This window comes from Moschus berezovskii, chromosome 24 (assembly GCF_049115385.1).
Source record: "Moschus berezovskii isolate FMDL1 chromosome 24, NW_MosBer_1.0, whole genome shotgun sequence".
NCBI classification, from domain to species: Eukaryota; Metazoa; Chordata; class Mammalia; order Artiodactyla; family Moschidae; genus Moschus; species Moschus berezovskii.
Window position 1 is genome coordinate 43568188 of NC_142483.1, and position 54998 is coordinate 43623185.

At 49.0% G+C, this 54998-nt stretch overlaps 1 protein-coding gene across 1 annotated transcript; it reads right to left on the minus strand.

The window, feature by feature from the left end:
* Nucleotides 1-352: 352 nt before the first annotated feature.
* On the minus strand, nt 353-23735 carry SSUH2 (ssu-2 homolog). The gene is made up of 12 exons (XM_055413367.2): nt 23626-23735; nt 16915-17013; nt 16479-16560; nt 14851-14980; nt 13613-13673; nt 12093-12217; nt 10677-10739; nt 8887-8972; nt 7469-7561; nt 6978-7083; nt 5249-5356; nt 353-2083 (listed from the first exon to the last, which is right to left on the minus strand). The coding sequence occupies exons 1-12, from the start codon at nt 23651-23653 to the stop codon at nt 1937-1939; spliced, it is 1128 nt and encodes a 375-aa protein (XP_055269342.2). The 5' UTR covers nt 23654-23735; the 3' UTR covers nt 353-1936.
* Nucleotides 23736-54998: the final 31263 nt, after the last annotated feature.

Genomic DNA, 54998 nt, shown 5'->3' on the forward strand with positions numbered 1-54998 from the left:
GATAACACTGCAGGGGAAAATACACACCAGTTATCAAACAGCCAGAGGACCCAGTGACCATCTGGGATTTTGCCAGAACCACCAGAAGCAAGGATCCCTGTGGCTGCTGGCTCACAGGGGCTCAATTAGAACAGTATCCCCATGATCCAGTTTATTCCAGCTGGATTTTCTCATTGGGTCTGGTTCGGATGACAACAGCACGTATGAGCTACATGGCCTCAACTCTAACATACTCAAGGTTCCCTTTTCACCCTACAATGACACTTATACACAACCCACTTACATCCCATTTTTAAAGCAATTTGATGCCCAAACTGATATATAAAGGAGAAATGAGAAGAAAATAGTGGTTTAATACATGTATTTTGATCTGTGATGCTCAAGCATGTGGCCCAAGGAACTTCACTGAAGGCAACGGAGTTACAAGTGGGGACTTAAAGGAGAGGATCAGAAGCCATTTCAAACAAGACATACCAGAAAAATCAAATAGCAGAGGTGAGCACTAAATAAAAATCAGCACTGCATTAATAATTGATAAGACCTTGTGGAAGTTCTCTGTAAGTGTCGGCGGGGTATCTGCCAGCCTTGTAACATGTGGGATGACACTCCACTGTGTGACATCCCTGAGCACTGCTGGACACCCAGCTCTCCTGGACTCCATCTACCAATGACAGCAACAACCAAAACTATCCCTCCATTTGTACAACGCCCTGGGGGAAGGGTCCCGGACTCCCCCTCCACCTCAAGCCTAGGGGGAGCAATCCTCTTCGAGGTGCAGGCAGGCATTGGAAGATTGACAGGGGCATCTGATTACCCATAGCCAGGCACACCGTGCCTCACCCAGCCCCCAAACCAGCACTCCGAAGGCAACCAACTGGGCATTCTGTGTGCAGGGTGTGCCCTCCCCCGCCCAGCGTCCCTGCACAGGACAGGGTACACAAGACATCCAGTCCACCTTATTCTCAGTGGGAGGGTTGTAAATTAAGCACGTGACACAGCAACCTGCATGTATCCTCTAACACTCCCTAAAACTTACCCGTGCACAGGCACCAGACTAGAAATGAGCATACAGACCCTTAGTCTACCCAACAAGCAGACTTGTTCTCTAGTCTTGGAGCAGGCGTCTATGTCTTTAATTGGGGTGCCCATGAGGGGTGCTTACCCTGAGAGCTGCCACGCTGTGAGGAAGCTCACGCTGCTTGGGGAGGCCACGTGTAGGTGTTCCCGCTGACAGTCGCCATCAACCACTGGATATCTGGGTGAGCCAGCCTTCAGATGATGTCAGCGCCCTTGCCCTTGAGCCACCCCAGCCTTTGAATCTTCCAGATGAGGTCCCAGACATCATGGAACAGACAGAGGTCATCACGCAATAGCTGCATCTGAATTTCTGACCCACAGAATGAGGAGTAAAATTCTGTATGCTTTTGCCTGCTGCTGCTAAGTCACTTCAGTCGTGTCCGACTCTGTGCGACCCCATAGATGGCAGCCCACCAGGCTCCCCCGTCCCTGGGATTCTCCCTAAGTGGCATTAAATGGCAGCACATTTCCATGTATCTTTCAACAATTCAAGATCACTCAGCTCCACAAAAGGCCCATGCTAGCAGACACACACCAGAACCGAGACTGACCCAGCAAAAAGCAAAACCAACCCCACACTCGATCAGCACTTTAGTCCAGAGGCCAGAGGCAAAGCCCCTGGTTTAAGTTACTTCTCCTAAAAGAACATTGTAGATGAATTCTTGAGGGTTAAATATAAGATGGATTCTGCCAAAGGGGCTCTGGAGGGACTTGTGGCTAGACAGAGGAGCTGAATTCTCTGGAAGGATACGCAGGGGGTAGTGACTGTCCAGAGGAGCCAACAGTGAGTGAACTCAGAGACCTCAGCCGTCCTCCTTGGCACATGTGAAAGGCGGGCTCTGGGGGCAGATGTGTGGTGTCAGATGATGGTGCAGCCACAGCAGCATCTCTCAGGGTAATCTGCCACATATACTTGGTGGTCAGTGCCATAGATGTAGTAGGCGTCAGTCTTTCCTTGGTACCAGTAACGAACTTCTGTGAGGGGGATCAGCTCCAGGGTCTGGCGCTGAGGAAACAGTTGGCAAAAAGAAAACCTCAGCATTCTGTTCAAGTCACTCAGCTCCTCAAGAACCCTCTGTAGCTCCCTACTTCCTTCAGGAGGAATTTCATGCTCTGGAGTTGTCATTTTGGCCCAGACCTGTCTTCCAGATGCATCTCCTTCTAGGTGCCTTCACTCACCTAAAGCTCTGCCCCAAACTGACTTCTCATCTTTAACCATCACCTGATTCTAAGTTTCATCAAGTGAGGGCACAGGCATCCCCAGGGGAGTTTCAGGATGTAGGGAAAGTCACCAGCCCAAAACAGGGCATCTAACAGGACATTTTTAGATGGGGGTGGGGAGACAGTGGGGTAGAGAAAATTGGAGGGTAAAGTCATTGTAAACATTTTTATATTAAGACAACCACGGAGATATTAGGAAAGGAGACATTAGGGCCCCACGTATGACAGCTGCCTCCTAACTGGATTCTACTTGCTAATGTCTTAACCCTGAGCAAAATATCAGCATGAATCTTGGTCTATAGATGCCGACCCAAAAGACAATCTGGGGCAAAGATTCACAGAAGTGTTCCCCCATTACATCTCTTTTAAAAAAAATTGCATGTCTGCCCCTAGTTCACCCCTCCCGGCTCCAGGACCACCACACAAATGGCCTGTGTCACCTGAGATGGGGCTGTGCCATCATAGAAAGCCCAGGAGACCCAGGATGTAGATGGAGGCCTGCCGCCAACATACTGTGTGATCTTGGGTAGTCAGTGCCCCTTTGCCAAATGAAGGCTTCAAAAGGACTCCAATTGCCAGCCTCAGCAGTGAAAACATCCCAGGAGAACAATCTGTATCCACAAACTGCTAAAATCGTGTCATGATCCTCTTGCTCAATCCCAAAACAGATACCTCAATATTTGGGGGTCTTCATTGTAGTGCCCCCAGAATATACAGGGCTGCAGGAGCAAGGGTCCTTAGGTGCCAATCTGGGGTCCTCTCTGGATGGGGCTGCAGACAAGGCATCACCTCCAGGTGAACAGCCACTGAGGCATGGCTGACACTCAAGAGTACTGCTTACACTGCATCACCCCAGTGCCTGACCACCCTGCTCTGGATCCCCAACCCCTTCACCCATTTTCCCTGGGAGCCCTTGCTTAACAAAATAACGAGCACACAGATCCTTGTCTCAGAGCTTCTTCTGTACAGCCCAACCTAATGCAAGGTCCAGCCACACCCATTTACAGATGAGGACATAGAGGCCCATGGACAGAAGCGAGGGTTCAAAAGCCGTGACCATGTGCCAGAACCAGGAGGCAGAGCCTGACCTGGTAAGCGACCTGTCCCTGCAGTGGTTGCCAGGTGAAAAGCACCCTGAGTCCCTCAGCAGATAGCCCTGCAAACGTTCCCTGGCTTTCAGAGAGTCACTTGTGTGCCTTGAATGTGGTGGATAATAACATATTCCTTAGAGTTGAAATATTTGAGTTCTACTCCTGGGCTCTTCCACTAAGAAGCTGTGTGTCCTTACCTAAATTATTCCACTCTCTGGGCCCCCTCTGATTTATTGGAAAAGTCATGGTTTGAAGTAGACCAGAGGTAGCTGAGGATGCCCACAGGCTATAATCAGCCTGGCAACCCATACAGTGTTCTTAGCATTTTTTAAAATGTTGTTCTTAATATTGAAAAACTGGAAAGTTTCATATAAAAATGTGGACTTCAGAAGGTCTAAAATTTCTGCCCCACAGAGTTGAGGGGAGGCCTAGCCTTCTGGATAAGGGGCCCTCCCACCCACAGAACCATCCACAGAACCACCCACAGAACCACCCACCCTGCCAGCCTTTGCGTTTGCAGTGCCCCTGTATCATGCTGAGGTTCATTCCAGCTCCAAGAGGGTCACTATTAAGTTAAATGCATCCTTTTCTCTCTTGCAAATAGGGTAGATGTGCAGAGAGAAGGGGACTACTCATTGCAAAGGGAAGAGAAGGACACTTCCCTCGTGGTCCAGTGGTTAAGAATCCACCCTGCAATGCAGGGGTGTGTGGGGGGTACCTGTTTGAGCCCTGTTTGAGGAACTAAGATCCCACACGAGGCAGAGCAATTAAGCCCAATGCGACAACTAGATAGTCCATGTGTGCACTGCGTGCTCAGTCGTATCCAACTCTTCGCGATCCCATGGCCTGTAGCCCACCAGGTGCCCCTATCCATGGAATTCTCCAGGCAAGAATAATGGAGTGGGTTGCCGTTTCCTTCTCCATAAGCCACAACAAAAGATCCCGCATGATGTAACTAAGATCCGACACAGCCAAATAAAAGTATTTTTAATCTTTTTTTTAAAGGGAAAGGAAGGAATACTGACATTTTAAGTATCAGGTTCCAGGCGGTTAAAGCAAATGATCTCATTCTTTCAAAATCCTCTGAGGCGACGGTAGCACCTTTTTCACAGGTAAGAAACAGAACTGCAAGGAGTTCGCAGCTGGTGTGGGGCCACTTTGGGATACGGGAGAGCCAGGATCTGCACCCAGGCTGTCAGACTCGGACCCCGGGGAGACTCCTCACCAAGTTCAGGCGCTGGGCTTCAGGCTCGAGCGTTCGTTTTCCCGCCCCGCTTCCTTTACACACACACCCACGTCCCTGCCCACACTCCACGCCGCTTCTGGAGGCGCGATGGGCAGCACTGCCGCCGCGTGGCCACGAGGGTACAGCCGCCCACCTGCCCCGGTCCAGCAGCCGGGCCAAGCCCTGGGAGACTTGGCAAGAGCCCTGTGGGGTCACACACTGCGTTCCAGCCCTGCCTTCCACCCTAGATCTCGAGCCTTCCCGTCCCCTCTCTGAATACCAGGGGGTGAGAATCAAAATCACACTGAGCCACATTCTTGCGTGAAACCCTGCAAGCTTCCTGTCGCTCTCTGGATAAATTAATCCAAACCTCTCCCTGTGGCGTTCGGCTGGCCCGCCCTGCTCTCTGCCCTCCGGCCACTGTGGCCCCAAGTCAGTCCCCAGTACCTCCGTGCTCCTCCCACTGGGGCCCCTTCCCTCCCCGACCCCCATCCTCCCGCCCTGCCACTCTAGGCAAGGAGCCTCCCTGCAGAGGGAAGGGCCCACTCCCTCCTTTGTGTCCGCAGGGCAGTGCCCTGGAGCCCCAGCCCAGCCGGCACCTCGCCTCCCACAAGCCCGGACCCCCTCAGCTCACCTGCTGCAGGACGCGGGCCCGGGAGGCCAGGGCGGCGCTGTGTTCTGAGATGCCGCGCCTGGAGGCCAGAGAGATCTCTCGCAGGGGGAAGTCCACAATGGGATACACCTAGGGGAGATGCAGACCACCTGAGCCGAAGCCTCAGCACCGGGAGCCTTAGCGGCTGATGGGAGCACGAGCCCAAAGAGAGCAGGGCCCGGGCCAGGGGCGCGTGGGATGGGTGGGACTTTTTAAATCTCCACGGACCCTCGATCCAACCAAAGAGGAGGGTTGTTGACAGAGTACTCCCCCACCCAGCAAGACCTTTGCTGCTGCCTAACTCAGGTTGAGGGTGGCTGCAGAGCTTCCTAGAGCGGTGATGCATGAAGTGAGCCTTTAGGAAACAGAGCGACTGGGGCAAGTTAAGAAGGCTAAGGATTATAGTGCAGTCATAAAGAAGGAGACCCTGCCGTTTTTAACAGCATGGATGGCGAAGGGCATTATGTTAAGTGGGGTCAGTTAGAGAAAGATAAATATCCTATGATCTCATTTATATGTAGAATTAAAAACGAAAAACCAAACTTCTAGATGTGGAGAGTGTACTGATGGTTACCAGAGATGGTAATGGGAGTGGGGCGGGGGGAGTGGGTGAGGGGGGTCAATTAGTACAAACTTCCAGCTATAAATACATCTTGGGGATGTAAATTACAGAGCTGTGACTACAGATGATAATACTGGATTGCATATTTGAAAGCTGCTGAGAGTAGCTCATAAAAATTCTCATCACAAGAAAAAAAAATTTAACTGTATGGTGATGGATGTCAAACTAGATATATTTACCAGCCAGCCAATCTGAAACAGCCACAGACTGTAAAAAGAGAAAGGAAGGAAGAAAAGAAAAGAGAAATAAGGAAAAACTGACCCTCCCAATAAACCTCTCTGCAGATGTCCTAGAAAAGCCACATTCCCTTACCAGGTGGACAGCAGGGGGCAGCAAATCTTTTCTGTAAAGGGTCAGAGTAAACATTCAGGCTTTGAAGGCCATAGGGTCTCTGTCCCAACTGCTCAACTCTGCCCTTGAAGTATAAAAGCAGCCACAGACAGTACACAAATGAGCTGTGCTCCAATAAAACTTTATTTATAAAAGGCAGGGTGAGGGCCAGAGTGTGCCAGCCCCCAGCCTACAGATGCTCCCTGATCTGGCTGCTGGCACCTGTTGCATCTCAGCTCCTTGCTCTGGCCAGTTCACTGCCCCCCAGTCCCCCTCTCTGCTGCTCCCTCTGCTGGACACCTTACTCCTGTTGTCACGCTGTCCACCTGCTCCCAGCACCACTCCCCACCCCAATACCTCTGCCCCTTCCTGTCTTTCTACCATACAACACTGTGAAGAAAATGCCATTATCATCTTTGCCCTCAACAACTGTGAGATCTAAGGGCAGAGATTCTGTTTTCCAGGATCCCCAGGGTCTAGCATAGTGCCTTGCATAGGAGGAAGGTCTCAAGATTTGCTCAGGGGAAGAAGGGAAGAAAAGAGGGAAAGAAAAGGAACAGGGGAAGGATGGAAGGTTGACGATGTAAAACTCAAAACAGAAGTAGCCCTGAAGGGTCCCAGCAGCTTCTCTCCTGCCTGGAAAGCTCTGCTCCTGCCCAGTCTCTGGATGAAGGCAAAGCCTGCAGAACCGGAAGACCCGGGCTCACCAAGGAAGGAGGGACCCAGCTCCCTTTGGGGCAGTTGCAAAGCCCTCCTCACCGTTGTGTTTTCGTCCTTAAAGAGGGTCTCTCCTCTGGCTTTAGCAAGCAGCTCCCCAGGGCAGTCCAGCTGGTGTGCAGACACAAACTCAAATAGGCTGTTTTTCCTGGAAGTGAGGAGGATGAGAGATGGAGCCGGGGGGTTGGGTTAAGAACATGGCCTTGGCGTCAGGCAACCCCGGGCAGGGGGGCTTGCCATGCTGCCCTTGGGACCTTGGGACCACGCTTTAGCCTCTCTGGGCCTCAGCAGCCTCACCTGTAAGTTGGGAAACTAGTCAGGTGCTGATCTAGCAAGGTGCCTAAAGGGAAAAACCCTGAATGTGTGTGAGCTTTCCTGACATGGGAACTCAGGACCTGGGATTCCGATCTCCCAGCAGGTGCCTGCACTGTGAAAGCCCCAGTCAAGCGGACCTCCTCTGCAGACACCACTGCAGGCCATGCGCCACCCCAGCCACCACCCCACCAGGCCACGGCACAGAGAGGCACACATACCACACGATGACCAGCTGGATGAAGTGCAGCAGCTTCTTCTCGCCCTTACAGGTGGCACAGGTCTTGTTCCCCCTCCCCGAGCACGTGCTGCATCTGAGAGGGCCCCGATGGTAACAGACAGTTTGGCATCCCAGTGGCTCCGGGGCCCTTGCCCTACTTCCGTCCTCAGAAAGGTGGGCTGCGGTGGGCAAGGCTTGCTTCCACATGCCCACCATCTAGACCTCCTGCTTCTCATAGCAGTGCTCCAACCTCCTACTGGAGACCACCCTTCTCCCCCCTCCCCAGAGCCTACACGGTTCAAGGGCTTGTGCCCCATCCCTCCTGTGACCAGCCTGAGACTTCAGCCTGGCCAACCAGTTCATTCCATCTCTGTCACCACAGGGCTGATACAAAGTCTGACACATGAGCCAGCTGGGTGTACTGAGATCTACCTCAGAACTTTTGTTGGAACTATCAAGAAAGGGTCATCCTTTTCTACTGAGGTTGCCAAGCTTGGAGCTGCTTGTGGCCACCTCTGCCACCACAGGAGATAACCTGCCTGAGAATGAGGCCAAAACAAAGGAAAGCAGAGTGTGGGCTCGGAGACAGATCCCTGATGATGTCACTTTAGCACCTGGATCCAGCTATACCTGAAGTCATTCCGAAAATCTATTCCTAGACCTTTCCACTGCATGCGCCTACAAGTTTACTATTTTCCTAAAGCCAGTTTGAATTGGAGTTGTTTTACTTTTTAAGTGAAAGAAACCTGAGTTTCCTTCCAAATCTAAGATCTTCTTTACCAATCACAGGTGGCAGATCCTCCAAAGCTCACCATCTGGCTTGTTAGAAGGATGGCCTGGGCCTTGGTGAGCCCAAAGTGTCATTAACCAATGCACCTGTTAAAGAGTTTCACTCCTTGGGGCTTCTCGTTCCCTTTTAAAAATTTATAAATACATGAAAGGCCATCATTTCCAAAATGGGCAACAGCCCACTGACTGCAAAGTCCTGCGAACAGGCGCTTTGCTGATTTAGCCAATCAGACGACCTTCCTTGGTTCCTCCTCCATTTAGTCCCTGCAGTGGGTTACAGATAGGGTGTGCCCAGGCCTGGATCCTCAGAGTTAAGAGTCTCACCCTGGGTGCTTTGCTGTATTCACTTCCCCTCCACGTGAGCAGGAAGAGGTCTCTCTTCACCTACTCTCCCTTCCTCCCGAAAGTGCCTCATCCCTCCCACCCACAGATTGCCTGACGGGCTCCATCTGGTCTGGAGAAACACTCTCCAAGGTGACAGGCACCTACAATGCCCAGAGCTCTGGGGACACAGGGGTGACAAGACGGATCGCACACCCACTTGCCTTCCTGAGGGCAGGGAGTGACAAGCAAGAACACCCACGAGGGCAAACTCAGCTCCTCAGCTCTGGCTGGGGAGCCCCGGCTTACCTCCGCCTGCCAGACCCCGAACACATCTGACACCGCCGGGCAGACTTGGCTTTGCGCTTGGCGCCACTGCAGGAGGAGCACCGAACCTGCAGACACACGCAGCCTCAGCCCCCACCTGCCTCCCGGTAGCAGGCACAGGGTGTCCTGAGACCCGGCTCCAGTCCAGACTGTGGCCTTCCCCAAGACACTTCCCCACTCCCTCTCCCTGGGCCTCCGCCCCTTGTCTGTAAAAGACCCTGCATCTTCACGTCCCTGTTTTTTCTCAGACATTCGCCTCTGCTGCTCTTCTCTGATGACCACGACCCCCAGGGACCATCCCAGACCAAGCAGCCATGGCCAGAAGAGGCGGGAAGATGGGCAGGCTGCCCCTCTGGTATTGGGGGTAACAGTTCAGTCTTAGAAAAGCCCCCAGAGGTGGGCCAGGTTATACCCCTATAGTAGGCTCAGGGTGGGCTCTGGAGCCATTCCAGGGAAAGCCTGAGGGACAATTCAGGAGGAGGGGAGAGGGGCGGGAACAGCAAAGGCCACGGGGAGGGGGCTCTGGGGAGGAGGCGAGGGCAGGAGTGAGGCCACAGGAGACACAGAGCTGGCGCAGCCACAGCCACTCCCAGCCGCGCCCCGCAGGGGCACAGAGCTGGCACAGCCAGAGCCGGACCCCGCAGGGGCACAGAGCTGGCACAGCCAGAGCCGGACCCCGCAGGGGCACAGAGCTGGTGGAGCGATGAGCGTGCAGCAGGTGGAGGTGGGCGGAAGGGAGGCAGGCAGGTAAAGGAAGGAAAATGCTCAGCTTAGAGCAGCAAGTGGTCAGAGTGTATCCAAAAGGTTGGGGCACAAATGGGGAGGTGGGAGATCTGAGAACACACAAGGGGTATGGACTTCCTGCTGGGATAGCCAGTGGCCTGCAGGAGTCTGCAGAGAACTCTGATGCCACAAGGGCCTGGATGGTACTGAAGGGCCCGTGATGGGCTGAATAGTATATGTTATCCCCTCACCCCCGGACTCACAATGAGCAGAACCTCAGCATTTGGCCTTATTTGCAATCATCTTTGCAGATGTAATTAGTAACAGTGAGGCCACACTGCAGAAGGGGTGGACTCTGTGTCCAGTGACCCATGTCCCTGTGGGAAGGCAGAGACCCACACGTGGAGAAGCCAGGGGATGACGGAGGCAGAGGTGGGGTGAGGCAGCTACAGGCCGAGGATGGCCAGCTGCCGCCAGAAGTCAAGAGGAAGGATGAGGTGGCGCCTGCCTCAGAGCCTCCCAGAACTAACCCTGCCGACACCTTGATTTTGGATTCCGGCCTCCAGAACTCTGAGGGAATAAATTTGTTGCTTTAAGCCACCCAGTCTGTGTTCCTTTATCACAGCTGCCCCAGGAAACTAATCCAAGGCCCAAGTCTTGTCCCTCCGAGGCCCTGAATGTCACTTCTCGGCACTTGCACCTCCTGGGCACCTGTCACTCTGTCCCACAGACAGAGGGTCCCTGCAAGGAGCACCCCAGGTCTCTGTCCTGCAGCTGCACTGAGCAGATACTCAATAAATGTTTGTAGGTGGAGGAGGAAAAAAGAGAATAAAAATCATGAAGCATCAAAGTGAAATAAAGTCAGCAGAGGGCACCCAATCCAACGTCCCCATTTTACAGGCAGGAAAATGGAGGCTGGGGCAGGGAGGATGACTTGACTGAGATCCCAGTGTTAGTGCAGAGAGCCCCAGGCCCTAGCCCAGCACTCCATCCCCACAGGGCCCTGCTCCCACACATCACCTACCTACCAACAGCAATGTGGGACTCACCGTGCCAGCCCCGTGGCAGCCACTGCACTTGTAGCGTCCACGCCCGTGGCATTTGTGGCATTCCTGGGAGTAAATGCTCTGCTTGATCCAGTTTCCCAGGAACCAGCAGTTCCTGATTTCACTACCCCCACCCCCAGGATGTCAGTATCCTAAATAAATGTACAGCAGTTCAGGCCACAGTGGGAAGATGGCCATTCGCTCATGACAAGGATTCCAAAGAGCCTTGAATGCCAAGCCAAGGAGGTCACAGTAGCATCTCCTTGGAGCTCCAGACAGTCTGTCCTAGATGCTAAGACAGGGAGACCTGATCTCTGACTTCCATGTCTTAACTCATACTCCCAGGCTAAACCACAAAAGCAGGTATCCTTTGCCTAACAGGTGACTAAAGGAGTCTTTGGAAACAGAAGCCATTAAAAAAATAAATAAAAAACAGGGTTATTTTTGCAAAAGGCAGTGAGCTAGCTACTGGAATCCAATAACTGAATCAAAATAGCTTTTCTGCCCTGGAGAACAGAACGAAACACTTTCTTGATCTCTCAAAGTTGTTTTTGTTTTACGACACTGTGAAAACTCAGAGGGCAAAATGACACGCTTGAATGAAGTTCTAAAGTGAAAACAAGGTAGGTAATTAGATGAGAACATAACATAAAACATCTCGGCTGTGTTTTTACAACACACTAGGCTACCCTCCGGAGAAGGCAATGGCAAGCCACTCCAATACTCTTGGCTGGAAAATGGCATGGATGGAGGAACCTGGTAGGCTGCAGTCCGTGGGGATGCTAAAGGTCGGACACGACTGAGCGACTTCACTTTCACTTTTCACTTTTCACACATTGGAGAAGGAAATGGCAACCCACTCCAGTGTTCTTGCCTGGAGGATCCCAGGGATGGGGGAGCCAGGTGGGCTTCCATCTATGGGGTTGCACAGAGTCAGACACAACTGAAGTGACTTAGCAGTAGCAGGCTACCCTCACTGCCTGTCCTGATTACATTTCTGTGAAACAGCACGGATGTCGAATTCTGCTCCCCTGATGACTTTCATTAAAAAAGAATCCCATGATGCCTTAATTTTATTTTATATTTGTTTCATTCAGCTATTTACCGATGGGCAAAAAAAATAAAAATAAAAAGGATAAAAACACTCAGATGGCCTAAGAATATGAATGCTCACTATTTAAAGCTGGTGACAATTTCATACCACCCTGTTGCTATGTGAATGCTCCCTACTCTGCGTGGAATTTTGTATGAGACTACATCCCATAGACGGGTTTTCTTAGAGTTCTGTGCATTTGAGGGGCAAGGAATGAACCACAGCCTAGACTCTCAGTTTCCTTTCCAAAAGGATAAAGTTTGAAGAAACCGCAGTGCCAGAATAACCAGCTCAGAGAGGAGTAAAGTCTCTAATAAACAAGTTACCTTGACCAATGATGAGTGAGGGACTTGGAACCTCCTAGTGTCTTCCTGAAACATTGGGGGAACCTGGACCTTGATGTCCCAGAGCCTGGGGGAAGTTCCTCTTTGTGGCCCATCCACGGAGTGATCTGACAGAGAAAGGGGTCATTTTGAGACCAGCAGACAGCTAGGAATGCCAGCTTTCACTTATTCATCAAACAGTCTGGACCTTCACCTGGTACCAGGTATTGGGCTCAACCCCAGGGCTGAGGGGCTGGTAGGTACAGGTCCCCTTAGAGCCTGTGGTTAAGAACCTAAGCTCTGAAGTTGAACAGACCTGGCTGACTCCTATTTCTTTGTACTGCCTGGCTGCAGAAGCCCGCACCAGCTCCTCTCCCTCTCTGCCCTGCAATTCTCTCCTCTCTAAACGGGGGATAATTGTGCCACCTACCAAGGCAGATGGTAGTAAAACTGAGTAGCAGAAGGCATGCCAATGCTTATTAGCCCAGGGCTAGTACCTGCTGCGGAGAAGGCGATGGCACCCCACTCCAGTACTCTTGCCTAGAAAATCGCATGGACAGAGGAGCCTGGTGGGCTGCAGTCCATGGGGTCGCTACTAGTCGGACACGACTGAGCGACTTCACTTTCACTTTTCACTTTCATGCATTGGAGAAGGAAATGGCAACCCACTCCGGTGTTCTTGCCTGGAGAATCCCAGGGACGGCGGAGCCTGGTGGGCTGCCGTCTATGGGGTCGCACAGAGTCGGACACGACTGAAGCGACTTAGCAGCAGCAGCAGTACATGCTGAGAGATCAATAAACAAGGACTAGAATTGCCACCCTCACCACTCCCACCATCTCCTTCTTTCTTGTCCTCCTCCTCCATTCAAGGAGGCAGACTCGGCAACGACCACGATACAGTGGAACATGACACGGTAAGGGCTTTGGCCAAGAGCTGAGTGACTGAAGGGTTCTGAAAACTCAGAAGATGGACTCCCTCTGCTGGGCAGGAGGTATCAGGAGAGGAAATCTTCAAAGGCTTCCTAAAAGAGGGGACCCGTGAGCTGAACCTTGAAGGACAGACCACAGTGGTCAGCATGGAAAGCAGGTAGAGCGCAGAGCTTCCCAGGCAGACAGCCCTAAGCCTTTGGGTGCTCCAGCAGAGGGCGGGGTGGCGCACTGAACAAGGAGGGGGTCTAGAGACTCGGGGAGGCGCGGGGGGTGGCCTGGGAGGCCGGCAGACGCCCGAGCACACTTGCTTCCTTTGCTATCTGGCCCCAGGTGGCAGCACCAGCCTGTGGCCAAAGATGAACACTAGACTTTTTCAGGATCTCCTGCATACCACTTCTTGGACAAGGAAGCATTTGCTAAACTCAGCTCTGGGGAGGCTCGGAAGAAAGGCTACGCTGTCGTTTTATAGGAAATCAGGCTCAGGGCAGCAGGGTATCTTCCTCACGGTTAGTAGCTAAGACAAGTCCTGACATTCACCACCAGCCCAGTCCATATCTGCTCCCAGTTACACCGATATCAGACAATTCACTTACTGGTAAAGGGCTGAAAAGTCCACTCACTTATCCTGGATTCACTGAAGGTCTCCAATCGATACTGGAAAGAAAAAACAACATGTTCACACTCAGGCCCTTAGGCAGACAGAGCCTTATGCAGAAAATGAGGCTTCCCACCCCTGGGCTCATCATGCCATGCACAGCACCCAAGGGCTGCTCCAAACAGGCTGGCAGTAGTGACTTCTCACAGATGGCCCAGGGCACTCCTGCAGGGGTCACTCAGTCTGAGGAAGTGTCCCCTGACCGGCGCACAACTGGGCAACTTCAGCTCCCTGTTTCTTTACACATAGAAATGGTCTATCAGGTAAGTTTTGGAGCAAAAACCTCCTTTTGACAGATGGAGGCTGCCAGAATCAGCCACTCTGAGCATCCCCTTGGAGGAATTTATCTTCCTGATGCCCAGACCTTCCTTCCTTCTTGAGCCTCATCCTCAGGATCACAAAACGGAAGGGATCTTGGACATTGCCCAGCTCCTCCTTTCCCATGTGAGGAAAGGGATGCTCATCAGAGGTCTGGTGACTTGCCTGAGGTCACACAGCCACACGGAGACCTTTACCCCAGATCCCTGCTCTGACCACTCCTTGAGAGGCCGATTATGTGACTGCGTGCCCTCTCAGGGAAAGCTACGCCAGTGACACAGGACACGTGAACTGACACCTGACCGGGTCAAGGCAGAAGGCAACAGAGGTGCGTCTATGGTCTCAGGACCAGACGCAGGCCCACCCGGGAGCCTCAGGCCCAGGGGTGATGAATAAATGACCCTTGGCACAGATGAGACTTGGGGAGGCAGAGGAGCTGGGATCAGGGCAGGAGCTGGTCCTTCCATCCCTCTGGTGAACGGGTTAGTTGTGTCTTAAAAAACAAGACTTTGGAGCCAGCAAATCCAGTTTGAATCCCAGCTTGGTCACTTCTAGTTTCGTGTTTGGGGGCAAGCAACTCCACTTCTATAAACATCCAGTTCCTCCTCTTAACTGGTGATGACAATTATCTACAGTGCAAGGCAGCTACGAGGATTTGGTAAGACATATGGAATGTGCTTTCCATAATGCCCGGGGCATTCAAGCTGCTTCGCGGTGACAGATACTCATGATTCCTTGTATTGTTCCTCACTGCAAACCCGGGAAGTGACAGAACCAATGTCACCACCAGTCACACACACATGGCCCCCCACGATTCCTTTCCCCCGGCCTCCCTAGACCCCGCCGGCCACCCCTCACCCGACACAGGTTCTGCTGCTTCAGCTCCAGGATGACGAGGTCGCCGGCGGCTGCGCTGCCATAACAGCACTTGGAGTTCACGAAGCTAAGGAGGGCTTCCCGGGCCACCTCTTCTGTCACCACGGGGACTCTGCCGGGGACCGAGAAGAGGGGCAATAAGTCTGGGGACACCCCGCGGGCTCATTCAGGCCAGCCAGCTCCCTCCCTGTGCAGATGTTAACCGAAGACTGGAGACTGGGGGGGCAGGGAGTTGGGGGCGCCATGGTCCCCAGCAGGGGTAGAGCCCTCGGGCGTCCACCTGGGCAGGGTGTCTCCGGCATCAGGAACTGTGTGAACAGACAGCCGATGGGAAAGTGGCACCGTCTAGAGGACAGAAATGTACTTTAGCTGGAGTGTGGAGCTGGGAGAAGGGCTGATAGAACCTTAGAACTTGAATAAAATAAAAACCAAAAAGAAAAAGATGAATGATGTCATTTTATAAATATGGAAAACTAAGATCCAGAGAAGAGGTCACATAGCTAGACAGAGGCAGAGTTAGGCAGACAAGATTCCTGCTCTCGGGAGCTGTGAGCAGTGCTCAGGAGGAGACCCCAGTCGAGAACCTTCTGACAGTGGTGTCCAGGCAGACTTCCCGTGAGCCTGCAGCAGGAGAGCAGCGCTGGGTTGGAAGGCAGATGACAAGTGACCCTTCCTCGGCCTCCTCTCTGGAAGACTCCCCTGAGGCCCAGCGGACCTGTCCCTCCTCAGCAAAAGCCCTCCTGCCCTATCACCGCCATAGGCAGGGGCCCCTTCCTCCTTCTTCCCCTCTCATCTTCATATTCTTCTCCATGGCAGCCCAACTCCAAACGTAAGCCCTGCATTCATATACACTTGTCCGCAGCACCCCCGGCCCAGGGCACAGAGAGGTCTGTGCACCCATTCAGATGGTGCACAGCAGAGAATGTGGGGACTGGGGCGGCTGGGATGAGTCCACAGAGGAAGTGGGTCCGTGGGCACACAGGGCGGGTGGCCAACGAGCAGAAGGGAAGTGGTCCAGGCAGCAGCAGGGCGAGGAACCCGGAGGGCACCCTCAGAGGCAGGACATCGTCTGTCTAGACTTACAACAGGCATGGCTCCTTATTGGGTCCACACACACCTGGCTGGGCAGCCGGAGCGCCTCCCTGAGTCCTCCACACAAGGAGGGCCTGCTCCAGGGAGCAGAGCAAGGGTGGCAGACTTTTCTAAAGGCTTATAGAGCAAATGTTTTAGGCTTTGTGGGTCATATGGCCTCTGTGTCACCACTCAGCTCCTCTGTCCCAGTGTAAAGTCTGCCACAGACACTAAGGGGAAAAAAATGCGCGGCCATGTACCAATAGGCAGTGGACCCGATCATTTGCAACCCATCATCTAGACTAGAGTTTTCAACCCTCTTGAGGTAGCCAGACAGCTTGGAAAGCTTGGACAAGTACACATTCGCAAGTTCCATCCCAGGAGAACCTAATCAAGTAGGACTGAACTCTGAGGCACAGTCTAGGTTGAAATCTGTGGCCCCTGAGATCTCCAAGAAGGGCTCTCAGGGGGCAAAGGTGACCGAGGGATTGTCATGCATGACCCCATGTGATGGCTCCCCGGGGGTCACCAGAGCTCACCTGTGTTCCAGAAATGAGGACCAGCATCTTTGTTCCTGGGGTCTCCCTGTGGTCTCTGAAGGTGGGAAGAATATCTGGTGTCCTGGAGGAGAGGGGAGGAGTCAGGGTTCAACAGTCTGGCTTCAGGGCACAGGTATTTGTGGGATGAAAGAAGGGAAAATGGGCCGAATGTGAGAAAGAGCAGATGAAGAAGGAGGGTTCCAAGACCAGCAGCATCCTGGTCTTAAATGGAGATGGACGTGGTCATGGAATGCCCAAGGACACAGGGCCTATGCTCCTGTCCTCCAGTTCCCTCCAAACAGTGACAAGGGGCTTCCCAGGGTCCCCAGGGGACAGGGGAGCTCTCCCAGGCCAGCCAATTCCACACACACCCCCTCAACAACATCACCCCTGGAAGAGGCTGGAAGACCCAAGACCCTACAGACCACACACTTACTGTCCCCTTGAAGGACCCAGTCACAGCTGGGCAGCGTCTCCAGGAGCTCTGCCGGGGGCGCCAGAGGACTCTCAGCCTCGAAACTGAGGTCAACCACACCTGAGGGAGAACAGGCAGCGCTGAGCCTCGGGGAGGAAGGGGCCTCGGCAACTCAACAGGCAGCTGACAAGTGAGGGCCAGTGCATGGTGAAGAGCCTCGAGGTTTAAGTCAGTCTCACTCTGGCCCCCACTGGCCCCCTGGGACACACACACACATCTGCAGGGCGGGTGGTGATGGGGTGGGTGATGAGAGCAGCGGGAGTAATAATAACGAGGAGAAGAACATGAGGAAGGGCCGCTCCTGCTTGTTAGCACCTTCTCTGCGCCGGTCATCAGGATGGGTGCTTCATAAGCAGTATCATATTCCAGGGGACAGACACTGAGTAACACGTGGGCACACTTCTACAAAGCTCTGCTCATCACAAGACAGGTCTCTGCTTCCCTTGAGCCTGGGCAGGCTTGTGACCGCTTCACCAAGGGAACACAGGGAGCAGAGACGAGAACTGCAGCTCCTACTTGTGGCCTCCTGAAGCCAGCCCTCTTGATGCCTGAGCTGCCAGGTAAGAAATCAGACCATTCCACTGGAGAGGCCAACTGGAAATACCCACAGACTATGTGGACAGGGACCCAGTGGTATCCTGCCTTCTCCAAGAACCCTGCCAAGCCACCAGGAATATGAGCAGAGACATTTTGGGCCCTGTAGTCCAGATCACTGCTTGCCAGATCACTGACCCTTTAACGGACTGCATGTCTGTATCCCCCCAAAATTCATATGTTGAAACCCACACCCTCAATGGAGCTGGGGCCTTTTGGAGGTGATAAGGTTGACAGAAGTTCTTAAGGATGGAGTTCCGTGATGGGATCAAAGTTCTAAGCAGGTTGCTTTCTGCTATATGAGCAACCGGTGAGAAGGCAGCTGTCTACCAGCCAGGTGCTGTGTCTGCAAACTGGAAACTCAGGACAACTCGTGAAGCACCCCCGACCCACGGTGCCTCACCTCACCATCTCTCCTGCAGGTGCAGAAGGCAGGACTTCTAACTTCACTTGACATGAGCAGTGTGAGGCTCAGAGAAGTTATTCCAGTATCTGAGGATGCACATTGCTAGAGTTAGAGGACAGAGGCTCCTTGCTCCAGTTCTAGCCCACGGGGCCATCCATCAAACCCATTCCCCCATGCTGGGGGACAAGGATCCCTCAGCTCTGTCTTTCTAGTGGTCAACTGACCACAGGAAGTTGACTTTAGAGGGTGAGCTGATAAGCAGTTAGTGGAAAGGGATTCTCTGCATTAAGTCACTGAACCCCACTCGATTCAAGCTTTCAATGGATCCACCTCATCTCCTGGATCCTTCTCTCTTTTTTCTTTTGCAGTTCTTTAAAGCCTGCTGCTCTTTATCACTACAAAAATAAAATTAATATGTTCTGTCCTTTAGAGATTAATAAAAACAAAGGCAAGAGGAATAAGAAGATCTTGTTCAAAAGTAGAACAGCCTAGGTCATCTGGAAGTAGAGATAGATGGCAGGTAGTAAGGAAGCCTGAAATTTTGAAATTCAGGTCAAGAACAGTGGGGAAAGAGGGGATGTAATTAAAACAAATCAAAAACCTTGGCTCAACCACCTCCCCCATTAGGAATGTACTTGTCCTCTGACAGTAAGAAATACTTATGGATCTCTTCAAGTTCTGTCTCCTGGGAGGAAACTTTCAAAGGAAGCAGAAATAGAAGGACATTTGTAGATGTAGAGTACCTTTCTTAGCTGGAAAACTATATCTGTAAGTGAACGATTCTGCTGAGACCCTGGGGAAAGCCCTGGGACAGATGTGGGTATGATGTAAAGTGACATCATCCCAAACCTTTGAGCACCTGTTGCTGTGTCCTGAAATCCCAGGATGAGAATTCACCTGAAATTAGTTGAACCTTGGTTCTCAATATTATTTTGCTTCTAATGAGTTTATTAGCATTCTCAGCAACTCTAGCCACCAGGCACCCAGGGATCAGCAAACATTTTCTACCAATCAGTTCAGTTCTGTTCAGCCACTCACAAGTGTCCAACTCTTTGCAACCCCATGGACTGCAGCATACCAGGCTTCCCTGTCCATCACCAGCTCCTGGAGTTTGCTCAAACTCATGTCCATCGAGTCAGTGATGCCATCCAACCATCTCATCCCCTTCTGCTCCTGTTTTCAGTCTTTCCCAGCATCAGGATCTTTTCCAATGAGTCACTTCTTCGCATTAGGTGGCCAAAGTATTGGAGCTTTAACTTCAGCATCAGTCCTTCCAATGAATATTCAGGACTGATTTCCTTTCGGATTGATTGGTTTGATCTCCTTGCAGTCCAAGGGACTCTCAAGAGTCTCCTCCAGCCCCTCAGTTCAAAAACATCATTTCTTTGATGCTCAGCTTTCTTTATGGTCCAGCTCTCACATCCATACATGACCACTGGGAAAACATAATTCCAAAGCTTTGAACACCTGTTGCTGTGTCCTACAAATAACCAGGTGGTGATTTCAGACTATGGGCTGTACAGTCTGCCTCAGCCATTGTGCCCTGAAAGTAGCTGCAGACAATAGACAATTGAATAAGTGTGGTTTGGTTCCAATTAAACTTTACAAAACTGGCAGTGGGTGAGCTTTGATTCATGAGCCATATTATGCCCACCCTGACCTGCCACATACTTGTGCGGCTGGGTTTGAAGGGGATCAGGAGGGTGGAGGCTGGAATTTGAGACTTTCTGGGGCGGGGTCCATGCTCATTCATTGCAGTATCTATGAGTCCAGTCAAAAGAATTAAAGATGAGGGGCAGGGTTGGATTGCAGCATGAGGTGACTAGACTCAGAATCCCTGGGCATAGTGGTTAGGAATCTGGGCTCTGATATGCCACTATCTGAGCCAGGTAATACATGACACTGTCAGACACACATCCTCCCAACACTCAACCTCCCCAGCTGTGAAAGAGAGAGCAGGGGATATTAGGGCACATTTGAACTGTGGTGCTGGAGAAGACTCTTGAGAGTCCCTTGGACTGCAAGGAGATCCAACCAGTCCATTCTAAAGGAGATGAGTCCTGGGTGTTCATTGGAAGGACTGATGCTAAAGCTGAAACTCCAATACTTTGGCTACCTCATGCAATGAGTTGACTCACTGGAAAAGACTCTGATGCTGGGAGGGATTGGGGGTGGGAGGAGACAGGGATGACAGAGGATGAGATGGCTGGATGGCATCACCGACTCGATGGACATGAGTTTGAGTGAACTCCAGGAGTTGGTGATGGACAGGGAGGCCTGGAGTGCTGTGATTCACGGGGTCACAGAGAGTCGGTCACGACTGAGAGACTGAACTGAACTGGACTGAAAGAAACAATGTGTATACAGCTCTCAGCCCCAAGCCTGGCGTGTACAACGTGCCTGGTCAATGCCTGGGACCTGAGGAGGGCAGGTCTTCTTCTTTCTTTGTGCTCCTTTAAGCCAGAGGACCAGAGTGAAAATGTCAAACATGAAAAAAAAGGCAAGGTTATCACAGCCCCATTCCCTGGGAGGCCACCACCCACCCGGAAGTCTTGATTCTGATGGGGCATCAACACTCTGCTGGACAAAGGAGACAAGGAAATGCCACGTGGCCACTCTGTCCTGCTAGAAACCAAACAAAGCAGCAGGAAGAGGGAAAGAATAAGAGGTGGGAAACTCAGAGCTCCATCCATCAACTGGGAGTCACCCTGACCTCTGGCAACATGTCAGAGCTAAATTAACCTCCCCATTATGTTATAGACAAGAATAAAAACCTCCAGGCTGAAGCACGGTCTGATGCATCATTTCCTGGGCAGATCGCATCAGGCACAACAGGAATGAGGACGTCACGGGACATTGTGTGGCGCCCAGTATGGGGAGCTCTGATGGGTGCCACCAGCCTCATCACCATTTCCGCGATGTTTGGCTGCGTTCCAAGGCGGTCGTCTAGCTGGACCACTGCCCCCTAACAATGCTGGGCCTGGTTTGGGGATGTGCCACGGTCTCTCTTGCACCTCATGACAACCACTTTTGTAGAAGGACCCCATTTTGTAGAAGGACAAGATGGGGTTCAGAGATGTGATTTGAGACAATGAGCTCACAGCAGAGACAGAAACACTACTTAGAACTCAGAGCCTGACTCCAAGCCCCACGGCCTTTCCATTCGGGTGGACATCCCACTGCCCCAGGCACACAGGTCAAGTGGTTGCCAAGAGAGCCTCTCAAAGGGCTACCCAGGTTGTGTTTCTATTCACCAGACACCAGCTGCTTTTCTTTTGTATAGAAAGGAATTTTTCTTGTGGAGACAGGAACAATTCATGGATAACCCCTCAAGTTTCTGTTTTTAAAATGTCATTCCTTTGATGTCAGAGGTTCAAAGGAGTCAATGTCCCCTGCTCCTGATTAATCATTGTTAAAGCACTGAAATTTGATGGAGGTGATGCTAAAAGTGACTTCCATGTGGATGCCACATCCCAGAATGTCCCTACCCATGCCTTCTTTGGTATCAAAGTATGTCACTGGAGGAATGTATTGTCTCTGAAGCTCCTCCACATTATGGACACAAAAACCAAGGAGATAAAACTTTAGTGACCAGGAAGGGTAACTCAGTTGGCTAAAGGGGATACCGTCTTTCACTAAGAAGGGACATTTAAATTATACAAGTCCCACAGCAGCCTTCCTTTCTGAAACCAGGAAAAATTTTACCTAGTTTCAGATTTCATCAACTGAGTTTCTAAAAAATTTCTGAACCATCTCGCACCTGGCAGTTGACCCAAAGTGCCGGCTTGAGGTTCAATTGTGTTGGAAATCAGCATACAGAGTGACCCTACAGCAGAATAAGGGGTTTTAGAATTTTAAGGGAACTAAAAAGAGTTCACCTTCCTCTTACCTTGCTTACCAAAAAGCCTGAGGCCCAAAGAGAAAGAGCACAGTAATAGTATTTCCGATTGAGAGCAGTTTAAAGTTCTAGGGGACGTAATCCGATCATTTTCTGATCATTTACTCCATGCCTACTCTGGGCTAAGTGATATACTGGGCACTTCACATTAAAATTAATCTTTCACAAATTATACAAGATGACACAATGTCTATTTTTTTCTTGGGGGAAATAATGCTCAGAGAGGTTTAGTGACTTAGGAAAAGTCACCCAGCAATTAGGCAGCACTTGGATTTGAATTCAACTCTGACATAGCCCATATCTACTACAACAAAATCCAAATACAAATGGAAAGTTAATGAGCAGTGTTTCTAAGATGAAAGATTTCAATCAACTATTAGCAGAAACTTATTACAATAATACTATGGATACACAATTCCAACATATCAGAGGTGAGAGTATGTCCTCCTCAAATACATGCTAAATTATCTATGTGCATTCTCTCACTTCAATATGAAAAAGGACTTCAAGAAAACATAAACTGAGCTCTCTAAGATTAGCACGTATTCATTTTATACCCCACTGAAGTTCTGAGGCTTGAAGCTCCAAGAAACCAACATTAAAGGCAATAGAAAGTGTTGGGCTTGTAAAGGACCTTCAAAGTCACCAAGTTCAGTAACTCTGAAAATGTGCTAGTGTCAAAGGCCTCTCTGAGATTCAAATGAGACCTGTGGATGCCCTACCCCAACCCAACACACACAGAGCACAGATACATAATATTTTGCCCGCGACTTCATGGTCCTCAAATTAAGAACTCCTGACCAATTTCCTTTTATAGTTGGGAAACTGAGGCTCAGAGAGGTTAAATGACTTGCCCAAGATCACACAGCCAACTGACAGCAGGGCTAGTACTTGAATCCTAGCCTCCCGATTTTAAATCTGATACTCTACTATCCAAATTTAGGATCACACATTTCTGTTTTAAAACACAGCACATCTCTTCTGAAAATACCACTTCCTTTGTTATTTCTTTAAATAGTTATCAGGTTCCATTGTATTTCTGTCCCAGGAAGGACAAGATGGACTTGCCTGGTGGTTTAGATGATAAAGAATCTGCCTGCAATGCCGGAGGACCCAGGTTCAATCCCTGGGTCAGGAAGATCCCCTGGAGAGAGGAATGGCTACCCACTCCAGTGTTCCTGCCTGGAGAATTCCATGGACCAAGCAGCCTGGAGGGCTGTAATCCATGGGGTCACAAAGAGTCAGATGTGACCGAGTGACTAACTCCACGACTACGGACAAGATGGGGTTACCTGGGCTCTGTTTGGTGAGTGGCAATGAACAAGCCACCTTCTTGTTAGAGGGAGATCACACATAAAAACCTCTCACTGACATTTCTTTAAAATTAACTTCACCTAAGAACCGATGCAACTGTCACTGAAATGGGAACCCTGATATTCAGGCTCACATTTGGCTCTGGAGAATGGGGGTGGGGACCAACTATCAATCAGAAAAAGGAAGGATAAAGAACCTTAAGATTCAGATAGTGTTAAAAGATTAGGGAGGAAAGTCCTCACCTTGGTTTCTGCCTTCCTTTTCCACTGCGCAGGGGTACCAATTGAAGAACAGCCCACAGGCTGCAAGTGGGCTTTTCAGGCAAGAAGAAGGAAGGAAGGAAGGAAGGGATGCTCTAGCAACACAGACGCAGAACCAAGACAGTGCTCAGGGCAGCAGAGAGATTTCAATTCAATGTCCCCTGGAAGCGGCACCCTTTGCCCTAACCGGCTGTACTTACTGTCATCGTCACTCAGATCCCTGTCCATGGTCCAGATGTCCAGTCAAGGAAGTGTCTGCCCTCCTAGTGGGCCCAGGCCGCTGGGATCTGAGGGACCACCCTTGGCCCCTCCCAGAACAGCGGGCCCATTGTTGCCCAATTTAAATACAACAGAGGGAAACATCTGCAGGGAAGCACTGAGCCCATTGGAGCACTGCTCGGGTCTAAGTGCTGCTCTTGGGGCTCCTTCTCACAAAATCCTCTACTTGCCAGGCTTGTGCTACCAATCTCCTGCATCCTCACACAGTCCTATGAGACAGGCACTTCCATGGAGCTCATTTTTCTGAGCAAGAATCCAAATCTTCATCTGTCTAGACTCTTAAGTCAGAGTTCTTGACCCCTGCGCCACATGGCTCATCTGAAGGAGGCAGGTTCCTGAGTGCTGTGTGGGCAGGATGCGTGAGGAGGAGACACCGAAAAACGTAAACTGTAATAACCATGAGGCGGTTACCTCCCCAAGGGGCAGAGGAGAAGCACGTGGGATCTCTTAAGACTTAAGTGTCACCCTCCTGGGCTCACTGGGGAAGTGTTGAGGCTGGGATTATGAGGTGATGCTCCAAAACCACACGGAACATTGTGGGCAGAGCCAGCTCCCGAACCAGGCTGCATGGGCCCAGGTCTCTGTGAAACATCTGTGGGTTTTTAAAGGTCTCTTCCTAAGCCTTCTGCATCAGGACTGGAAATGCCTGCAACCCCAGCCCTTGTAAGGATACCCCTCTCCGCTAGAGGAGTCTGAACAATGAACACCTGGACCTGGTCAACTGCTGCTGGAAGCCGGGAGCTCACGAGCTGTCACCACCTGCCCTGGATCCCTGGCAATGACCCCTCACATCTGGACCTGGAGTTCTCTAGCCAGGACAGCCTGGCTTGGTAGGGCAAAGCACATTCCCTGTGCCCTGCCTGCCCAGCCCAGCAGTGCCCATAGGATGTGCCATGATGCCTACAACAGACTGTCATGCTCACCTGGGAAGCCCTGTGACTGAGCTGTACGGGCCTGGCCTCGACAGCCACACCAGCCCAGAGATGTTTCCAGAGTGCCCTCAGCCTCCCTCTCCCACACTCACCCTCATCATCCACTGCCCACCCTCAACAGAATGCTGGTGACAGTCATGAACGCAGTAGCAATAATTCGACAAATGCTTCTTGAATATGCTCAGATGACTCAGTGCTCACAAATAGGTTTTTCATGGTTGACTGGAGCACTATTTTCTTTAAACTTGAGAGTTAATTCCACTACTGCCTATTCATGAGAAACACCAAGACCCTCAAGAATTCATTTAGCTTTTTGATAGTTTCGTACATTGAACAATGATTTTAAGCCCTTGTAGAACTGTCCCCATGGTGATAGGATTACCATAGATGGATGTGCCTGGCGTGTGTATCTTACTCTAAATATAATATGCGTATGTGTCTATGTCTCTATCTGTATGTGTGTGTCTGTATTTGAACCTAAACATGACAGATGATAGAGAGAGATGAGGTGACGGCTTAACTTGAACAATATCCCACTATTACATGTTGAGTATTTTGTTGTTGTCCAGTACTTTTCAGGCAACAATGTATGCTTGCCAAAAACCCTTCTCAGCATTTGAAACAATCATAGAAAATTATTAAATGTCAAACAGAAGAACAGAATTTTAAATACTGCTGAGTACTAAGGGGGTCCAGAAATCTTCAGGCTGCAAAAATGCAGACAACCATTACCTGTACCTTAGGAACAAGGGAGCGTTGATTAAAGGCACTAAAAGTCCCTTGCGGAACACTAGGTTAGATCACACAGTAGTGGGTTAATAAATCTCTCTTAAAATACATGGAGAATGAACAAGCCAACTGCTAGACCTTTATAATCTTGCTTAGGCATCAAGACAGGAATGCTATCTGCAACTACAATGGCATGCTCAAGTGACTGAGGCCAAACCATATCCATCACCACGTAGTATTCAGGTGTCAGGAGAAACAAGCATTGTTAATTCTAGGATCCAGGCCGGTATGAAGTTAATACTGGTTCCCACCTCTTACTGGTATCAGAGCGGGGCTTCGGGTGGGCGAAGAGAGGCATCAACTACATTCCCGACATTTCACATTCATCCCGTGTCACTGCCGCTGATGTCAATAGAGGGGTTGCTTGTAGCTCTTCTTCCTGAGCCTGTCCGCAGGGGTCCATGGGTGTGATCCGTCACCACACTCTTCACTTCTCGCACATGGTAAGCACTCATGAAACATTCGCTGAATGACCGTGTTTAAGAGTTAACTCTATCTACTGCTGAGAATCTTGTTTGTTCTTGGAAATAAAGTCTGTATGATCTCATAGTTTGCTCTCTTGAGTCGTGAGAGTACTGTGGCTGTGGGACTACTCAAAGCAGTCGTGGCTGTGGGAATTGTGTTAGGCAGTACGGGGTTTTAGAAGGGAATCCAGAAGTCATGGTGTATGGCTGCAGCTGAACACGATGCTGAGCGAGATGCCTAAATGGGAGGGCTCAGCCAGTAACCGCAGGTATTTAAAAGGCTGTCATGAGGAACTGAGTCTCAGGACACTCATGCTGCAAGCAGACTCAATGAGAGCAGATCCAGAATGGAGGGACCGTTTCAACTTACCAGAGAGAAGACCTGTCTAGTGACAGCTGTTTCCACTGAGTCGGGCCTCTCCAAAGAATATTAAAGCAGAAGCTTGGTGACTATGCAAAGTGGACAGTAGTAGAAACTAACAGTTGATGTCTTCAGAGGCAGTGTAAACTGGGTTCAAAATGCAAAAGTGGATGCTGCAACACTATGGCCCCCTTTGAGTGCATACCTGAAAGACAGTGAAAGGAAATCCTCCTGTTGGGAAGAATCCTGAACAGTGCACCTGGTTGTGCATTTGGCCAGAAAGAAGAAATGGCCACAGGTAAGAGTCTCTAGCAGGCTTCCCCGGTGGCTCAGATGGTAAAGAATCTGCCTGCAATGCAGGAGACCCGAGTTCAGTCCCTGGTTAGGAAGATCCCCTGGAGAAGGAACTGGATACACTCTCCAGTATTCTTGCCTGGAGAATTCCTTGGACAGAGAAGCCTGGCAGGCTATAGTCCATGGGGTCTCAAAGAGTCGGACATGACCTAACAACTAACAAGAGTCTACCAATTCATGGGCAAAATGCTTCTGCTAGACGGTCAGAACTGTAGAAGGAACTCCACGGGAATACTGGTGACAAGGAGGTCTGGAAATGAGGAATATTGACAGATTTCTCTGAATGGACAAAGAATACGAAGACCTTTGCATCTCACGTTAATGTTCATCAAAGGGTGCCTTCAGCAGAGGCGACTTCAGCAGGTTTCAAGCATCCTTTAAAGCTGAGGTGTGGTCCATCCTGGGGTTCAGGCCCTTTCTGCAGTTACCCAGTGGGCCACAGTGGTAGGGACGGAGGGTGTGCATGGGCTCAGGAAAATGGCTCACCATGGCTGGTCTGGCTACTGCTGAGAGCCTTGTCTGCCAGGAGCAGAGGCCAACAAGAGTCCCAGTGTGGTGACCAACAAGCCCCCTAGTGGCAGGATGAGTACCCTGAACAGCTTCCATCATGGAAGAGGCAGTGCTCTGTGCTTCTGAAACACTGGTTTCTCACAATACTTCTACCTTTCCTGGGCTCTAGCAAAGAAGGAACAGAGGCTGCATCCTCCAAGTTGAGAAAAATCATCAGACCAGGCTGGACGAGAGACAGAGACTTCTGGCAAGTAGATCTCATGTTTAAGCCACCACAAAGTTCACCAGATGCTCCTTCAATGGTTCAGGAAGTGCCCACCATGTGCCCAGCCCTGAGAAGAAAACCAGGTAATTGCTGCACTGGAGGAACTCCAGTCTTAAGTGGGAGACAAGTTCATAACCCAGTACTTAAAAATCAGAGGCCCAGAGGGTGCAGCGGAGGAGCAGACAAGATGTTCTGGAATGTCGGGGATCAGGCAGTACGGGGGATATACACATTGGTGTGGTCATGGCAGAAAATGTACCACTCACTAGGCTGGTGACACTGGAACTGTTGGATGAGTACTGGGGGAACTCCCTGGTTACTTAGACATCAGACTTCCTTGTGGGAGACCTCTCAGCCAGTCCAGCCTGATGATCTCTTTGTATCAGAGGAGGCAGCTTCTACCTAGTTCTTATAAAGCAGCTCCAGACAAGCGTCAGCCCCCGCTTGCCTCCTCCCTTTGACCCTACCCCAGACCCCTGGAGGCTGTTGCTGGTTTTTCTCCCATCAAAATGGTGGCCACTCAACAAGGCCAATGTGTCTGGTTGTAGGCTCTCGTTTCTCAATCAACTTACCAAGGGGCTTACCAATATTACAAATTCTCAGTTTCCACCTCCCAAAATCCTGATTAATTATGTCTCTTGTGGAATCATGGATCGTGTCTCTTTTTACAGAACAACTGGGAGATTCCAACTCAGGTGTTCTACACTTTAAAAAAAAAAAAAAGAAACAACACTGACTTAAGAATCAGCCCAATTCAGCATTCTAACTTCTTTAAGAGTCATGTCAGGGTACAATCCACAGCAGAAAATGAGGTTACCCCCTACCTGAGGTGTTTGTTTTTTCTTCCTTTTTATGGAAAGGATTTTTGTGGGGTCAAGATGAAGATGAATACTGGATTGAGTTCTTTAGTAAGATCATTCTATCAACCCACAGATTTTCATTTTCCTCCCTCGAGGGCACAGATCTTATAGGGGTAACAGCAATCACCGCAGCAAGAGCTGAGGAAGCTTTTCAGGTTCATAGAGCGTTTTCCAAGATGCCATCTCATTTGGGGGCAGCTCCAACTTGAGCCATCCTAGGACATTCAAATACTGAAGCCATCTCTTTCGTGTCTCCTCGCCCCTTCGGATCCCAAAGAGCCACTAAAAGCAGCTGATGAGCAGAGGGCATCAAGAGGACGTCCCTGGTGGCACAGTTGGTAAGAATCCACCTGCCAGTGCAGGGGACCCAGGTTCAGTCCCTGCTCTGGGAAGGCTCCGCATGCTGCATAGTAACTAAGCCCAGGCGCCACAACTACTGAAGCCCGCAGGCCTAGAGCCTGTTTCACGAGAGACGCCACTGCAATGAGAAGCCTGCACACCGCGAGGAAGAGTAACCCTGCTCACCGCAGCTACGGAAAGCCCACGTGCAGCAACGGAGACCAGCACAGCCAAAAGTAGACAAACCAATTTTTTTAAATAAACAGTTTTAAATTTTTTAATAAAAAATAAAGAATTCACCCAGAATTTTAATGATTCAGGATTCAGCCATTGCTCCACAAAGCCAAGTAGAAAGGCTCAATTCCGGTCAAAGCAAACTGTTTTCATGAAGGTGGTGGTGGTCACAGAGCGCCTAAAACACTTTAACTGTGCACATAAAATTTACAAGGCAATGGCACCCCACTCCAGTACTCTTGCCTGGAAAATCCCATGGACAGAGGAGCCTGGTAGGCTGCAATCCATGGGGTCGCCTAGAGTCGGATATGACTGAGCGACTTCACTTTCACTTTTCACTTTCATGCATTGAAGAAGGAAATGGCAACCCACTCCACTGTTCTTGCCTGGAGAATCCCAGGGACGGGGAAGCCTGGTGGGCCGCCCTGCCGTCTGTGGGGTCACACAGAGTTGGACTCGAATGAAGCAACTTAGCAGCAGCAGCAGCAACCATTTTTAAGAGCACAGCTGAGTGGTATTAACTACATTCACATTGTATAACCATGGCTATCATCCACAGATGATAGTAGATTTTTTCTTCATCCTCAGCAGAAACTTTGTACCTGTTAAGCAATAACTTCCCAATCCTGTTCCCCACAGTACCAGGCAACCACCATTCAGCTTTTGGTCTCTATAATTTTGACTACTCTAGAGATCTCATATAAGTAGACTCATACAGTATCTGTCATTTTGTGACTGGCTTATTTCACTTATATTGTAGGGTCTTCAAGGTTCACCTGTATTATAGCATCTGTTAGAATTGCCTTCCTTTTTAAGGTTGAACAGTATTCCTTTCTGTGTTTCCATCATGGATACTCGGACTGCTTCCACCTTCGGGCTACAGCGAGTCCTGCTCTTGTGAACATGGGTGGACAGATATCTCTTCAAGATCCCACTTTCAATTCTTTGGTGCATATACCCAGCAGTGGACTGGCTGGACCATACAGTAATTCTACGCTTGATGCTTTAAGGAATTGCCATATGATTTCCACAGCAACTGCACATTCCCACCAACAGGGCACAGGGTTCCAACTTCTCCACACCCTTGCCAGCATTTGTTTTCTGTTTACACAGTACTTTACAGCTTACAAATTGTCACTAGGCCACCTGACAGAATTTTTCTAAAGGCTCAGAGAGGTGAAATAACTCGTCCAGGATCACACAGTAAGAAGCCAGGCCGGAGCCTCCTAACTCCTGGTGTCATACTCTCCCCTTGCCACATGGCAACACCTAAGCACTGGTTCCAAACTCAACCTTACTCTTTCCAGATGGGGGTTCTGCACCCCCGCCCATCTACAGAGCTCTCACCATTCAACTCATCTGTCCATTCAGTGAACATTCGCTGAGCATCTACTAGGAGCCAGGCCCTGCCCCAGGCCCCCTCAACAGCCCATATAAATAAACCTGGATCCACCCACAAAACCCCCTCAGGAGCCAAGACTGCCCAACAAAGGAATTCTACCCCACAGGGCCTGGCAGCTGCGATAACATTGTTCCTGGCTTATCAGCAGGCTGGTAGATTGAGATCAGTGGTGCCCATGGCAGGAATCGAGGATGGAGTGGAAGAGAATGGTTTTGACACAAATAAGAAACTGGCCCAAGTGGAAGGTTCCTGGAACACTGCACCCAAGCACCTTCCTCTCCCTGGGAACCAGGGAGACCAGCACATCCCTTCAGGCTCAAACCATGGGCTCCTAGCTGCAATGACAGAAAAGGGAGTGAGGTCTTTCAAAGCCTCCTAAATGCCAAGGATGAAGAGAGATGCTTTCACAGGTGTTTTCCCACCTAAATCCTTACAGCAACCCCGTAAGGTAGATATTGCTGTCTCTACAGGTAAAGAAGCAGGGGCTCAGAGAGGGTGAGTGACTTGCCCAAAGTCACACGAGCTCACGGATGGTAGAGGCAGGATTTGAACAAGATCTGTTGGCACCAAAGTCCTAATGTAGACTGCCAACAACCCTGTGCATTACTATGTGTCCTTGTAAGAATCTGGGGGAAGAGAGAGTGATGTGATTTTCTGACCTGGCTATAAAATGGCTCCATCCTCATAAACCTGGCTACCCAATCAACCAAATAGGAAAATCATGAAGAAAGTTGTGAAACTCTGATGCTGGCAATTCCCTGGCCTTCGGAAGGTCACTCTTCAACCTTCCCTATTCTCCCGGAGTGATGATAATCTGAACCTCTGTCTCCTTGGCAATAGCAAAGCCACACTTCAACAGATGTCTTCCTGGAAGTTTCCAAGGATCACCCTCATTGCACTAGTCCATGCAGGGTGTGCAGCCACTCGACACTCTGGCCGGATGCCCTTGGCTCCTCCCCTCAGTCTCCTCTGGGTCTCTGCTCCCCATCGCTCGCTGTCCCCTTGACTTCAGTGAGGCCCCTCCTTTAAGTCTTTAGAACCAGACTACCTCACTTTACAAAATTCAGCTGCAAAAACTATGGAACAAAATGGAAAATGTAACCTGGAAACCGGTCACATCACAGCTGCTGGGTTCCCTCAGTCCTGACTCTCCAGAGAACCCCAAACTCACCAACTCCTGTAATAGACCCTGGCCTGCCACTGTCTTACAAGGGCCTGGCCACATCCCCCAGTTGGGGGCTTCAGGGGGCAGGCACTGGGCTGCACCCTCAGCTCCCTCAGGACTTACTCCCTGGCCCAGGAGCAGCCCTGCTCAAGGCCCAGAGGGGGTCCCTTATGGAAAGGCCCTGGGCAGAAGGAAGCTGCATGGCCCCAGGGCATGCCTCACCCTCCAGAGGGACCCACGTCCAGGGACCAGTCCATGCAAGGTCTCCTTGCCTGAACCTGGGTCAACTCTGAAGGGCCACCTGGCTCCCTGTGCACGGAATCCACTGAGGCCTTTGCTGTGACTGCCCTGCAGCTCAAGTTCCCTCCCTGTGGGCCTCCACCTCTGCTCCCTCATAGGACGGGCTCCCAAGACACCCCCTGCCCCATGGCCTTCCCGCCTGTAGATTCCTCCTCAGGCTTCCTCCTGGGAAGTCAGCCCGAAGCGGGCTCCACGCCACGTCCAGCCCATCAGGGCCCCCAGCCCCTGCGGTTCCTGAAGATGGCAGGCTGCACACCTCTCCTCACTCACTTTCTGGGGGCGCCGAGGTGGGGTGGGGCCTCCTCACCCTTGACTCTAAGCCTAGAGGCCTGGATTCACCTTGTGTCCACCCGTGCTCACTCCCGGGTGACTTCACACCGCTTCCTGACCACTAGCCATTTCCAAATGTGTTCCTTTCCTCTGAGCTCCAGGCCCCTCTCCAGGATCTCCACTCGGCTGTAACAGACTCTCAGAATGATCCCATGACCTCTGTGCCCCTGACCTCCGACCCCGCTCTCTCCCCATATCCGCGTGCAGGCCAGCACATCACATGCACTGTCTGGGTCGTTTCACGGAGCCCCCACCCTCTTTCCCCTGGGTCATCGCAGGAGCATCTCCCTGGTCTTCCTGCTGCTCCCCTCACTCCCCAAGAGCCTGTGTTCCGCAGAGCCCTCAGACTGATCCTTCTATAAACGCACGTCCCACAGCGGCCCTCCTCTGTTCAACAACCCTCTGGCTGCCATCTCACAGGTCCCGAAAGTCAAGCCGCTGCCACAGCCTGTGAGGAGCACCCTGCACTCCTCCTATCCTCCTGCCCTGGTCCCCACTATCCCCCATTCCAGTCTCCGCATTACTCCAAAGCCACACCAAGCATACTCCTACCTAAGGACCTTTGCACTGGCTGTGCCCTCGGCCTGGAATTCCAGACCCCACAACTCATTCCCTCACCTCTTTTAGGCCTTTGCTCAAATGTCACCTTCCCAATGAGGCCATCCCCAACCCACTACCTAAAACTGGACACCCCACACCAACTCCACCAACTCTCCAGCTACACAGCCCTACTTCCCACTCTTGTCTTTCTTCACAGCACTTATTCCAACCCAACACTTTAACTATCTTACTGTTTTGTTCAATCTCTCACCACCCTATAATCAGGATATAAGACTCCTGAGGACATATTTTTGTCTATTTTGTTCCCTGATGCATGCTGAGCACCCTGAACAGGGCCTGGCAAGTAGCAGATGCTCCATAAATATGTGATGAATGAATGAAAGCACCGTCAACATCATCATGCCATGAAGTCATCATCCCATTGTTCTGGACTTCTGAGATTATTCAGATGAGTTTTTTTCATCTATGGAACCAAAGAAAGAAAAGAGAAGAGAAAAAGAAAGCAAGGAAAGAGATGAGACTACTAGTAATTTTTTAAGTATCAGTTTGTAGACTTTCACACTTGGAAGAACAGGAACCCAGCCTCAGAATGTCTTGTTCCAAGGACAGCAGGAGGAAATTCACTGTGACCCTAAGGGGTAATTGCTCAGCTAAGGATGCTTCCCCAGGAGCTGGGAATAAGGAAAGCCCTGTCCCCACAGTGCCCTAACACTGACGGGTGGCAGCTCAAGATCCAGCCCATGGCTGCAGAGCACATTTCTCCTGGGGCTATTTGGTAGGTCCAAGCAGATATGCTGCCTGGGTGCTTCACATCCCAGCAGCTAGAACCAGTTTCTGTGGCCTGACTGCCAGCCCCTGTGGACGAAAACCTGGGGGAGTTTATCCTCCTCAGCTCCTGGGACACAGGAGGACGGAGCGATCTGTTCCCAGCAGAAGTCCTAGAGGCTAGTCTCCTAACGCTTAAGGCTGTTGCTGCCAGCAATTTCCTCCCTTTCTCTTCCCTTCCACCTGTGCCGTCCATTTGTCTCCACAGCCAGTGTGGGATTTTTAAATTCCATTCGATCATTTACATTTTCAAACACAAATTCAATGTGCTCTGTGAGGCCGAGGGACAGCCCTGCCCTAGCCCCTGTGACTATTGATGGGGCTTCCATCATCAAGGCTCCGGGGTCCAACCTGTCCCTCCTTCCACAGCCCCCGCGGGGAGAGTGCAGCTGGGAGGGGTCATCATTGCTGGGGGTGAACACCTGCTGGCATCTCAGAAATCCTCTGGTCCTAACTCCCCACCATACACATGGGGAAACTGAGGCCAAGGGAAGGGAAGGGTCTTGCCCAGGGTCACGTGGCAGGAAGAAGCAAGCCGGCACCCAGGATCTCTTCCATGACAGATAGGCCCTCACATTTTGCCCCGAGGTCCCCAGACATGAGGTGGCTTCTTTGGGCCATGCGGGGAGCTGCGAGCAGTGTGGGGCGCAGGAATTGGGGGAATTGGGAGCAGAGTGGGGCACAGGATTCGGGTACTTTTCACTCATCATTAGTGATAAGCTCTGACCCTGGCAGAGACCTCTGCAGGTGCCAGAGCCATAAGCAACAGCAGACACACCAAGGTGCCTCCCTCAAAGCCGAAAGTGGCAGAAATGATTTCTCCTTCCCCTCGATATTGGGCTTCCTATCTTATGTCAGCTGGAGAAACCACCCTGAGCAAGACAGATTTGTGGCCACGACTCCAATCTAATCATCTTCCTCCCCAGGCCAGCCCTTCCCTCCTCAGCGTCTTCTGGCCCAATGGCTTCACCTTCCCCACGGTCACCCCAGCCACACAAAATGGAAACCTCTGGTTATCCTCAGTTTTGCCTCTCCTCGCCCCAACACCCACTGCCCATCTCTCCTCCCACCATCTCCTGACACCTTCCTCACCCCGGCCCCCACTTCCCCTCCATCCTGGCGCCCGCGCCCCTCTTTCCTGCTCTGCAGCACCGGCCAGTGGCCGCGGGTCTATACCGCGTGCAGGCTCCTCGTTGACCCCGGGGGTGAGGTGGCCAGTCCACCACCAGAGCAGATGACCCTGAGTAGCTCAGGTCCCTGAGAAAGCTGCAAAATACTCTTCCCTTCTCCAGTTGAGTTACCCACCCCACCCACCTTGGACTCTTTTCCCTGAGCCCCGCCCTCTACACCGCTGCCTCCCTGACACCCCATGGCCTCAGGTGCTTTGGGCAGGGCTCGGCGACCTCCTGGATCTGGAATGGAAAGGGCTTCACTGGCTCTCAGTTCAGTTCAGTTCAGTCGCTCAGTCGTGTCCGACTCTTTGCGACCCCATGAGTCACAGCACACCAGGCCTCCCTGTCCATCACCAACTCCCGGAGTTCATTCAAACTCATGTCCATCACTGGCTCTAGACTTCTCCAAATAAAACAGCCACAAGACCCTGGATTCCTCCAAATAAAACGACCACAAGGCCAGCAAACCTTTGTGTCACTAATAGCGGCCGTGCCCCACAACAAAACCTCCTGCTTGTAAGGTCTACCAAGGCTCTGCCTTTTACTCATACTGATCAGAATCCCTCTTCCCGGAAGGCAAGATGGAAGAAAGGGAAAAACGGGGAAGGATTGAAAGCTCCTTTCTGCCACACTTTACAAGCTTCTCATTTCAATTTTTTTGTGGCTTCCTGTCACCCATGGAACAGAGTCTAAATTTTCAATCTAACTCCCCAAAGCTTTTCTAGCTGCACCCCTTCACTTTCCCCTGACCCTCCCGCACCCCCTGGTTAAGTCCAGACTCTGGACTCAATACCAGTAACAGAGAAATGACTGAAATATTGTTCATGAGCCTTTTGCTCTTATTGATAATCATTTTTATTTCGATGAGTTTTTTTCTTTATGTGAATTTTATTTAAATATAACACGCACCATAATAACGTACAAATTTAAAACACAAGTCTCAGCGAATTTTCACCAAGTAAAGACACCCATGTGACCACCAGTCAGATGAAGGACAAAACATGATCGGATCTCAAAGCCCTCTCTTGCCTATTTTCGGCAACCACTCCCCTGACTTGTAACACCAAAGCTCAGTGTGCCTGTTACTGAACTTCACGCACTTGAATTCATACAACAGGGACGTACATTAGTCATCTCAGGCTGCTGTAAAACTAGCCTGGAGGCTCACACAACAGAAATCTATTTCCCATATTTCCGGAGCGTGGGAGTCTAAGATGCAGGTGCCAGCATGGTGGGCTCTGGTGAGGACTCTTTCCATGACATGCAGACGGCCACCTTTTCTGCTGTATAGTCACATGATAGAGATATTCACATGGCAGAGAGAGAGAGAGCAAGCTCTCTGGTCTCATCTTGCCAGGACACTAACCCCATCAGGAGCTCTAGCCTCATGACCTCACTGAATGCTAATCACCCCCTCAAGATCCCACCTCCAAATATCATGAAATCAGCATGGCTGGGGCTTTCATGATTTGGTCCACATTTGTGTCTGGCTTCTTTTATTTAATATTACATTTGTAAGAATTATTCCTGGAATCTCAACTTCATCCATCTTTAACACTTCCCAGCATTCCACTATAGGAAGGTACTGTGAAGTATTCAATCATTCTACTCTTCATGGACTCTAAAATTGTTTCCTATTTTTTGCAATTACAAAAAAAAAAATTGTAATTTTTAAAAACTCCTTGTACATATGCCTGGATTGACATACTTCCACGGGTAAACTGATTAGAAACAGAATTGCTGTAACTATTCCATTTCTCAGACAGGGAAATGAGGTTCTGGGGCTCAGGGGCGAAACGTGAACAGCCCAGTGTTTCAGTGGGTGACCTCTCCAAGGTCACAGTGAGTGAGCAGTCTGTCCAAGGTTACAGTGAGTGCTCTCCCCAAGGTTACAGGGAGGGCATGACAGAGGCAGGGCCAACAGCATGCCTCCCTGACCTCCCATATCTGCCGCAAGAATCCGCACTATCTTGACTTCATTTCCCTGAAAATGTTCACTTGGACTTCGTTATGCACACAAACTTCGTGGAATCCCAAATCATGCCTCAGGCCGGTTTTCTGACTGACATTTGGCACTGATGGTGCAGAGAGAAAACACTGCTGTTCCTTTGTTCAGAGAAAACTGGGCAGCCTGATGAGGCAGCCTCATAACCATCCAGCATTTGTTCAACTTAACGCTTGAGAGTTTCTAAAGCACAAGACTTGGATCCCTGATGAAGGGTGGAGGTGGGAGAGGCAAACAGACACAGGCAGAGGTTCTGAAAGTACACTCTGTTTTTTTTCAAGTTCAGGATGTTGGGGGATTTTTCGGATTTCTCCACTTTTTTCCTTCCCCTGGTACTATCATGGAGCAGGGGAAATTGAATTTTCAAAGGCTGTTTTCCTAACTAAACATAAACCTGTGCCAGTATAAAAAACAGGGTTGTTGGTTTTGTTTCTTTATTTTATAATAATTTGTGTCCCATTTCAGCAATGGTAAAAAGAATAAAATTTTAAGAGAGAGAAAGCCTGGATAAGTACAAATCTCAAACTTTGCGCACAACTCAAAAGGCTTCACATTCAGGCTCAGAATTGAGAAACTCACATCTCTGGCAATACACACCCTCCCCCTTTCTCATCTCCAAAGGCTCACTTCCCATCAACAAGTCTAACAGGAAAGGGAACAAAAGGTCTGGGCCAGGACAAATGTTAGCGTTTACTCCAATAGCACCTGGGAAACCTCTTGGAACACACTGCCACCATTCCTGTCCAGAATCCAGGGTTCCTCTGTTCAGGTAGCTGGGCTGCTGCTCAAGAGAGAAGTCATTTTTCCCCCATTCACTGGAAAGACACAATTCCAAAGCTTCCAAGGAAACTGAAGCAGTTCCAGGAGCTGTGGAATGGTGCATACGCACCAAGGTGGCAAGGAGTGTCCTTTGGAAAATGGGGGGAATCGGGGGATGCAAAGAGCTGGCCCCTGGTGATTTTGCCATCCTCTGCCTCCTCACAAGAGCAAAAGCAAGTATTAATAGATGAACCAAAATCCGGATCTGAACTTTAAACGTGACCCCAGCAGGTTCTGCTATCCTGGTATGGGCTTTAGTTTCTCTGCTTGTGAGGTGAGGCTTGGGGCTAGTCCAGGGAAAGGGGAAACTTCCCTCTCTCTCCCTAAAATTGTATTTTACAGATCAGAGGCAGGAGAGAAATAAAAAAGACTGATCAAGTTGAAGTCTGATTCAGAGCATCTCTGGGACCACAGTGCACAAAACCTGCTTGATGATGGATCATTTGAATTCCCCAACTCTCAGCTCCCCTGGACCAGCAACAGGCGGCCAGTGCTTCTCCACAGTGATCACACCCCAACATGCCCCTGCCTGTGAGGAAATCATGTGGCAAAAAAAAAAAAGAGTGAGGGCCAGGCACCTCACTCACATCAGCACAGTGAGTCCTCACGAGAACCTAGTCAGGTGGGAAATACCACTATCCCCATTGTAGAGATGAAGAAACTGAGGCCCAGGGAAGGAACTGACTTGACCAAGTCCTGCAGGTGAGAAGTGGCAGAGCATGGGTTTCTCTATCATAACCTTCTTATTCATAAAATTTATCATCCTTACATCCAATACAATTAACATTGTAATTGCTTCCCTCCTTATCAAGACTCCTTGGTACAGGCTAATGTATCTCCCCATCTCTAACCCTGGACTCAGTAAGTATTCATTGAATGGGTGCATGGACAGATGGGTGGGTGAGTGGGGAATGATAGGGGAATGGGTTGATGGACAGATGAGTAGATAAACGGATGAGTGGATGGACAGATGGACCAATGACTGGATGGGTGGGTAGATGGATGAATGGGTACATGGATGGGTGGGTGGATGGATGGGTGGATGGATGGATAGGTAGATGGATGGTTGGGTGGGTGGATGGATGGGTGGACAGATGGGTAGTTGAGTAGATGGACAGATGGATGAGTGGGTGGACAGATGGGTGAGCAGACAGACCAATGGGTGGGTAGATGGAAGGATGGATGGACAGATGGATGGATAAATAGATGAATACATGACCCTGATGCAGTAAGAAATCATTGAAGGTTTGAGGGCAGAGGAGTAATGTAAAGTGACATAAAGAAATGTAAGATTCAGCCCCTACCCTCAAGGAGACTTCAATCCAGTTGGAGAGACATGGCATGGACACTTGAATTGTCTCTTATCACTAAGAAGTCACTTCCACTGAGGTGCCCCGTATTTACAGAGAGTGGATATGACAGGAGGTCAGATGGAAGGGAACCCATGTGAAAGAAGTCAGAAAAGGCTGCCTGGACGAGGGGAGATTGGAGCTGTATACTGAAGGATGAGAAGAATCAGATGGATGGGAAGTGGGAACAAAGGCAGACTCCAAAGACCATGCTGCTCCATCTACCCCAGGTGTCTGTCTGCTGACAGACCATTCTGCTACATCCTACCAGGAGGTGGATACAGAAAGAAGGGAAGGGTGGGGGAGGAAAGAAAGGAAAGAGAAAAACGGTTATGAGGAAGTAAAAAAGAGAAGAGGGAGGGAGAAAGACGAGCCTTCTCTGGACTTCTCTGGGGTAACCTGGAGGTTCAGCTCTGCAGATTTCTGACCCGGGCCCCCCAACCCCAGCTCACAGGAGGTTCAGCCATGGTGACTTGCACACCCTCAGTGTGGGGGCATTCTGGGCTGATATCAACATGTTGCTGTCACTTGCTAAACCTTTCCATCCTCCCTGTTCTCACGGCCCTACACGGCCAGGAGCACAAGCATTATTCTCTCCATAAAAACTTCAAGGCACGAAGGAGCCACTGATGTGAGGTCTGGGTCAGGGGAAGACCAGGACGAGGACTAGCTCCCCAGCTCCTCCTCGTTCTTATCCCCGGCAGCGAGGGCCGGTCACAAGGGAGGCGAAAGGGGCATTCCCCATGCAGCCCAGCCAGAAGCCTGGGGTCAAACCACTTCCTATCTGGTTAACCCTGGGCAAGTGATATTTAACTGAGCTTTGGTTTCCACATCAGAAAAATGGGGGCTATACCCCATAGAGATATTACAGTGTACCCCTAGGATGTTATAAGATAAGAGATGATGCTTGGAAAGCCTGAGACCCAGCAGAACTTCAGTAAGTGGAAGGCATTACTATCTGCAGCAGTACTGCTTTGATTCATATTAGACTAGGTGATATCTAATCTATTTCTATTGCCTTTTGCCTGATGTCTTCAGAATCTCTCTGAGTGAGAATCCTGGTCTCCTAGTTCCCAGCTGAGAGAAGCTGGGGGTGGGCCACTCTGGGACTTTCTAGGACACCTGCCTCCCTGCCAGGGAAACTGGTCCCCAAGGGGCCCACTGACGCCTGCAGGAGACCAGCCGGCCTGCGCTGGCGACTGGCTCGCGCCGCCGGGCTGGGTGGGGCTGGCCTGTGAACTGTGTGATGCATTCTTGGGCCCCCCAAGGTAAAAATAGTTTTGTTTTGTTAGGCTGGGTGGTTACACACTCTTTGGCCTGGCAGCCTGCCCACTGGAAAGGCAAATGCCAGACTATTTCAGGCTGTAAAAACAAGCCCCTTCCAGGCCCAGGGTCAAGCCCCCAGATAGTGGTAATAATAGTCCACTAGCTAATTCTTTCAGGCCAGAAAAAAAAAAAAAGAATTCTATGGCTGCATGATTCCTCCTTCTGTTATCCACAATCACAACGGCCAAAACCACTGCAGACAATGCATATGATTGTCAAAGCTAGTTCCCCAAACAAAACAAAACACACAAAGGCTGCAGTAGGAATCATCATCTTCATCATCTTCCAGCACTTTTCACACACAAAGCACCGCGATGGGCGTGTTGCTTTCATTCTATCATTCTTTCACAGCAGCCCTAGGGGGTAACTATTACAAGTCCCATTTTCTAGAAAAGGAAACTGAGGCTTGGAGAGGTGAAGGAACTTGTTGCAAGGTCACGTGGTGACTAATCGGCAAGGCTGGATTCAGGTCTGCCTGACTTTGAGATTGACACTCCTTCCTCCAGTCTGACTTTCACTGGATTTCTTTGTTTTAAGGAAGAAACTGCACTGGGACATTTTCAATGGCTTTCAGGTGCCTCTGAGATAAATTCCAAATTCCTTAGTTCAAGGCCCCCGAAGTCTGACTCCTCCTACCTTGTAGTCTCCACGTTTCCCCCAAGTTCATATGTTGAAATCTGAACCCTCAATGTGATAGTGATGGCAAAGCAATTAGGTCATAAAGATGGAGCCGCCTGATGGGATCAGTCCCCTAACAGGAACCACCAAAGAGCCTCTTCTTCCTAGTGAGAACACAGCCAGGAAGAGGGCCTCACTAGGCACCAGATGGGCCGGTGCCTTGATCTTAGACTTCCCAGCTTCCAGAACTGTGAGAAATAAACGTTGGTTGTTTAAGCCACCCGGTCTCCGGTATTGTGTCCTAGCAGCCTGAGTTAAGACACCATCCTACACTGCCCAGCTCCATCCACCTCCTCCAGGCAGCCTTCCTTGATTTCTCCCAGCCCCGAGCAGGGTGAGCATCTTCCTGTCTGACCACCTGTCAGAGCCACTGTGTGTGTGCCAGGCACCTCTGCAGAGGTGGTCTTTGATAGAGATATCACATGTCCTTATGCTGTCTTCCCAGGGGGAAGGCAGAGACTGCATCTGAGCTTCTGTTCCTATCATTCCCCTGTCCCCAAACCTTCAATTACATAGGATCATATTCACTCCTCTGTCCACACATCATCCATCCATATATTTCTTCATTCACTCAGCAAACATCCGCTGCATGCACTGTGAGAGAAATGGAAATCAACTAAACACCTACAGTTGGGGGTGGTAGGGGAGGTGGCAGATGAAATGCAGCTGATCAAGGCCATGGACTGAGGAGGGCACAGGGGTCCTGGGAGTCTTTCCAGGGACGGGGTCACCTGAGTGGACTTTACAGGAAGAATGGAGGTGGATTAGGTGAGACTGGGAGACCATTCTTGGTCAGGTCTCATGACACTCCCTCCGTGACTGGACCTAACATCCTCGTCCCCATCAGCTGCTCTGTCAGCCATGGCCCAAGAGGGAGACTGACCCACTCAGACCAGGTTAGGAGGAAGTGTGTGTGCCCACGGGGATGACTATTCACAGGGGCAGGCGGGGGATCACACAGTCAGTGTGGTCTGGCTACTTGTTGTGGAGCTGGTACCACCCACAAGGTTTGAAAGGGTGAGGAAAGACAGGGTCTAGAGGAAGCCACGAGCACAGAGTCGGGTAGAAGCCTCGGGAGAGGAACACTGACTTTGTGCCAGAAAGATCCATACCCTAAACCTCACTCTCCTTCCACTGCCTGACCTCCCTCTGGTACCTCCCATCAGCCAACTCTGCCAGAGTAAAGGAACTGGCCGGCCTCCCAGGCAGACAGCAGGATGGAGAAGGGTGGCTCCAGAATGGCAGAGGAAGCTGTCCAGTCCAGCTGTCCAAGCGTTCCTGATGGCCACGTTGGGTGCCCTGAACTCACCCTGGCTTTCATACCCGGTTCCTTTGCTCACTCTGCTCCTTCTGCCTGGAACTCCCTTGCCCAGCTTCTGAGCCCATCAAAATTCTCTGCCTCCTTTAAGCCACACCTGAAGGCTATATCCTCTGAAAGTCTTTTCTTACACAGAAAGCATCCACCTTTTTAATGCTTCTGTTATACTCTCAGGAGTCTTTTTCCCTCTACCCCTTTCAAGGGCAGGAACTGAGGCTGATTTTGTCTTTAAAACTCCGAACCTTTGCCTCCTCTAAGTCATAGCCTAGAATACCTCAAAACCTGTGAAAGGGCTGAGATGTGCCTACTTACCAGCTCAATAGTTAGCCTGACATTTTCATGGATGCTGCCAGAAGACAGGAGACTCCTGGATCAGAGACACAGAACTTTATCACTCACAGCAATAGTGTAGCATTTTTGCCCCAGTTTCCTAAGCCCCAGTCCCCACGTGTCATGCCATGCCAAGTCACTTCAGTCATGTCTGACTCTTTGTGACCCCATGGACTTTAGTTTATCAGGCTCCTCTGTCCATGAGGATTCTTCGGGCAAGAATACTAGAGTGGGTTGCCATTTCTTCCTCCAGGGGATCTTCCTGATCCAGGGATCGAACTTGAGTCTCCCACATTGCAAGCAGATTCTTTACCATCTGAGCCACCAGGGAAGCTCCAGTCCCCACAGGACCACATAAAGAGAACCACGTTAACACCTGTACACGCAGTGGGTTGCATCACAGGAGAACAACACTGAGCTACGGAAACCCGAATATTTTGTAGTGGGCAGTAAGTTCTCTGTTCCAGAGGAAGACTCTCTCTTCTAGCAAGGATGTCTGCTGTACAAACACCCTGGTAAAGATAGTCCAGAAAACAGGACAGATGGGGAAGCATCAGCCACGGGGAAACACCGGAGGCCCAAGGAGAACCATCCCCCAACAGAACCTAAGAGGCCTGCACTGACTGTGATATGTCCACCTTGGTGTCACTCTGCCTTCCTGATGACAAACATCAGGCCTGAGCGTCATCAGAGCCCTGACTTGGTCCCTCCCTGTGGGATGCCTTCCAGTGGATACCAGGACCCACAGCGATATTGCGAAGGGAAACTGGGAAGGAGCTGATGGGTAATAAAGAAACTTACTGGTTCCCCCAAGCCCATGGGACCCTTAGCCATGCACAGGTGTGAGAAAGGGAGGCAGGAGCAGGAGCAGGAAGAGAGAAGGCTGGGTCCAGTCCTGCCTCTTACTAGCTGGTGGCTATGGCAAGGCACAGAATTCTCTTCTGAGCCTCATTTTCCCCATCTGTAAAAGGGGTATAACAGGAACTAGTTCACCTGGTGGTCAGAAGGATGAAATTGCTTTATTCCTGGGAAGTACTTAGGCCAGCACATAAATAGGACGGCGGAGCCTGGTCGGCTGCCGTCTATGGGGTTGCACAGAGTCGGATACGACTGAAGCGACTTAGCAGCAGCAGCATATGTGTTAGCGAAACAAAAAAGACAATAGAAACGCAGAAGGAGGAAGAGGCTGGGCACAGGGGCCAGATTGCCTGGCTCTGCTCTGGAACAGGGCGCAGAGTCTTAGCTGTGATGTGAAAGGTAGAGAACACCATTATCCACCAATCTTCTTCCCCTGATCGGGGCTCAGGAGAATGTAATTTCTTCCATCACTAAACCTGGCCTCTGACCGTATCATCATTCATAGATGGGATGTGACGACCTCCATGTGGTTGATGATGGATGACTCTGACTCCATTTCTTGAAACAAATTACTACCCACTAGAAAACAGAAATGAATAAATCCTGTTAGAATCTTCAAATGCTAAATAAGCACTGTGCTACTATTCCTATTCTCATTTAGAAACTGACTTGCTCTCTTCAGCAGCCAACCTTTCAGGACCAAATCATTGGAAGATCATAATGGCATGAAGGAAAACAGCCATTGCCACAAACTGAGCATACTAACAAGCTAACCAGGCCCAGAGCTGGAGCTTTGCATGCATTTCCTATCTAACACTCAACATAATGCCCAGGATGGCCATATCATCATTATCCCCAGGTGACAGATGAGAAAGCTAAAGCTCATGGAGGAGAAGTAGCTTGGACTCAAGATCTAAGCTCAGATGTGAACCCAGGCTGACCAGACACCACCACACTGCATTATGCTGCTACAAGGAGCCTTGGGAATCACCTTTCCCCGCGCTTCTGACCTACAGAACAGCAGACATCGGGCAGATTGGCAATGCCACCTGCTGAGTTGGAGAAGTGCCTACAACCAAAACTCCTAACTCTGGGTCCAGACTTCTGTCCACCACCCTCCCTTCATTCTTTATCTTCTGATAGCTTCATCAGTTAAGTTGTGAGAAATAAACAGAAAACAACATAAAACACAGAGAAAATTAAGAAGGTTGGGTGGAGCAGGAACCACAGCAGTGTGCCTGGAAAGGCAACTTCCAATTCAGTCAAGTCCAAGAATTTCAGTTGATCTGGGCAGGGATGTCCAACAGGGGGCGGTATGAATCTGTTAAGTGATAAGAGCCTCCATCTAAAGTCACAGGGATGTCCACACCTTAACAAGTGTTTCCCAAGGCTGGGGTCCCCTTGAGTATTGCTGGGACACATAAGGTAACTATAAAGGGCACGCAGATGAACTCGTAAAAAATGTAATAATTATGCATCTTCTAAGAAAGTTTTGTTCTCTTTTAAATACACTTGGCAAAGGAAGAATTTGCTTTCTGCCTGACACATCAATATTTTCTTGGATTAGAAAGTGAGAGGTTCTTTGGTTCTTTAGCTTTCAAAATACAGCTTCTAAAAGAAGAAAGTGAAGAATCAGATTATGTAACAAGTTCTTCTGGTTCTGTTAATGCTAAGTGTCTGCTGATCGGGATGTCCAGCTGCAGGTTCTTAGCAGGTCATATAGTCCTATGGCTGCTGCTAACCAGAAAACACTCAAGACCAGTGACCCTGTAAGGTGAGAGAGATGGAGAACCCACATGGTTGCTCTGCAGCTTCTAGAAAATGAAACTAGGCAGACAGGCATAAAGGCAAACACACCTTCCAAGAGCCTCACATTTTCCTTGGCAATTTCAGGTTATGAAATGCTTGTCCCTTGGGAGCAGGCCACCATGTCACACAACTCCTGGGTCACGATTTCCCATCGCAGTCTTCATGAACTGAGGTGTCCCTTTACCCTGGAGTTGTGTAAAGCCCAGCCATACTTGGCGGCCCTGATTAGAAGCATTTGTTCATCCATACACTCATTCATGAAACAGTACTTCTGAGAAACTGCTCTTTGTCAGATGCTGTGGTGGGCCCTGCTTTTTAAAAACATAGAGCCAAAAGTGCTGAGTGTCAGGGGTGAGAGCGTAGGGGAAAGAGGGGACACAATTTTGAATGAAGTTAATGAATCCCATTTTCAGAAACCAAACTTTCCCATTTCACAGATGAGGAACCTGAGAACTTCAGAAGCGATCTGCACACTTACAATGACATACCCAGAAAACAGCAGAGCCTGGTTATGGCCCAAGCACCCTGGCTCCTCCCCAGGCTGTGGCCTCTGACCCAGACTGCCCTCCCCTGACCCACAATGGGTCAGGAACCTGCTGGAAAAAGCCAAGATCAATGCTCCCATTTCACAGACAAGCAAATTAAGGCACCCAGGAGACAACCTGGACAGGTTATCAAGATCAGCATCCATCCAACTCAAACATTTCTCAAGAAAGACATCTTCCAGTTCCTAGAAGTCTTTTCTGGATGTGAATCATAAAAACACTGAATTTGGATTCTCCCTGGCATCTAGCACCTGCTGACCCACCTTTACAAGTGCCTCCCCTAAGAAGTGCCCCACACATGCAGATCCCCGCCACCTACACGTCTCCTCTCCCCACTCCTACTCTGACAGATTTTCTGCTCCACATTCAACTGAGAAAACCCTTCTGTGTCAATGCCCTGGACCATTTATTGTCAAAAGGGTGAGATGCTAACTGCAAGCACTTCTGTTTGGGTGCATTTCAGTTGCTTACCACAGGAAGAGGAAAAAAAGAAGAGGAAGAAAGATGAATGAGAAGAAGGAACTGGAGGGGAGGGAAGATGATGAAGATGAAGGAAAGGAGGAGGTGAAGGAAGGGGGAGAAGACAGGAGGAGGAGCGAGGGAAGGCAGAGGGAGGGGAAGCTGAAGTTTAATGCAGCTTCTACAACAGCCCCCAAGTAAAAGGAGAGCCATTCTGACTTAGAGACAAATCTTAGCTAAGAAGCAGAAAAAAGGAATCTTAACTCTCAAAGAATGTCAGAAGCAGGGCAAGACCACAGAGATCTCTATGGGAATCTCAGCTTCCAACCCATGCACACCTTTCCATTAAGTACCTCCCCACAAAACCCCAAAACATCTGCTTTCTTTAATTTTACTTAAAACCTCTAAACAGATTATATATCATTACTAAAAACAAACCAAGGCTATGGAAAGTTTAGATCAAAATTATTTTTCCCTAAAAGGTAAATTGAACCGTGATTTTATTTATATGATACCAATCTGCTTGCCTGCCCCAGTTTTCCTCTCTTAGGTCAACAGTGGCAGCTAAAACATCACCAAGATTCGTTTCAACACCAAGGCTGTTGCACGCCACTTTTTTATGTTGACCAAAAAAGGGGGAAATAATGTACAACAAATGCTGGCTTGTTTTCAGAAAGTGAGAGAGAATATTTACCTCACCACCCAAAGTCAATTTGAGGTGGGTATATGTTGTCTTTGCTACTAAGTCAGGCTTGAGTTCCAGTAATACCTCTGGGAGATCCGGCAAAGAATGGATGCTGCTGAGAAAGGGGTTCCTTATAAAGTTTCAAATGTGCTCTTCAGCCACAATATCAGAAAAAATGTGTTCAGCTGACCCTTCATACCTGAAAGTTTTGCATCCACAGATTCAACCAATTGAATATTGAAAGAAAAATTTGAATTCTAGAAAGTTCCAAAAAGCAAAACTTGAATTTGTCACACACTAGCAACTCTCCTCATAGCTTTTACATTGTGTTAGATACTGTAGCTAATCTAGAGATGATTTAAAAGATGACTTACAGGAGGATGTGCATAGGTTATATGCAAATATTATGCCATTTTATATAAGGGACTTGAGCACATGTGCATTTTGGTGTCAATCGGGGATCCCGGAATAAACACCTTGGAGGTATCAAGGCACAACTGTATAAACTGAAATTCAAGATTGAAAAAGTCTTTCCCTGAGTATTCCAAAAATAGGGTGACTGTGACTTTCATTAATTTCATCAAGGTTAATCCCTTTGGCAAAAATGAATCTTGATGTTCTGGGATTAGGGCTCAAATCTTCACACAAAAAGTTAAGAGACAACATGATGTTTTAACAAACTCTTTTTCACCAACTGGCTACATGAACAGCCAGTCTGAAGCTGCCCTCACAGAATTTTCCACTCACATACTGGGCAGTGTTTAGACAACCTAAAATACAAATCTTCCCTTGGATTTTTGTCCCAAATGCTGATCTTGAACCTAGCACTGCTGAAATGGCATCAACAGACACCAAATCTTATTTATTTTTTCTAGCTAAGCTCATTACCTCAAAGAATTCTGGCAATGCTTCAGAGAGACTGCCAATGTAAGGGGTGTCTCCAGCACTAAGGACCACAGCACAGCATTCATAAGCAAGCAACAAGAACAATTTCCCTTTATTGGTGATGAATTAACCTGAAATGTTATTTCCTCAGTGAAGTCCTCCTTTCAGTCTTTGACCATTAAAATCAGACAAAACAATACCCTGGAATTTATTTGTAATTTTTTTCTCCAAATTAAGAAACACTCTGGCAACACTCAGGATTCATGGTTTTCATGATTCTCTTCAACAACATTAAGTTCTTGTCATTCTCTGTTTAGATTTTTTAAAAAAACTATTTCAATTGTTTATAAGCTAGGTAAATTCATGATTCTATATTCTAGCACAATAACAGAAGAGAACTGTGCCCTATTTAAAAAAAGAAGAAGAAATTCCATCCAGACCTGTTAAAGGTTTGTTTGAAGAACTCAAATAAAGCTAAGCTGCCAATGGCTGGTCTCAGCATCCTCTTCCATTCGAATAGAACACTGGTTCAACATAATAGAAAGCAGTTGAAAAATGATTTTAATTATCTGTACTTTGCTGTACTCTTTAATTTATAAAAATAGTATATCATGTCAAGAGGACACAGGAGCTAACCTGAAAGAGCTCCCACTAGCCAAACCTGGAACAACTGGGGCAATAAAAGAAGTAGCTGTAATATTTTACTATAACCCAACAAATAAATACAATGTCCATGAGCGCCCAAACTCATATTTAAAAAGACTGAATAAATAGATGAATGGGAGAGAAATGACAGCTCTTCCTTTCAGAAGAACTCCAGCTGACAAATGGAGAAGGAACGGAGGAAACAGAAGGCCCCCAGCAGAGCACTACAACAGCCAAAATGGCTGCAAGGTCCACCAAGGAATACTAAGCCTAGAGAGCGAAAGATGAAGGAGAAACAGGATATTCGATAACCTCGGAGAATCCCCCCTCCAACCGTTTACTATTCATCAAGGGAGAAACAGCAACCTTGCGGCGGAGAAGTGGCAGACACCACGTACCAAGGCGAACTTCAGCGGGAACAGACATGCCCGTACCACGTGCCCCAGGAGGAGGCACTGAGAAAGCTCAGCTCTGTGGCGTTCTCCCCCCAAATCCATCACCACCATCTGTCTAACATGAGGAAGCAGCAAACCTCAATTGAGGGATATTCTACGAAATACCTGACCAGCACTTTCCAACATGGTCAAGGTCAGAGAAGACTGGTAGAGGCCGAGGACCAGTCAGCAACTGGAGACCAAGGGGACCTGAGAACCAGAGGCAGTGCATGGTCCCAGATGGGGTCCTGGATCAGAGTAAGGACGTCAGCAGGAAGATGGGGGAAATCTGAGTCCCTGTGTTCTCCTAGTAGCCTTGCAGCAGGATTAATCCTTAGTTTTGATAAATGTACCATGTTAACATCATAGGAGGCTGAGTGGTGGGTGTATGAGAATTCTCTTTGCAACTCTCCTGCAAGTCTACAGCTATTTCACCAGTTAAAAAAAAATTTTTTTTAAAGAAGAAAAAAGTAGAACATGGTATTGTAAAAAGTCAAACCAAATAGGAGGTTGAAAGAAAAACCTCACCCGCCCTCTAAACCCAGTTCACCCCCTGAAGTAACCTGTTTGGTATTGACTTTATGGCTCCTTTTACTCATAATAAAATATATAGATACATAAATGTAGATATAGATATACATTTATTAAGGTTTTCCCTTTGCTTTTTCTTTGTGTTAAAATAATGGATTGTTGTGAAAAGGTGAATATTTACTGATTTAACCTTTTCAGAAATCTCTTTAAAAACCTCAGAGGGACATTCTGTTGTATGGTGCCCATCAAAACATGGGGGAACACTTCTTCACCCTGATTTATTTCTGAAGCTCTTATAGTTCCTGTTCAGAAACCTTCCCTCTAACCCAGACAAAATAATAATTTGAAAAGATGCATGCACTCCTATGTTTACAGCAGCACTATTTACAATAGCCAAGACATAGAAACAACCTAAATATCCATAGACAGATGAGTGGATAAAGAAGATGAAATACCACTCAGGCATAAAAGGAATGAAATAATGCCATTTGCAACTACTTGTATGGATCTAGAATGATCATACTAAATGAAGTAAGTCAAAAAGAGAAATACAAATACCATATGATATCACTAACATTGTGGAATTTAAAATACGACACAGATGAACATATCTATGAATCAGGAACAGACTCACAAACATAGAAAACAGACCTGTGGTTGCCAAAGGAGAGGAAAAGGGCCGGGATGGTGGGGAGTGGGAATTTGGGATTACCAGATGCAAACTATTATACAGAATAATAAACAAGATTCTACTGTATAGCACAGGGAACTATATTCAACACCCTGTGATAAGCCAAAATGGAAAAGAATATACGCGCATACACACACACACACACACACACTCTCACTCATATATAACTGAATCACTTTACTGTACAGCAGAAATTAACACACTGTAAGTCAACTATACTTCAATAAAATTTAAAAATCAAAACCAAAAACAAACCTTCTATCTCTTCACTATACCCTTATATCCAAGTTTCTGACCCACAGTGATTTCCTTCCTGGTCTACTCGCCTCAACCCACCACCTCAGCCCAGTGATTCTTCTCTGCTTATGCCCCTCTTACAGGGCCACTTCCCCTTTACAAGGAAGCAAGTTAAACTTCCTGGCTTCTGCAGATGCCCCAGTTCACTCGGTAGCGTGAGCTCCATCACCAGAGTCCAAAGCAACCAGTAAAGGATCCTGTGAGATGGCAGGGAAGTTGTGACTTTATCAGTATCTTGGCTCCCACCACACAATGTTTGACGGAAACGTTTTCCAAGTCAAGTGGGCTATACGGTAGCATTACCCAGTATTTTTAGATATAATCCATCCTGAAGAAGTTATATTCCATCCTTTGCAATAAACATGGATCCACACTTGATACAAGCCTTAGAAATTTAGGGGGAAGGGGTGTTTGTTGCTGTAGTCAGCAGGCAGCACCCCCAGAGAAGAGGGAGGGAGATAATAATGAGAAGAGGGCTGGCTGCACTTGCTGAGTGATGAGTGGTGTCAGCAATGACCTGTGGGGGGCAGAGCGGCCCCAGAAATCCAGCTATCCTTGGACCAGTTTCTGTCCCAATCCCTATACAAAGCTGCAGCGGACTTTGATCCCATATCACTATTTAATGGAATTTAAAGGCAGATCCATGCATCCTTATGCTGCTCTCTTTGGGGAAGAAATAGGGGAGATTCTAACTCCTGAGAATATGTCATTGAAATAATTGATTTTGATACTTTATTATAGCAACCGTCAGAAAAAAATTTTTATCTTTATTTGACACCAGCCTGTCTTGGCACTGAATCTCAATCTTTCTACTTACTTGCTGTGTGATCCTGAGACAATTACTTGCCCTCCCTGTAGAGCCTACCGCCCTCATATGTGAAAAGATAATACTATTATCCACGGAACATGGTTGCTGGGAGCATTAAAGAACTAGTGTAGGTAAAGTACCTACACCAGAGGTATTTAAAAAGCCTCCTTCTTAAAAGGACAAACAACACAAACTACTTATTGAAATTAAATGGGTGGATGGATGGACAGATAAATAGATGTATACATATATATTTGGCATTTAGAGATACTTTGGTGATCTGACAAGCTCATGTATATGAAAGTGCTCACCAATCCAATTTTACTAGAAAAACAAGCAGACACTGTACTGTATCTCGAAGCTTCCACAGATGCTAATCAGTGGCTACAGAAAATGGCAGGGGAGGCTAGGCTGCCCTCAGGGCACACCTGCATCAATCTTGGGATTAATCATGCTGGTCCCCTTTCAATGCCATTCATGACCTATGACCTTGGTGACCGGCTACTGTTCCTTGATAACCCACCACCAAGTGCTGGGACTCAAGTTCAGGGCCTGAAGTGATTGTTCATGGAGTCAGGGTATTTGCCTGTCTGTGGATGTGAGAGGAGGACTCACCCGAGCCCAGTGCTGCAGGGAGCCAATGTGGGCCTCCCGGGCCACCCGCCCCACTCGCCCCGCTTCCCAGACATGGGCAACCCTGCCAGGGCCTAGCTCAGCTACCATTCCTTTCCCCCTTGGAGCCACACTTTTACACTTACCCTCTATGGTGAAGTGTCACTTAATCTGGGAATTTCACCTTTCAGAACATGACTCAGAATATAGAAGAGAGAGCCAAAAGGTCCTTTGCAAAGTCAAAGCTACTGTCAACACCAAGTGCGTGCACCAAAGCCATGCTCACAGCCATGACTCATAGTTGAGACAGAATTGTAACCAGGTTAGTTATCCGATAGCACAGATCACAGAGGATTAGAAACAGTGACTTCAGAGGAGGCAGAAATTAGAGGCAACCGACAATAACAAGGAGTGGCAGTTGAAAGTGAGGAAAGGAATGGAGCAGTCGTGAAATGCAGCCAAAAGCTTCAAACACCACAGCAATCTGGGGTCCAGTGATACTAGAAGCATCATGTCAAGGAGGGCAGGGCAGAAAGGAATGTGGAAAGGGGTGAAGGCCACCAACGCAGAGCACGGCTTCACTGAGCACAAGTCTGAGCAGGATCTCACTGCTCATGGCCTGAGAATGGACACACAACAAGCAGGACAGGTGGAAACCCAGGGCAGATCCCTAAGTCCCTGACCACTGACTGTAGCACCCTGACCCTTCTCCCACACTCAGGATACTATGGGAGGTGCAGATGGCCTGGGGCAGCTGCAGAGGGAGAAGCATGTGGGCCAGAGAGATGACACCCGAACCAGACACCCCCGTGGCCTGGGAGTCAGAACTTCCGCCTGACTCTCAGTGTTCCACGACCTAACAGGCAATGGGGAGGAGACACAACCAGCCCTGCTTGGGGCCCAGGGAACCAGGAAGGACACTTTGGGGAGAGACAGGAGTGTCCCAACAGGTCGGGAAGGGGATCCAGTCCCCACGCTCATTTCTTTTACTGTGACTGATGGTGGCAGCAAAGCTCACTGTCAGCTTGAAGATATGCTTGTTTGACTCCTCCTCAGCTAAAGAGTTAGAAGAACTGAGAGGCAAAGGGGAAAGCAGGGCAAGGGAGAGAGAAGGTCCAACCACAGAGCTGGCACCAGCCCTGTGATGTCAGGTGCTAAGAAACCTTAGCACTGCCTAGACTGCAGACTGAAGTAAGCCAATTCATTTAATTGCAAATTAAATATACAGTGTTCCAAATGCTCAGTCTCTGGCAACATGATAAATTTACCAAGCATCCTAAGTTGGAGGTACACAGAGTTATAAGATTACAGGCTGAGCTGGGGAGAAACTATTAATCATCAATAAGCAGACAGACCTATCAGAGAGTTAGTATCAATATTAACAGCTGGCACAAATCATTAAAATGTGAAGATGAAGGTGAAAAGGGGATGGGAAGGAAATTTCCCCAAGAGAGAATAGAAGTAATAAAATCCCATAGAAAAAACTGTTTGGCATCACCAGTTACCGAAGACATATAAGTAGAAACTATGGCGTGTCACACGACATCGATTAAATAATCAAAAAAAAAAAACAATAATGCCCGATGATGGCAAGGTTGTAAGAAAACTGGTAAATTCAAATATTACTAGTGGCAGAGTATTTTGGAAAGTAATTTGGAAACATTTCTTGAGTCATAAAAGTATTGGTACCCTATGGCCCAATGGTCACACTACATGGAATTTTTTCTAAAAGAATCCAAAATTGCAATGTCCAAAGATGCTAGTTCAACAAAGAAAGATTTAAAAACAATCTAAACATACACTGCAGATGCTGACTGCAGCCATGAAATTAAAAGACGCTTACTCCTTGGAAGGAAAGTTATGACCAACCTAGATAGCATACTAAAAAACAGAGACATTACTTTGCCAACAAAGGTCCGTCTAGTCAAGGCTATGGTTTTTCCAGTGGTCATGTATGGATGTGAGAGTTGGACTGTGAAGAAAGCTGAGTGCCGAAGAATTGATGCTTTTGAACTGTGGTGCTAGAGAAGACTCTTGAGAGTCCCTTGGTCTGCAAGGAAATCCAACCAGTCCATTCTAAAGGAGATCAATCCTGGGTGTTCATTGGAAGGACTGATGCTAAAGCTGAAACTCCAATACTTTGGCCACCTCATGCGAAGAGTTGACTCACTCGAAAAGACTCTGATGCTGGGAGGGATTGGGGGCGGGAGGAGAAGGGGACAACAGAGGATGAGATGGCTGGATGGCATCACTGACTCAATGGACATGAGTTTGAATGAACTCCGGGAGTTGGTGATGGACAGGGAGGCCTGGCGTGCTGTGATTCATGGGGTCACAAAGAGTCGGACACGACTGAGCGACTGAACTGAACTGAACTGAACTGAAACATACATGATATGGAAACAGTTCAGTAAGTTATAACATGTGCGCCTGATGGAATATTCTAGAGCCATTTAAGGTGACAATTGTGAGAATTATGTAACAACTTAGAAAAACTTTTTAATATACCTAGTATGCAAAAAGAAAATGTATAGTTGACCCTGAAACATGGTTTGAACAGTTTGAACAGTTCTACAGTCTGAAGTTGGTCGAATCTAACATAGAGAAATTTGCATATACTGAGGGTCAACTATAAATTATAGTCAGATTTTTAACTGTATGGAGGGTCAGTGCCCTGACTCCTGTGTTTTCCAAGGGTCAACCATATAGAGGTAGGGTTACCATTGCGGAAAATTTCTATTTCTAGGGGTACAAAAATGAAAGAAGTTCAGAACAATGAAAAGTGTTGTTAACTCAGTAGGGTGGTAGGGATTAGCTGATTTTTTTCAGAGTGAAAACTGTCTTAAGTGTTAGCACAGTCGTGTCCAACTCTGTGACCCCATGGACCTCCTCTGTCCATGGGATTTTCCAGGCAAGAATACTGGAGTGGGTAGTCATACCCTTCTCCAGGGGAACTTCCCAACACAGGGATTGAACCTGGGTGTCCCACATTGCAGGCAGATTCTTTACCATCTGAGTTACCAGGGAAGCCTGAAAACTGCCTTATGGGAAGTTAAATACAGAGGGTGCTTCTAGCCAGCACTGCTCACATCCCTCGTGCTTCTGTCTTCAAGCCCAGTTTTCCAACATGCCTGCATCCCTCTCCCAACACTGGTCAATCAGGGACTCAGGCTTTCAGAACCCAGAGGTCTGTTCAGAAGAGAGAAGAGAAACCACCTGAGCCCCCCTCAGGGAAGAAGCCTGGAAGTCATAAGGTGACCCATACTCCCTGAGTTTCCACTTTATAAAGCAGTTCCAAAGATGTGATCTCCCTCAAGCCTCATGAGAATCACAGGAGGAGGTATAAT

What these genes read in the sequence shown, in the direction of transcription:
- SSUH2 (XM_055413367.2), bottom strand. Translation starts at nt 23,653, where the DNA reads ATGGACAGGGATCTGAGTGACGATGACA. An exon ending in GGATCTGAGTGACGATGACA is followed by an intron (nt 17,014 to 23,625) that starts GTAAGTACAGCC and finishes GTTCTCCCTCAG; the next exon opens with GTGTGGTTGACCTCAGTTTC. An exon ending in CTGGGTCCTTCAAGGGGACA is followed by an intron (nt 16,561 to 16,914) that starts GTAAGTGTGTGG and finishes CCTCTCCTCCAG; the next exon opens with GACACCAGATATTCTTCCCA.